This window comes from Lepeophtheirus salmonis, chromosome 7 (assembly GCF_016086655.4).
Source record: "Lepeophtheirus salmonis chromosome 7, UVic_Lsal_1.4, whole genome shotgun sequence".
NCBI lineage: Eukaryota > Metazoa > Arthropoda > Copepoda > Siphonostomatoida > Caligidae > Lepeophtheirus > Lepeophtheirus salmonis.
Genome location: NC_052137.2, coordinates 23,125,205 through 23,197,293, shown reverse-complemented (window position 1 = coordinate 23,197,293; position 72,089 = coordinate 23,125,205). Strand labels below are relative to the sequence as shown.

At 30.5% G+C, this 72,089-nt stretch overlaps 9 protein-coding genes and 1 long non-coding RNA gene across 11 annotated transcripts; 7 read left to right on the top strand and 3 right to left on the bottom strand.

The window, feature by feature from the left end:
* The first annotated feature begins 15,804 nt into the window (after positions 1-15,804).
* Positions 15,805-16,694, top strand: LOC121121586 (small heat shock protein OV25-2-like). The gene has a single exon (XM_040716549.2). It carries the CDS (start codon positions 15,965-15,967, stop codon positions 16,565-16,567), a length of 603 nt encoding a protein of 200 aa, XP_040572483.1. The 5' UTR covers positions 15,805-15,964; the 3' UTR covers positions 16,568-16,694.
* An 8,197-nt stretch (positions 16,695-24,891) lies between these two features.
* Positions 24,892-27,913, top strand: LOC121121469 (uncharacterized). Its single transcript, XM_040716406.2, has 2 exons — positions 24,892-25,506; positions 27,770-27,913. Exons 1-2 carry the CDS (start codon positions 24,949-24,951, stop codon positions 27,911-27,913), a joined length of 702 nt encoding a protein of 233 aa, XP_040572340.2. The 5' UTR covers positions 24,892-24,948.
* Positions 27,914-33,885: 5,972 nt separating this feature from the next.
* Positions 33,886-34,290, top strand: LOC121122056 (protein lethal(2)essential for life). Its single transcript, XM_040717063.2, has one exon. It carries the CDS (start codon positions 33,886-33,888, stop codon positions 34,288-34,290), a length of 405 nt encoding a protein of 134 aa, XP_040572997.1.
* An 8,456-nt stretch (positions 34,291-42,746) lies between these two features.
* LOC121121294 (nuclear pore complex protein Nup93) lies at positions 42,747-45,478 on the bottom strand. The gene has a single exon (XM_040716184.2). It carries the CDS (start codon positions 45,281-45,283, stop codon positions 42,863-42,865), a length of 2,421 nt encoding a protein of 806 aa, XP_040572118.1. The 5' UTR covers positions 45,284-45,478; the 3' UTR covers positions 42,747-42,862.
* Positions 45,479-47,184: 1,706 nt separating this feature from the next.
* On the top strand, positions 47,185-49,355 carry mbo (Nuclear pore complex protein Nup88). The gene has a single exon (XM_040716874.2). The coding sequence runs from the start codon at positions 47,185-47,187 to the stop codon at positions 49,267-49,269; it is 2,085 nt and encodes a 694-aa protein (XP_040572808.1). The 3' UTR covers positions 49,270-49,355.
* Positions 49,356-49,687: 332 nt separating this feature from the next.
* LOC121121883 (putative enoyl-CoA hydratase) lies at positions 49,688-51,567 on the top strand. The gene is made up of 4 exons (XM_071890142.1): positions 49,688-49,921; positions 49,977-50,259; positions 50,779-51,071; positions 51,121-51,567. The coding sequence occupies exons 1-4, from the start codon at positions 49,711-49,713 to the stop codon at positions 51,417-51,419; spliced, it is 1,086 nt and encodes a 361-aa protein (XP_071746243.1). The 5' UTR covers positions 49,688-49,710; the 3' UTR covers positions 51,420-51,567.
* LOC121121885 (peflin) lies at positions 51,417-54,893 on the bottom strand. 2 transcript variants are annotated; one of them, XM_040716878.2, is made up of 5 exons: positions 54,330-54,893; positions 52,875-53,148; positions 52,672-52,815; positions 51,876-52,007; positions 51,417-51,806 (listed from the first exon to the last, which is right to left on the bottom strand). In XM_040716878.2, the coding sequence occupies exons 1-5, from the start codon at positions 54,378-54,380 to the stop codon at positions 51,715-51,717; spliced, it is 693 nt and encodes a 230-aa protein (XP_040572812.1). In that variant the 5' UTR covers positions 54,381-54,893; the 3' UTR covers positions 51,417-51,714. The 2 variants fall into 2 exon arrangements, with proteins under 2 accessions (XP_040572812.1, XP_040572811.1); XM_040716877.2 differs by lacking the exon at positions 52,672-52,815 and adding an exon at positions 52,484-52,627.
* A 75-nt stretch (positions 54,894-54,968) lies between these two features.
* Positions 54,969-60,142, top strand: Syx16 (syntaxin 16). Its single transcript, XM_040716876.2, has 7 exons — positions 54,969-55,107; positions 56,326-56,684; positions 56,751-57,820; positions 58,594-58,912; positions 58,987-59,395; positions 59,466-59,701; positions 59,764-60,142. Exons 4-7 carry the CDS (start codon positions 58,811-58,813, stop codon positions 59,950-59,952), a joined length of 936 nt encoding a protein of 311 aa, XP_040572810.1. The 5' UTR covers positions 54,969-55,107; positions 56,326-56,684; positions 56,751-57,820; positions 58,594-58,810; the 3' UTR covers positions 59,953-60,142.
* Positions 56,516-57,073, top strand: LOC121121886 (anamorsin). The gene is made up of 2 exons (XM_040716879.2): positions 56,516-56,684; positions 56,751-57,073. The coding sequence occupies exons 1-2, from the start codon at positions 56,516-56,518 to the stop codon at positions 57,071-57,073; spliced, it is 492 nt and encodes a 163-aa protein (XP_040572813.1).
* Positions 60,143-66,916: 6,774 nt separating the features above from the next.
* Positions 66,917-69,508, bottom strand: LOC121121942 (uncharacterized). The gene is made up of 2 exons (XR_011781110.1): positions 69,143-69,508; positions 66,917-68,352 (listed from the first exon to the last, which is right to left on the bottom strand). It is a non-coding gene; the product is annotated as an uncharacterized lncRNA (long non-coding RNA).
* Positions 69,509-72,089: the final 2,581 nt, after the last annotated feature.

Below are 72,089 nucleotides of genomic sequence, written 5' to 3'. Positions count from 1 at the left end.
AATCCTTCCAATTGAGATACAACAGTAAAGTTCTAACCGATAAAAGAAAAACATGAAAAGGAGGCAATATACCATGCAGCAAAATGTCCTCTATGAAAAATAAAGAGTGCCGAAAATTAAGGCTGCAAAATTACCTATGGCAAAAATATTCGAATGAAAATTGTCGGTCATGGCCGTTAATTAGGCCTTGTCCTTGTTTAATATTATAACTTCTGCTATTTCTTTAAAGACAATTTTTATTCGTATATATTTCGAACATTTATGAGTTACAGTATATCATTTAAATATAAGTTGATTTTGTTCAAAAGATATTTAGGTCCTGAAAAGGTTCAACAAAAAAACTTAAAAATATTTTTTTTGTTCAATACTTATATGAGTATCATTTTAAAAATTCCTCAAAATCGATCCTCAAATTCTAAACTTGGTCATTAATGGGTTAAATATTGAAAAAGTAGGTATATCTCTCTGCTTTAGAGATGGAACAAGTTGAGCTTAAGATATTACCAAACGGTTTGTGTGACTTCAAACACTTTGACAACAAATACAAAATATTGTAATCAGACAAACAATGATATTACAAAAAATATATTTTTTGATTAAATGTAGTCAATTAGCTCTTTTCGGACCTTTTTTTCAAATTTAGCTCTTAAATGAATGTTCAATGATCCAAAGAATGGGCATGTCCACGACCTTACCTAAAAAAACGCAATTTACTTTCCTTATATATATAAATGTCCAATATCCATAAATAGAATGGGTTGACTCACGTCATAAATTGCAGTATAATTAAAGGAAAGGCTTAAAATTAATATTTTTATGACATGAAATGTTCAATAAATCTAAATTTAATTCATTTAATTGCTTTAAAAATATAAAAAATCTTATCATCTTCATGAAATACTACTCTATGCCAATAACAAACTTATATTTGAATCAAATCAAAGTATTATGTTCTAAAGATATCTATAAAATATCTGTATTTGTACAATTTTCGTAATTGATGGATCAGGGATGAAAAAAGTAGGATAATTACAAAAAAATATATTATTCTTCCACTGTAATAGTAATTTTTATCTACAATACTGAAATAAGATTGTATAACGATGAAATAACATATTTTATGAACAGATATATAATAAAACTATGCAATAGGCGAATTCAAATTATATAGAAAGTAAGGTTTCAGCCCTTTTTTTTTTTTTTTTTTTTTGTTGGTCTCATATTGATATCCAATAGTTTTCCTTGATATTAATGTAACAAAGGTATTATTTTTATAAAACTTGTTTGTTTAGATCCCCAAAATGGCCGATATCAACAATGCTTACGTCAACGCTCTGTAAATACCCTGCTTATGAGGGGAACAAACCTCAACGTCCTTATATACTAGGGTAAGGTGAAAAGTTATCGGCCGGTCAGATGGTACTGTAAATGGTTAAAAATTGTGTTTCATACCGGATGCAAGTATAATACCTTTTATGACTTGTTTCATCTGGTTTGCTCAAGTAGTTTATTTACATCCAATGAAGAAGTTAATAGTACCGTAGATTAGTATTTTTGGAACCTTTCAGACTCTCACTTTTGGTAGGGAATACTGATGTTCGAGAGGCGACGGATCAAGTGTGTTGAAGTTAAGGGGAATTATTTAGAAAAGTAAAATCATTTTTTATCTAAAAGTTGCAGTCTTTCTTTTTTAGGCTGATAACTTTTCACCTACCCCCGCTTTGTACAAATATTACTATTACGAATAAATACTACGACTATTTAACCTTTTTAATTAAGGAACTCTAATTCATTTTTTCTTTAAGCATTAATAAGGGGAAATATTCTTCTTCTTTATATTAGATATCATTATTATATGCAGATTAGAGAAATTCACTCTCAAATACTTTTTCTGGGCCATGCCCTATCTAACAAATATGCCTGCTCTGAAGCCTAAACGGATCAAGTTATATAGAAAACTAAACAATACGATGCCAATTTTAGTATTTGTTGTAATTCACCCCTTTTTACTATTTGCTGCAATACCTCAAAATTATCCTCAATTAAAGAATTTTAAATTTTGATGAAATTATATCAATTGATAACAAAAAAGTTAATAATCAAGTAATATAAGTTAAAGGAAATACAATAGAAATTGAATACACTATGGCAAAAATAATACACCTTTAAAAATTATTTTTACCCTCAAAAACAATTTTTAAGAAAATATATATATTTATATATTTTTTTATCCAGAGATAAGAAGGTACGGAAACTTTTCCCGTAAAAGAAAGCTGGGTTCGTTGCTTGTGTGGTACGTAGCGCCATCTCGTTGGAAGTAAACTTTTTCTTGATCAATACCATTGTTCTTTTACGGGAAAAGTTTCCGGACTGTGTTATCTCTCTAAGAGGTGATTGCAATTGGCCACCAAGATCTTGTGATTTAACACCTTGCGACTTCTTCCTTTGGCTCCAAGTGAAAGATAAGGTCTACGCCAATAGCACAGCGTCGATTCAAGACCGCAAAAATGGAATTTGTGAGGCTATTGAGGACATTCAACAACCACTTTGCGATTTGGTGATGAAAAATTTCACAAAAAGGATACAGTCCTGTAAGTGTAGCTGCGGCAGCCATTTCGCTGATATTGTTTTCCATTATTAATAGCATATCTTTCACTTTGCATTGAAATAAACATTCGATCAAATAACTAAAAAAATGCCATTTTTCTTTGAATAACACCTCCTATCGGAAAACCTTGTATAATATTTTAGAGTTATACAAGTTAATTTGAGCTTTTTAGATGTTCTAAAAAAGGGGTTGTTGTCCTCGGTTTTTTGTGTGGCAACAAAAATTTTGGTCCTTTTTCAGTCTGATGAACTTATTTTCATGTAGTCAATATCAAGGCTAATTCTAAAACACTTTCTTTTAATGTTTGAATAGATATTAAATGATAACCTTTATTTTTAAATTTAATTATCTGCTTCAAAACAAGATTTGGGCTCATCAACAAAAACAAAACAATTTCCATTAAAATCTGTAAATTCACAAAAATTTCTTGACAATTTGGTAGCCTCTATGTCATTTCAGAAATGGCTGGTCTTTCTCAATGCTAGTATACAAAAATTTTGTTTGAGTTACATATAGAATTTGTTCATTTTCCCAATCTATGTAAATTATGAGTGTATGATGAAGCGAAACTTTGATTGCTCTTAACAAGAGAACCAAAAAGTAAATATAACTTGAGGAATTGACTCTAATAATAATATTAGTTAGCGTTAAAAATCTTACTATGTTAGTGATCGGCTCATTCTCTGCACAGTTTGTACAATCGAAAAGGCTTTCATCACTCCAAACATATCATTTACCAAAGATGATACAATGAAATCCAATCCAGGACTTGGAAGTACGCATGTTTTGCTAGACTCTACTGTTGAAAAATGACATTTCCTTCACACTATGGTCACTGGATAAATGAAAGCCTTGCTCTCAGCAATGAATTTGTGCATAGTCCGATTCATTTCTATTTCATGGTTCAGCTGGTAGCAATAACCCTGATACTCTTGGAGGCCTTTCTCACTTTCAACTTTTGGAATCATGCTGGAGATAGCATTGGAAACAAACCATTTTTGTGTTCGCTTGCAGATAAATACTTCTATGATACCACAATGAGTTCTAAATCATATTCCTTCTTTATTTGTAACCATCTGACCACAACTCCCCCTATCAATAGGAGTAACATATTCCTCTCTTCCCCAGTTATGGTAGTTAAGTATCATCTTCAGACAAATTGCTCACTCAAATCCACATAAACAAACCATATTTTCTGCCGGCATAAATTATTTCCGTTCGAGTTATCTCGAAACCTTCGAAGAGATGTATGGAACGACTCTTCTTTTTCAACGATTTATAGCAATACAAATTACCCTCACTCGGAAGTTTAAACGATCCATTCTCTTTCCCAGAATGGCAGGGGGTGAACTGGGTGATACTGAACAGATGAAGGAATGCTTGCCCAAGATGTTGCCCATTTCTTAGCATCAGTGTATTGACAAGCTGTTGAGCCTCAATGTGAGTTGGGTAAATTATTTCCTCAATTAACATAGCCGTTTCAATAGCAGTAGTAGTTATACAATACATATTTAATTAGCATATGTAATCAATCATCAATGCCTTTGGCGTAAAAATGGAAAGGAAGAATAAAAATCTATTGGTCCCATTGCTTCATGCAATTCTCCAAATGGAATTACATGACTTTGGATTCCCTAAGGATTCTCATTTTCGTGATGTATGGATAGAAGTTTGCAGAAGGAGTGACAATATGCCTCAGTTTCCCAAAATCTGTTCCAGCCATTTTAATGATAAAAATTATGAGAGAGATTTCAAAAATGAATTGTTGGGAAAGGCCGCTGGGAAAAAACTAAAGAAGGATGTCATTTCAAGTTTGAAACTGTTCAACTTTGTGGTGAATGATAGATTTCCTAATCCTCGTGAGGATGAAAGAGGTGAAAGATTGGCTATGGTTTCATGCAGCCCTCAGGATAATTCTTGGAATTTTGTAAAGAAATGGAAAGTTACTTTTTAAAATTTCATAATCCTACAGTTGACTGTGATCCTTTTGTAATAAAAATAAAATACCCCCACCAAAATATCAAAATCATTAAGAAATTTGTCAGAACAAGAACATTTCATCGTATAAAGTACTTAAACTTTCTCAAAAAAACTAAAGACTGCAAGATTAACACAAGAAACATAAGGAAATTTACTCATTACTAAGTCATACTCATATATCATTTAATTAACTCTCCTCTCAGCATATAGCTAAATCTGACAAGTTATATATTGTATGTAATTGTCCATATGTACTATTATACCATTATATGTCTACTATTTTGTTGTAACTCTGATGTTTTTAATAAATGAACAGTGTTAAACCTATAAAATTCAATTCTTTTGTCCTCATTATTTGATTTTCATTTGTGAACGTACGTAAGTTTGTTTTATTTTTTTTAAATATGTATATTATATTAAATGATCGAAATTTGCCATTTCGATGATATCACAAAACACTTTTTTCCTTTTTGTGTTTTAAACACTGTCAGAAGAGGATGAGCCCCCGTTATTGTATTATCATTGATCTAAGCCCTCTATAAGCATCTAGAATGAAACCAGAGTAAAACTCACTTTTATCAAAAATAATCAGAAAAAAGTATTGTTATTTGAATCACTTAGGTATATAAAACCGAGGACCAGAGAACAGTCCTCACCTATAACTCATTTTAAATAATCCATATTTAAATTTATTTCTACACGCTCATTATTACAAAAATGATACTCAATAATTTATCATCATGGTCATTTAAGTGTAACTTTTAAATTCTTTAAATCCAAAATTAAAAACGATGAATGAAAAAATATTTTTGTTATTCATTGATTAATTTTAAAAATTCGAAAAAAAATCAATTGAATCATCTATAAAACAAAATATGTATATTCTAGAAATATATAAATTAGGATAATTGATACCACTATTAACCATCTATGTGGTTTTCAAAATTCCAATATATAATCTTCCAAAATTTTAACTTGGATAAAAGTGTCAGTACCTTTGGGTAAAGGTCCACATCACCATCGCTGGAATGTATTTTTAAGTGGGGAATAGCGAGGGGGTTATAAAATGGTGACGTCAGTAGGATTTTTTAAAAAAGGGCGGGGCTTTTTAGCTTTTTTCGACTAATTTTGATTTTAAAAATTTTTTTTTACAAATACCAAATTTGACAAATAATTTTTTAGAAGAGAATAAAACTTTTTTTTAAATTTTAGAGTTACAATTTTTTTAAATATAATAAATTTCAATTCATAAAAATAAAAAGGGAAGTTGATTCTGTTTCTTTGTGGAAAAATATGACTTTAAAAATTTGCAAAAGTTTGTGTGTGAGGGGCTGAGGACAAACAGTCTTTAGGGCTCTATGGTTCCGGTGACACCGGTCTACATGGAAAAGTTCTCTAAGAATAACACAAAATACGTGTGAGGTAACTTGTTCGATCCGTTTGTACATGTTGTAACTTGTACAGTCAATTTTTAAAAATCAAATGTGCATACTTTTCCTTTTCTTATAAAAAGATTCCATTAGATACATCATTTATCAACATTCTCAACCTACTCAAATTACGCATATTTTTCCCGCGTGTGAACAAAAAAAATTGAATCTGATAAAAGAAAAATAATGGTCATTTTTTTTCCTTTTTTGTTTTTGTAAAAATGGGGAAATTTCTGCACCAACATAAGATTAGACTTAGTGTTGTGTCGGTTCTTATTTATTAAGGACCGGTCCGGTCGGTCCTTGGAATTTTTTCTAAAAATATGGATGGTTTATTAAGTCAAACAAGACATATGAGATATATATTAAGAACATTGCATATATGCTGTAAAAAATATTATATTACATTTTCATTTTAATGCAATATATTAAAAAGGAACAGATAATATTATTACTTTATTATATAATTTGTTCTATTACATAACAAAATAATTATAAAAAGAAAATAATCCCTCAATGACTTAACAAGGGATGGATTTCACTTTTTTTTAAGGACGACAAAAGACAAGACTAAATTGAATGGGACTGGACTTTACTATGGTCCTAAATAAGGCCCAACACAACACTAATTAGACTTAATTTCATATATATGCGAAATATTCATACTATTTGATTTTTTTTTTTCATGTTCCTCATCTCTAATTATTACTTTTTTATAACTTAAGGTTTAGCTATGGTTCATAAGCTCCAAGAAATGGTGTTCAAAAAACTCATAAAAGGCAAAAACAACTGCTTAAATGGGCACAACAACGGGGGTAGTTGCATTGGGTGTAGCATTGTAATTAGCAATTGTGTGTATCCTTCATGATAATATTATGTTGTTATCCTAGCATAAATAACAGATGGGAAATCTTTTTTGATGCTCTTAATAAAGAGTAATATTGCCGGACATTATTGCATTATTAGCTTTTGCATCTAAATTTTTACAATGGATTTCATTCTAACATTTTTTTTACTAGTATATTTATTGTCTAATTTTATGATTTTGACATTTACTTTATTATTAATAATTATTTGGATCTCAACCATTGAGATATATCTATCCTGTGCACAATTGTATATAGCAACTTCTATATTAGGAAAAAAGAGTGATGATCTTTTTGATTAAACTTTTGGCTTTTGTTTAGCAACTTAAAGATATGACATATTTAACTGAATTCATGTCAGAAGAAGAAAATATTATTTGGATCAATCTACTATTTCAATATTCTGTATTTATAATTTATTGTTATTATTAGTTATATGATTACAATTGTTTAATTTTGTATATTTAACATAAATGTATGATGGTTTACTTTTTAGTATGTAGATTATATTTAATTTAAGCCTTCTTTTCTAAACTTGGAACTTCACATATATTTCGAAATACTGTACTTTGTCGTTTCATTAGTTATTATTCTGAGAATATGGGTCATAATGAATTACAATTTTATGGAGTGTGACGTTTTCGAATCTACTGTAACGGATAAAAAAGTTTATGTCAATTATACGTAGTATATCTTTATCAAGCATTTTGCTAATAAATACTTTCATTATACTCTCAAAAATTATAGTAAAGCAGGCAGCTGATAATCACATTGGTATTTTAAACAATGATACCATAAGTCTTTCTCCCTCCCTCCTTTTCCTTGCACGTGTTTTTCTTTTCAGAATTATCAACATTGCATGGTACATTCTTCTTCTTCGAAATTATTTTCCTTGGATGCCGAATAGATGCTTGGGAGGATCAGTGAATCCATTCCTTTGATACTGCCAAATTATATTAATCATTCTCCTATATTAAGTCGTTTCCCAAATTCCCAAATGTACGGACTTGTTATTCATTACTACACATAATGTTTCATCCAATCATTCAATATTCGGTTCATCGCCACCCCAATTGGTGAATCTGTCTATATTTTTCTCGTCAAGCCATGACCAATTAGCCTCTGTTCTACTTAATCATAGTCTCAAGAAAAAAATACCTCTGTTTTGATTATGATTTGAAGGGATGACACGAGCTTGTATTTCTCTTCAAAAAATATTTTGATAATCATTTCAATAAGTTATGGATTTAGATAGAATATGAATAAGTTTTAAATCTTTTATTTTCATGAGCAAGCCTTTCTTTGAATTAAACAATTTAAGGGACTCTGAAAATGTTGCCTTTTTCAATAAGAAAAAAAAACTTCAAAGCAAGAGCCTTGTATAGATATTTGGGAGTGCTCAACATTGAAAGACATTATAGATTTGGAATAATGAAGCATAAATATAGGAATACATACTTGAGTACACCCTTCTTCTGATGTTGAAGGAGCTTCATATATTTCTTGTTCTGTTTCACACAAGTAAGGTGATCTTAATTCACAGATCGCATTCTTCCAATCTAGCCAAACATAATCGCTTCCTTTTTTATTTATAGGGTTTCCCTGATCCCAATTGGAGATGTTTACCTCTTTTCCATCCTCCACACAAAATAGATTTCATCACTTGTTTTGGTCCTTAAGCCGAACCAAATATTTTTAACTTGGAGCATTTTGGACCAGTTCTACAATTACCGTCGTTAAATGGGGCTACATATATAGTAAAATATATAGTCTTGCTCTCTAAATATCTCTTGAAATACAATCACTTGATACCTTCACAAATATTTTTCTTCCTTCATAAATTGATAACAGGAGAAGATGACTTCTTCCTTTCCACGAGGACAACTCATGTAATGACCAACAATTACTAAAAACGGTTATTATTCGGAATTAACTATGAAGCATAAACAATATATCTTCTGTCTCTCTGAAATTTGTGTTCCCCCAATAATCCAATTTAGTTCCATCGACCCACTATAAATACTCATCCTCAAGCTTATCCTTGCGTAGACTAATCTGATAATGTTGATCCATATTCTTAATCGTCCATGTAATGAAAAGATTGTCTAAATCTTCGTTTAATTTTGGTGCACTCTGTTTGAGCCTCTTCGACTAATAATTTATTGTCACTGGAGGTGTTAATGCAACGTTGATAAGTTGGGTGCTAATGAGAGGGGCAAATACCCAGTTGTTATAATATTTAAATGCATGTATACATGAAATTATATAAGAGTCTTCTATTATTAAGGGCTTATTATACTTCATAAAGATTAGTATCATCCCATTTTCTAAATATATTTACAGTCATTCAGTTAAAGGTGTGCGCATTATCTGAGGGTGAACAGTCTAACCAATTTTTGTAGCCACTTAATATAGATCCATTTGATGAAGAATATGCTACACAGTTACCATTATCAGGATGAGTCTCAATATTGTCTATCCAATTACTATCAACTCCCTTCCTGACTTGACTACCATCTTTCCAAATGACAAGAGATATTTTTTTAATCCATATAAGACCAATATAGGCAGAGTCATTGTTTAACTGTTCTATAAATTGTTCCAAGAAAAAATCAACTTTGAAATGATATGAGAGTATCTTGTATTACAACTCACTAACCAAAAGTCATTCACCCCTTCATTAGGCACAATGGCGAGAGGAACTCCCTCGACAACAATTTCTTCAAAGCATTTTTGTACATTTTCAAAATGACTGGCTTCTTTTATGAAATAGTAGCATGAATCGTGAGAAAAAATGAAATTGTACTTTAATTCTTAGTATAAGTAAAACGAATAATGAAATTTTGAGTTAGACTGTTCTACAGAATTCATTTTTACTCTTAATTATGGAACATACGCTATTCTTTTTTCAATATGATTTACATATCTCCATTTCCCATCTTCCTGTATTTCAACTCTCAATAATGTCTTATTGACACAAGGATAATTTTTTCTGCCCAGGAACGAAACTCATTCTGATAAAAAAATTCCCCATCTGCACTATGAAATGTTTCAGGATTTTCATGTCGAAAGAGTCCAATAAATAAAGGTCCCACAATATTTTTTGAAATATAGTCATAATAAGTGTTGTTTTGGTCCTCCTTTAACACCAAGGACCGTGATCCAGTCCAGTCATGCCCAACCCCACTTCTCGGCCCTTAAAGTAGGCAAAATTGATCCCTTTGACATCATTGAAGGGGTTGTCTCCCTTAATTAATTATTCAGATATATAATGGAGCAAAGTTAGTCTGTTTATATGTTTGCTTGATTGTCAGAAAAAAAAAACTCAACTGAACAATTAGCTAATAAAAAAAGAGTAAAGTAATTTTATAAAATAAAAAACACTGAATGTAAAATCTAATTAGGCTTAGCAATGACCGTGTTTTGGTAAAGAATAACCAATCAGCGCTCTAGAGACTAAAGATACTAGCTCATCACATCATATTACTTTTTTTTCTGAAACTGTTGTAATTATTTTTTTAATCTTCAGGAGAGAACATTTAAGTATTGAGTAGTATCGTGTGCTCATGAAAAAGGGAGATTAATAATGAAGATTTATCAAAGAGTTTTGTTCTATGTTATTAAAACAAAATTTGTCTTTGGGCCATGTCGTGTACTATTGCTAGTAAATTATATAACTAAGTAAAAATATAATATTTTCGTATTACATTTCATTATTATGAAAACAGGAATTTTTTATTACAAGATATGTAGAATTCTCTTAATACATATCTGATATATCTTACTTCGCTTAATAAACCAACGTCATTCGTAAAAAAAGGTCAAGGACTGGCAGTCCAACTGTAATGGACCAAAAAAATAAAGACCGATCACACATTTGTATTCGTTAAGTTTTGCTTTGGATTATAATTTTATTTAAATAAAAGTATTTGGAAGGTTTAGTTAAGCTAAATTATATTTTTTTGGAGAAGAAATTTATCAAAGTTAAGTGCTTGGATTTTTCAAAACTCCGAGATAATGAATTATATTATATAGAACTGAAATAAATCTATCCAAATATAACATTTATAATATTTTTTTGCAATAGAAATATATCTAAAAAAAAAGAAGAAGAAGATTTGAAATAAACTAAACTAATCAAACAAAGCAACAATATTTCTGCTCACATGAGGATATCAATGGAAATACAACTATTAAAGTTTTCAAATTAGTTACTACTGGAATAACACATTATATTATCAACCTCTTATTGATATGTTATCCTTTTTTATTTACTGTATTGAAGTTTAATTTTGTCTTTTTCATTGAAAAAAAGGTTAAGGGCAATCATTTATTGCTCTCTATAATCAAGGAAGTTAGAGTCACAAAAAATATTATAGAAAACGTCAATCCTATAATGTATTTTTTTTACTTAAATATTTTATTTATATACATGTTTTTAATAACGCACAACAAAAAAGCTTTTTTCATACGGTTTAGAATTTGCAATTATGCTAGGGGTAAACGTTAACCAAACTAGATAAAATTTTGTATTTGTATTATATTTACCTAGCTGCAGTATCAAAATTAGGTTATTTTGTTTATGTTGGGGCACTGAATCAGCCTAATATTAACATTTTCCATATTCAAAAGTTGGTTTTAATGTATTGAAGGGTAAAAATACTCAAAAAATTCAAATCAAAATTTTTCAAAACCAAATTTTATACGAAAAAGCTAATTTCTAACTCGTAATCAGCTTGTCAAGTATAACTGAGATTAAATATTGAAATTAAAAGATTTTTTTGTGACTTTGTTATTTATAGACTATAAAGAGTAAGGATATGTTCCCTTGGCAATTTTGTAAGTTTGCCCACTCATAATGATTTTCTATTGGATCAAGGTCCATGACCTAAATGTTCTACTTGTTGAGACAGTCTTTTTTTTTGTTTGGCCTTTGGGTCATTGTTATATTGAATGCCTAATACACGACCATTATCAATCCCTTGCCACGAGGGAAGAAGGTTGTTGGCCTTGTATCTGGTGATGTATATAGTACCATCGATGCGATAAAATCGTCTTTAAAAAATCGAAACATGGCAACTTATACGTAGTCCACAAAAGCAGAAGAGATTAAGTATCTTACAACTATGGCTTCCAACAAAGGCAGAGTTTTTAACATCATTATAAAGAATTTTAGAAATTTCTTGATATAGTATTCTTTTAAAAATCTTTTCAGTTTATTTGTTTGTTTTTTTAAATTAATTTTAATGATTCTTTTTTCTCAACAGTAAGTTTTATATTAGCCAATTAAATTTAAATACATAAAAGGAAACTTGCGTTATTAAAAAACATTAAAAAAATATAGTTTTTAAAAATATTCTTAAAACAAGTTATATAAAATATGTGAGTTATACATATGTAGGCCGTCAATACAAAAACAATCTAAAATGTTTTTTCTTAACCTGAGAGTCATTTGTATATACGACAAATTATTGTTAATTTAAATGAACCAATTATCCTAATGAACCCTTTGACTGTTCTTAAAATTGCACTTGAAGTAGTTAAAATTGATGGTCACAATAAAATAATGATAAATGTTTATATTAAGTAAAAAAAATGAAAAATTTCGATCGAAGTCTTTGTCTTTTTAGCCATTGATCTCTAGGGGGTTTTACTTTTCGTACATATTCCATATTTTTAGCTCCCCTTAGGCGTCAACTTCGTGGCTTGTCATCAATATTTACAGTCTCTCGAGTCTTTTTGTTGTTATATACTAATTTTCTTAGATGATGCATCCCAATTAATAAAAATAAATTGAATTGCATTTGTTTTAAAGCAGAAGAGAAGAATTGAACCTAAATTCCGTTACAAGCAATCAAATCGAAAATAAGATACATGTTACACGCAAAAAACATTAAAGGTTTAAAACTTTACGAAAACACTGTATGTAAATATATATTTTAGGCACCCTCAAAGATAGCAATAATTATAACCATAACCAAATACAAAAATTAGACTAATCGTTAGAAAAAATAGTCATAAATTAACGCGTCAGAGAAAGTGTGAACACCGTTTAATTGCCCCTTCGAATCTCTAAGCATGCATAATTGACAAATTTGTCTTCTTGGTAATTTTCAATACGATTTTTAAAAAATAAATTAAATTTTTCTATTAAATCGGCCTTCAGAATTTTGTAAAAGCATTCAAATTTTTAAAAGAGGAGAAAATTGAGGCAATCAAAAAGTAAGTGATGGAACACTGTTTATCTTAGTTTATGAAAAGCTATATTGAAAACAATGAAGATATCCATAGATTTTTATATTGGAATATATATGAGCTGCTTAATTCAACTCATAAAAAAATTAATTAACAGAAAAATAAAAAATGATCTTCATTTATATTTCCATATTTTCCTCACACAATAGACTTAATGTGCTGAACTTCTTCATCATAACTTTGCATACGATTTACAAATTATTACTACTTTAGATACACCTAGGTTAAGAAGTGTACACTAATTACAGCTAAACTTTTATGAATTGTATTAATAAAATCCCGAATTACCTATTAAATATAGTATATAATGATAATTTTGTTTTAAGATGGATCCGTCTACAAGGGATTTTCACTTTACCAGATGATATTTTATCCTATATATTACAGTTTTAACAATGTAGAAAAGAAACTAAAAAAGAAAAGGATTCCAACTTTTTTAAGTTAATTTCAAATTTAAGTTGATAAATTTGACCAAAAAATTGTTAATTAACTTATTTTAAGATTTCCTATTCTGTCAACTAAGCTTGATAATTTAATATTTGTAAAAAATATGAGCTACCTTTTGAAGTATTAATTTGTTAAGGGTTAAAAAGGGGTTTTTGTTTTTATTTTACAAAAACTATGACTTTTTTATAATATTGTGATCCAAAATGATCAATTTCATTTTCATATCTCTGCTTTTAGATAATGCAATCAAGGGCCCATCATCTCCACTCCAGATCAAAACAAAATTGAAATTTGGTCAACAACTGTTATTATTCCAATAATAAAAATTTGATGGACCAAAATCTTAGAATATATTAGGTATTAGAGAACAAAAAAAAATATAGAAATACAGGGAGCGGGGATTAAATTGTCGCCAAAATATTTTTCTACAAAAAACAACACAAAATATACATTTAACTTTTTTATTGAAAATCAAAACTTTGACGAGCATATAGATATAAAATAGCCATTCATTTGATATAATCACCGTTGGCATCAATAACAGCCTCAATACGGCCTCTGAACCGGCCGCAGGCTCTTCTGACCATCTCATTGTCCATGTTGCCGAATACCTCCTTGATGGAGTCCATCAGGCTGGGCTTGGTGATATGGGGATGTCTGTTGGTATGTCTCTCGACATAGCCCCAGACAAAATAGTCCAAAGGATTAAGGTTGGGAGAGTTAAGAGGCCACAAATCCTTGGTTACGACGTCATAACAGTTCTCGGTTAACCACTGCATGGAGATTTTGGACACATGGCAGGGTGCTGAGTCCTGTTGCCACGCCCAGGACCCAGATCCCTCGCCATGGCCTTCATGGACTTGGTAGGGTCATCCTCAATTCTTCACCTTGTCGACAAAGTCGGTGTCCCTGACCTTCCTGTCGGCGCCCTCCTCCTTGGGTGCCCTCTTTATGGTGCCATTAACATCCCAGGTGTCCTCTAGCTTCTTAAGGATACGCTGAACAGTCTGTAAATTCACTCCTAAGGTTGAAACAATCGTTGAATTGGAAATTTCACCTCCATTATTAACCTATGCCATGCCTGCGGCGGACCTCGAAAGCTCCTCGTTCCACTTATAGCTCTTTATCTCCTCATATGATGACAGCATTATGCTAACTGAACTACATATTGTCAGCTGACAAGAATAGCTTTCCTATTTGGTAACCGGTTTTTTATTTGATAATGTCGTCTTCAAGTTATCAAGGTTTAAAGTAGGCGACAATTTGATCCCCACTCCCTGTAATAGGAAAAAAACTGAATTATTTAGGCTATCTGTATATTTTTTAAATTCTCAAAAACCTATATACACAATTGATTTAACCAAAAACAACAAAAATTTAAAAGAACTAGAATTAATTTATATACTTTTGCATAATTATAAATTAAACTCAAGTATTCTTTGCATTGGTTGTATTTTTTTATGCTCATGAATTTCAATAGTAAGCAATTATATTTTTATGGGCTAAAAACTATATCAATTGGAAAAGGATATGGCAAGTAAATGTGATCATTAATCCATAGTATGTGTAAGTCCTTATTTATTCGGTTTATCCAGTCCATTCTTAGGTTCGATCCTATCAGTCCTTGGGAACGGTCGTTAAAACTGTCATTCCTTTTGACTGAAAATACTACAACTGATTAAAAAAGAAGAAATAAAGTATATTGACGTCATCAAAGACCAAATATTATAAGTTTTAGGACTGTTATGCAGGATTGAACTGTACTCTACCTAGACCAAACTGAATGAGACTGCAGTTGTCCGTCCAAAAAATAATGAATAACACAATACCACTAATACATTCGATATAAAATTTTTTTCCTTTTTTGAGGGTCAAGATATGATTGGGAAAAATGTCAAAGGAAAATATCACAAAGTGTTTCTTAGAAAAAAATTCTAAATTGTTCTTGATAAACCGTTGCTATATTTTATTAAGTACATATCAATTTTCATTATTGGTGCGTGAAAAGATATATACTAATGGCATGTACATATTATCTTTGTAGGCTTGCTTTATAATTAGTATAATATGTAGCTATTTCAAAGAAAGAGAAAAAAAAACAGGAGCTCAAGAGTTACAAATATATTATAATATATGTTAATGTATTATATCAATGAAGTGTACGCTTAGAATAATGACATTTTTCTCGTATATTCAGGAAAAAAGTCGATGGCTCTGGAGCCTTTATTTTCTTATGAAAAATATTATCTAAAGAACGAAGGTTTTTCTCTCGAATATTCTCACAGAATATTTGTTCTTATAAATACTCCTTCAAGTATTGGAGAATTCATCAGTATAGACAATCTAAGCAAAAAGTAAACAGTCCACACAACAACAACATGTCTATAATTCTTCATCAACATCCTTCAAGAGTTCCTGTAACAATAAGGGACTTTGTTTGGTCAGATCTCATTCGTTTTTCAACTTGGAACGACTTTAACAAAACTCCAAAAAAAATCCGTAGAAGTTGTATGGTGTCAACTTTTAGCTCTAAAGAATCACAAGTGAAGAAGTGTTCCTGCCGTACTAGAAATACTATGGAACAAAAAGAAATCAAGGATTCTCAACAACAATCCAAGGATACAAATGAAGCATTAAATCTTTTCAAAAACAAAGACAATCAAGTCATGCAAATCAAAGAGGAAGAAGACAAACTAGAAATTACTTTGGATACTCAACAATTCGAGCCAGAAGAATTACAAGTTTATGTGAAGGATGGAGTCATTCATGTTGAAGCGAAACATGAAGAGAGTTCAGAGAATGGAGGCAAGTACTCTGCTCAACAATGGGTCAGAAAGTATGCATTACCCAAAAACACTTTACCAGAAACTGTTGTAGCTAATCTCTCATCTGATGGTCTCTTAAAGATTGCAGCAACAAAAAGGAAGGAGGCGCTCACTTTTAATCAGATCACTGTTCCTATCATTATGAATAAAAATTAATTCATCCTTGTTACAAGTTTACTTTAGATGCATACCTAAAATGTACATAAATATGTTTATAGATCCCAAAATAATTTTGTTGTTATAATGTTATAAATCCAGAAAAAATACATCAATGTTTATATTATATAGAATAAATTATTTTTACATTTTTTTTTTAAATTGAACATTAATTGAAATGATCAATGTCCATATATTAACCTACATCAAGTGGGATTGCGATAAAATTTATCAAAAATAAACTTTATAGCTTGAAACTAACCCTCTAGATGTCACTATTAACACTTATCTTTTACAGACTATGTAAAAATATGTCAAAGTCTACGGTTTCAAATTATGTGTACAAAAGTGAGGTACACCATTATTATCTTTTCTTACGTTTGGTCCATATCTTTAAATGGCAAGGCATAGGATAGGGATTATAATAATATATGTATTACTGGCAAAGGATTACCCAGCGTTGCTCGAGCTCAGGAGGAAGCGGGAAATCACATTGACAATGGTCAAATAAATTGATTTTCTTTTTTAAATTATTCTGAAAATACTTTTAAATACCGATAATGGCTTTGTTGTATAAGTTTACCCTCACGTCATACTCTCTCTTTCTATCTCTAAATTGGAAACCGTGACAGAGGATAGTGAAAATTCAATGCTTTTAACCTTTCAATAGTAAGGAAATAACATCTGTACGTCAAGTGTAGGGACCTGAAGTCTATCCTGATGTCAAAGTTCCACGTGAATGAGGGGTTATGCCCTAATTTGCTAAGGCTATTGGCATTGAGATGTAACACTTTGGAGGAAAATGATCGAGTGTGCAACTTATTTGTCAATGAGATATCATGGCGCAAATTTGTAGATTTTGACCATATCCTTGATGTGTTGCAGAGGATCAAGTATTATAATATTTTTCTAGATATTGTTTAAAAACTCTCAACAATATCCATGTTGCTTCTTGTGAGACATGCAGTTATAAAAATATGCAGACTTGTAGCTGAAAAGATACGATACAGACTCATCAACCTTTTTCCGTGCAGGACTTGAGATGACAAAATATGTTACGAACATTTTAATTAAGAGCAACTTCTGCTCCTTCCGTCACATATCATACAATGGGATTCTTAAGCTCCTAAAAATCACTATTCTTATGTAAATATGGCCTCCAATATTTTGACAAGACTTCGTTTGTGAAAATTTAGCTCTACATATTGTCCGTACTTTGCTGTACTATAAAGTCAAATGGATAAAAAACGAGCTAAAAAACACAATCAAAAAGAGCCAAAAGAAACTAAAAATTATAAAGCATTCTTAAAAGTTGTCACATATTATAGAAATTTGCAATAAATATCTTTTTAGGTAATACTTTATATCCTCATTGTAATTATTCATAAGATTAGTTATACACATTAGGCGCACGAAGGAGCCACTATCAACATTAGTCACAATATCGTCTTACTAGATGTGTGTACTTATACATATGTATATGCTCTGTGGTTTCATTGCCCCAAATACTCTTACTATTGGCTCTTGTAACTTTAGTACTCTGATTATGAATTTTAAAAAAATAAATTTTATAAAGTATAAACAAATGAAAACACTCTTTTGCACTGATTTTGCTAAAAAGAAGAAAATATAATTTATTGACACTGTAAAGTGAAACACAAACGTACCAACTTTATTTTTTTTCGTACTTGCAACCAAAATAAAGTTATGGAGAATAATATTTTCGAAAAAGTAAATCTCGAAAACTGGTTCATTTTAGCAAACATTACAAAAATTATGTTATAAAATGATTTTGAATTTTATTGACGTATGATGAAAAAAATGAAAAAAAACGAAAAATTATTCAGAAAATGACAAATATTTCAGTTTCAGTGTAATTTGCGTTAGAAATTTCTATTCAAACGAATTTTAAAAAATATTTCTACGAACTTTAATTATCTGCAAATCAAATATTCCATTGGAAATACATTTTTTGTACCCGAAAAAAAAACTAAAGTGCAATTTTCACCAATTTTTTATTTTGTCAATAACTTTTTTGATTTTGAATCAATTTTTCAGGGAAGAAGTTTTACACTCCTAGCGAGAAGACGTAATTATTTAGGCTTCTTAGATTTAATTCGAAGCTAGCAGTTTTAAAATAAAGCCAGTGGCCCAAAAAATCATTTATAATTTAGTGCTTACTGTGACAAAAGATATACTTTCTAAATGGTGGCCCAAGGAACTCCAAAGGTGTTGAAAAAAGATCAAAAATATATTACTTCATATGCACAAGTGACGAAGAAGGGTCAATATATTTTTAAGAAAAAGAATAATTAGGAGTAGATGAAAAAAAGGATTAATACGTGAGAAAAGAAGGGGGATGAGCGTATGAGTAAAGGAATTTTCGTTTTTGAATTTAGAGATGAGAAGATTGGAAAAAGAAAAGTATATAACATTACTATAAATATGGAGATTTTGGCTAAAAATCTTATTGAGTTGGGCTTAGATTCCGAAGATATGATAAAAATTTATACATTCTGGAACTATGGAGAAGTAGCAATAGAAGTTAAAAAATTTCATAAAAAAATTGACAAGAAAGAAAACTCTCTTAGAATCAAATGTTTGACAAGCAAAAGAATGAAAGGAGTGCAAGATTATGAGCTCATCAAGGCTACAACAGGATTGAAGAAAAGAACATTTATAATTCCAAATGCAGTAAGGATCCCTAACCTGGAGGGCGTAACTTCAGGGATGGAGTCTTTGGGAGAAGAAGTTGAGGCTTACTATCAAGCACAGAGGCCCCAAGAATATGAAGGTGAATTCGCCAAAAAAATATTCAAAGAACCAGTAAGGTCAATGAATATTTTTGTAAAAATGAAGACTTCGCTAGATATCCCTCAATTAATTCCAATTGGAGAAAGATTGGTGAAATTAGAACGTAGTCTTATTGAAAAACAATGCCTCATATTGCATAGAAATTGAATTGAATGTATAGTGAGGAAAAATGGATTGCCAAGGAACTCCCGTAGTAAATATTTTGAAAAACTGAAAGAAATTTATGTACAAACCCAAGGAAGTAAATCGGCATTCAACGCTAGAGGGTGGCCATTTATCACAATCAAACTTTTCTGAAGATAAAGTTGAGGAAACCCAGAAAGATGTTCAGGTTCAGGAATTCAATCAAAATGACGAGATTGAAGAGACTGATCTAGTTGCAGATGGACTTTCATCTGAGGAAGCTGTTCCTTCATCATTGTATTTGGAACTCTAGATAATAGGGAATGATATATTTCAGAAGAAATGCGAAAACCACATCAAGAAATGGTAGGAGTTTGAAAAAAAAGAACGGAGAGATCGGAGATACCATGGTATCTACAGAGAATGATGAATTTCAAAAGACGAAGACTCCACTAAGGATTCAGATCATGGAAGGGGCTTGAGAGAAGACTGGTAAATTGTACTAAGAAACAAAGCTAATGCTCCCAAAAATCCAGAGAAGATTGATAGTCTGCATAAAAGGCTGATAAGGAGAGTCCTGCGGGGGAGGATGCGTAGAGAAAGAAGGAAAACAGAAACTAGTAACACGGGAAAACTTCAAAAGATCATTTTTCTCATTTACTGAAATTTCAATATGATATCACATATAGATAGTTCAGCAAGAAAAAATTAGCACAAAGATACCAAAACTCAAGCAAAGTAAGTGATCTTAACAGCTCACAAACAAGACAAAAATTCGATATATTTTCCAGAATCTAAGATCTCTCAAAAATTATCAAAGACGATATGACTACATTGATTACCTTAAAGGCAAAGATAAAGATTGTCTGCAGGATCCAAAAATAGATGAAGAAAATTTTAAATGTTTTGTAGATTATGCTAAATGTGACCCAAAAGAATTTATAGACTATAAAAACTGTATTGATAATAAAGAGGGGCGTGGACTATGATTAGAAAATGGTCTGGTATATAATCAAGAAGGCTATATCGTAAAAGTTTCACTTTTGGCTCATTTGATATCATAGAGGTTACACTCTATGAAGGAAAAATTGTTGTAGTAAATATTTATGGTACAAATGAAGACAGAGCAGAAATTTACATAGAAATAAACGACATACTATGTAATCTTGGGAACTTAAAAATAATAATTTTCCGGGATTTGAATCTTTTTTTTGATAAAGACTCTGACTCCATCAACTATCGAGGAGAATATAACCTAAAATCAAGTAACTTTTGGAGATTCTGATGGAGGACTTCAGAATGTTTGATGCAATTAAATACTGGTATAAGGGCAGCTTTGTTGATACGTGGTCAACTAAAACCAAAAAAAGTCGTATAGATCATACAATTTTTAGTAGGGAGTTGAACAAAAAAATTAAAAGTATCAAAATAATGAATAACGGAAGTTCGGACCATAAAGCACTCACTTTAAGGCTCTCACTTAGTAGACAAAAAAGGAGATGGTTTATTCCGAAGAAGATGGTTTTTGCACCAAGGATATCAATATCAATGCCCGTACATTGGGATTTAAAACGGAAAGGGTATTTATCGGAAAATAATTAGGGTCAGACTAGAGATAAAGTAACACAATATGTAATGTATTTAAAGAAATACAACAGAACTTCATTCAAGCCACATTCCTCTATGTTGTGTTTATATAATGATCATTAATGAATTTAATTAATAAAATTATTATCTTGCTTAAAAACACTCAATAATTTACATATATGACATTAAATATATTATGGATTCTAAAGTAAATTAGTCATGCTAAGAGTTTAAAAAAATGTGTATTCATAATAATATTAATTTAAATACAACATTTTTCGACTTAATGTCTCAAATTATCCTTTTAGCCAAAAAAAAATTCAAGTTTTCTTTCGGGAAGTAACTCTTTGCAAATTGTTAAGAGGGGAATAGTTTTTCATGAAAATAAAAATATAAATTAGGTAAAAAATAGGTTTATAATTAATTAGAAATGTTAATTTGAATAGTAAAAACCATTAAAGTATTATTTTTTACAAATTTTTTTAAATTAATACGAATTTAAAATTTAAGATGATAAATTCAAAAAGAATAGTTAATTAACTAATTAAAATATTTCCCTTGGTGTATATTATTAAAAATACTAATTTCGTTAATTAAAAACAAGTTTAAAAGTAGTTATTTATTTTTATTCTACAAAAAAGCTTTAATTTTTTACTATATTGTGATCAAAAATGAGGAGTTTATTAGATTTCCATAGAAAAAGTTTATTTTTGTCCTTTTTTCTACCTTACAACTAAATGTTACATTAATTTGTTTGGTATATTAGTATAACTTATATGTCTCTGCATTAAAATGATGGATTCATGGGCAATCATCTCAAATCAAGAGCAAAACAAAGTTGAAATTTTGTCGACTATTGTTTATGTTTTAGTAATAACAGTTTTTTGAAAAAGATCTTTTATGAAACTATATAAGACTGCCTATACAACAGGCCTGCTTTAAAATAAATATTTTATGAGGATATTTCAGTAAGAGAAAAAAAAAGGGAGGAGCTAAAGACGTAGGAACTATGATTGTGAAGTGTACATTTATATATGTGAATCTTGACATGTTTCTGGTATATTCAGGAATAAGGTCGATGGTTCTGGAGCCTTCCTTGCTTATAAAATATATTTTCTAAAGAACAAAGGGTTTTTCAATGAGAGGGTCCATTTTTCTGTCCCTCACAGTTCAATTTCTCCAATTCAGGTCAAAGATAAAGGAAATTAAAACTTTTTTTTTAAATCTAGAAACATGTCTCTACAGTTTTTTGTTTTTTATTTAGACCCTTTAAGGCTAGAACAACACTTAGTCATGTACAAAGTGGCCTGGAAAACATACTAAATTTTATTTTTGGTAAAGATTGGTATACATCTTATATGAAAAATCACCAAATCGATAAATAATTTTATAAAAATTATTAGTTAGCAATATTAGGTATCACGTGAATCAAAAAGGTCAGTCTTCACGGATTTAAGCATCTGAAAAGTTGCCAATAATATCTTTGTTATTTGTTTCTTTAAGTGCTTTATGTTCTAGCTGAAATAGACATTAGTTTTCAATTTTTTTTTTAAACCTTTAAAAATGGTCGATTTTGATGGATTTTTGGTCAATTTCGTCTTTAATATTTACTAACGAATTTTCATAAATTAAGCTGGTGAAGTTGCGTTGAATATAGATTACAATAATATTCTAAAAACAAACTGAATTGCTTATCAGTTTTATATCTATCAACTATTTTGAATATGAAGCATCCTTTTCTCTTTTTTTTTAAATTGACAAGATATGTTCTTGTCTTTAATTGTATACATTACAGAAAGCCCATTGCACGGATGGGGAATGACACTATATTCTTTTAATTTCAACGGCTCGTTCTTTGCTTTGACAAGCAATCAAATCGAAGATGAGATACATGTTACATACAAAACATTACAACTTTACGACAACACTGTATGTAAATATATATTTTAAGCACCCTCAAAGATAGCAATAATTATAAACATAATCAAATACAAAAATTAGACTAATATTTGAAAAAAATAAATGGACCCCTTTGAGAAAGTGTGAAGGTTGTTTATTTTTATTATGTCAATTTTGAATAGTACAAACTGAAATGAAAGATGTTTCCAACTTTTTTAAATTAATAAATTAATTTCAAATATAAGTTGATAAATTTGATGAAAAAAATAGTTAATACTTATTAAAAGATTTTACATACTGTCAACTAAGATTGATAATTTAATATTAGTAAATAAAAAATTTTTAAACCAAAAAATATGGGTAACTTTTGAAATATTAATTTTTTAAAGATTAAAAATTGGTTTTTTTAGTTTTATTATACAAAAACTTTTTTATAATATTGTTATCCAAAATGATCCATTTCATTTTCATGTCTCTGCTTTAAGATAATACAATCAGGGGCCCATAATCTCAAATCAAGAGCAAAACAAAGTTGAAAATAATGAATATATGTTCAAAATAACGTCAATTGAAGTTGATTGAAATAAATATAAATATCAAAATGTGCAATTACATTTAATTTAAATTAAATTCAACGAAAAAAAATTAACATTTGCATTCATTTTGTTCTTTTTTCTTGATGATGTATCAAATAAATTCTGACTTCTACCTCCTTATTGCAAGAAGACATATCCTTCCTCTTACACCAGTGAGAAAAAGGATGAAAAAGGTCCATGGTTGAATTTGATAAAAGCCCTGCAGCCAAAGAACAGCTTTTAAAAAAAGGCAAGAGAGGAAGCAAGGTGGAACTTAATCATGCAATCTTCTTCATTAATTTCTGAAGTTAGTACTTTTGATGAGCAAACTAATGAAATTATGGATGACAATAGTGAAGATGAAATGCCAATGTATACTCCAAAAGAAGCTAAAAAAAACACTTGATTATTTCTGATCTCTTACCTGCCCTTGATTGAACCACTGAAAATCAGTTTTTATATTATTAGAAGCAGGTAAATGCTGGGCCACAATGTGAAAGAATTTTCATTTAAAAGAGAAAAAATTCGTCAAAATAGGGCAAAGTACAGACTCAAAAAAAGAAATATATTTAATATCAATGCAACGTTTAGTCGAGAAGTTCCTCTTGTCACACATTGGGACGGAAAAATGATTCCAAATCTTAATGAAGTGGAACAAAGGATCGATTATCTGTCTCAGTTTCCAGAAAAGGAATTTCTAAACTATATTGAGTGGACGGACTTTCATCTGGGACAGGAGAAGAACAAGCGAATACTGTATTTAAAGCAATTAAAGAATGGAATATAGGACACAAAATCCAAACAATGTGTTTTGACACTACAAGTTTAAATACTGGCAAGAATAATGGAACTTGTGTTACATTTCAAAAGTTACTATGCAAAAAATATCTACCATTTCCTTGTTGAGACCATATATTGGAATTGTTTTCAGCTCCAAGATATTGCAAGAAGATGAAATGTATCGAGTACATAGCCCTATATAATTAATATTTCTACACGAATTAAGATCTCCCTAATTTCACATATGTACGTACTATGTCTGTATGTAGATATCAGGCCTGCTTTAATATTAATATATTTTGTGTGTATTCCAGTTAGATAAAAGCAAGGGAGGAGCTCAAAAATTAGATTATATTATGTACGTAGAACGGAGTGTACGCTCTTATAGGTGAATCATGAAATTCTTCTCGTATATTCAGGAAAAAAGTCGATGGATCTGTAGCCTTTATTTTCTTATGAAATATATTATCTAAAGAACGGAGGTTTTTCTCTCGAATATTCTCACAGAATATTTGTTCTTATAAATACTCCTTCAAGTATTGGAGAATTCATCAGTATAGAAAATCTAAGCAAAAAGTAAACAGTCCAAAAAACAACAACAACATGTCCATAATTCTTCATCAACATCCTTCAAGAGTTCCTGTAACACTAAGAGACTTTATTTGGTCAGATCCCTTTCGTTCTTCAGATTGGAACGACTTTAACAAGGTTCAAAAAAAATTCCTTGATAGTTGTATGGAGTCAACTTCTAGATCTAAAGAATCACAAGTGAAGAAGTGCTCCTGCCGTACTAGAAATACTATAGAACAAAAAGAAGAAAAAGAAATCAAGGAATCTCGGGAGCAACAAGAATCCAAGGATACAAATGAAGCATTAAATCATTTTATAAACAAAGACAATCAAGTCATGCAAATCAAAGATGAAAAAGACAAACTAGAAATTACTTTGGATACTCAACAATTCGAGCCAGAAGAAGTACAAGTTTATGTGAAGGATGGATACATTCATGTTGAAGCGAAACATGAAGAGAGTTCAGAGAATGGAGACAAGTACTCTGCTCAACAATGGGTCAGAAGGTATGCATTACCCAAAAACACTTTACCTGAGACTGTTGTAGCTAATCTCTCATCTGATGGTCTCTTAATGATTACAGCAACAAAAATAAGGAAACAATAGGATCCAGTCAGATCACTGTTCCTATCATTATGAATAAAAATTAATTCATCCTTTTTCCAATTTTACTTTAGATGCATAACTAAAATGTACATAAATATGTTTATAGATCACAAAATAATTTTGTTGTTATAATGTTATCAATCCAGAAAAAATACATCAGTGTTGATATTATTTCCAATAAATTATTTTCAAATTTTTTTTTTTAAATTGAACATTAATTAAAATGATCAATGTCCATATATTAATCTACATCAAGTGGGATTGCGATAAAATTTATCAAAAATAAACTTTATAGTTTGAAACTAACCCTGTAGATCAAAGCTCAACCTTTCAATATTAACACTTATCTTTTACAGACTATGTAAAAATATGTCAAAGTCTACCGTTTCAAATTATGTGTACAAAAGTGAGGTACTCCATTAATACCTTTTCTCACGTTTGCTCCAGATCTTTAAATGGCAACGCATAGGATAGTGATTATAATAATATATGTATTACTGGCAAAGTATTACCCAGCGTTGCTCGAGCTATGGAGGAAGCGGGAAATCACATTGACAATGGTCAAATAAATTGATTTTATTTTAAATTATTCGGAAAATATTTCTACATACCAACAATGGGTATCTTGTATAAGTTTATCCTCACGTTATACAACTCTTTAACTCTTGTAACTTTAGTACTCTGATTATGAATTTAAAAAAAATAAATTTTATAAAGTATAAACAAATGAAAACACTCTTTTGCACTGATTTTGCTAAAAAGAAGAAAATATAATTTATTGACACTGTAAAGTGAAACACAAACGTACCAATTTTATTTTTTTTCGTACTTGCAATCAGAAAAAAGTTATGGAGAATAATATTCTCGAAAAAATAACTCTCGAAAACTGGTTCGTTTTAGCAAACATTACAAAAATTATGTTATAAAATGATTTTGAATTTTATTGACGTATGATGAAAAAAATGAAAAAAAAACGAAAAATTATTCAGAAAATGGCAAATATTTCAGTTTCAGTGTAATTTGTGTTAGAAATTTCTATTCAAACGAATTTTAAGAAATATTTCTACAAACTTTAATTATCTGCAAATCAAATATTCCATTGGAAATACATTTTTTGTACCCGAAAAAAAAACTAAAGTGCAATTTTCACCAATTTTTTATTTTGTCAATAACTTTTTTGATTTTGAATCAATTTTTCAGGGAAGAAGTTTTACACTCCTAGCGAGAAGACGTAATTATTTAGGCTTCTTAGATTTAATTCGAAGCTAGCAGTTTTAAAATAAAGCCAGTGGCCCAAAAAATCATTTATAATTTAGTGCTTACTGTGACAAAAGATATACTTTCTAAATGGTGGCCCAAGGAACTCCAAAGGTGTTGAAAAAAGATCGAAAATATATTACTTCATATGCACAAGTGACGAAGAAGGGTCAATATATTTTTAAGAAAAAGAATAATTAGGAGTAGATGAAAAAAAGGATTAATACGTGAGAAAAGAAGGGGGTGAGCGTAAGATTAAAGGAATTTTCGTTTTTGAATTTAGAGATGAGAAGAATGGAAAAAGAAAAGTATATAACATTACTATAAATATGGAGATTTTGGCTAAAAATCTTATTGAGTTGGGCTTAGATTCCGAAGATATGATAAAAATTTATACATTCTGGAACTATGGAGAAGTAGTAATAGAAGTTAAAAAAATTTCATAAAAAAATTGACAAGAAAGAAAACTCTCTTAGAATCAAATGTTTGACAAGCAAAAGAATGAAAGGAGTGCAAGATTATGAGCTCATCAAGGCTACAACAGGATTGAAGAAAAGAACATTTATAATTCCAAATGCAGTAAGGATCCCTAACCTGGAGGGCGTAACTTCAGGGATGGAGTCTTTGGGAGAAGAAGTTGAGGCTTACTATCAAGCACAGAGGCCCCAAGAATATGAAGGTGAATTCGCCAAAAAAATATTCAAAGAACCAGTAAGGTCAATGAATATTTTTGTAAAAATGAAGACTTCGCTAGATATCCCTCAATTAATTCCAATTGGAGAAAGATTGGTGAAATTAGAACGTAGTCTTATTGAAAAACAATGCCTCATATTGCATAGAAATTGGATTGAATGTATAGTGAGGAAAAATGGATTGCCAAGGAACTCCCGTAGTAAATATTTTGAAAAACTGAAAGAAATTTATGTACAAACACAAGGAAGTAAATCGGCATTCAACGCTAGAGGGTGGCCATTTATCACAATCAAACTTTTCTGAAGATAAAGTTGAGGAAACCCAGAAAGATGTTCAGGTTCAGGAATTCAATCAAAATGACGAGATTGAAGAGACTGATCTAGTTGCAGATGGACTTTCATCTGAGGAAGCTGTTCCTTCATCATTGTATTTGGAACTCTAGATAATAGGGAATGATATATTTCAGAAGAAATGCGAAAACCACATCAAGAAATGGTAGGAGTTTGAAAAAAAAGAACGGAGAGATCGGAGATACCATGGTATCTACAGAGAATGATGAATTTCAAAAGACGAAGACTCCACTAAGGATTCAGATCATGGAAGGGGCTTGAGAGAAGACTGGTAAATTGTACTAAGAAACAAAGCTAATGCTCCCAAAAATCCAAAGAAGATTGATAGTCTGCATAAAAGGCTGATAAGGAGAGTCCTGCGGGGGAGGATGCGAAGAGAAAGAAAGAAAACAGAAACTAGTAACACGGGAAAACTTCAAAAGATCATTTTTCTCATTTACTGAAATTTCAATATGATATCACATAAAGATAGTTCAGCAAGAAAAAATTAGCACAAAGATACCAAAACTCAAGCAAAGCAAGTGATCTTAACAGCTCACAAACAAGACAAAAATTCGATATATTTTCCAGAATCTAAGATCTCTCAAAAATTATCAAAGACGATATGACTACATTGATTACCTTAAAGGCAAAGATAAAGATTGTCTGCAGGATCCAAAAATAGATGAAGAAAATTTTAAATGTTTTGTAGATTATGCTAAATGTGACCCAAAAGAATTTATAGACTATAAAAACTGTATTGATAATAAAGAGGGGCGTGGACTATGATTAGAAAATGGTCTGGTATATAATCAAGAAGGCTATATCGTAAAAGTTTCACTTTTGGCTCATTTGATATCATAGAGGTTACACTCTATGAAGGAAAAATTGTTGTAGTAAATATTTATGGTACAAATGAAGACAGAGCAGAAATTTACATAGAAATAAACGACATACTATGTAATCTTGGGAACTTAAAAATAATAATTTTCCGGGATTTGAATCAATTTTTTTGATAAAGACTCTGACTCCATCAACTATCGAGGAGAATATAACCTAAAATCAAGTAACTTTTGGAGATTCTGATGGAGGACTTCAGAATGTTTGATGCAATTAAATACTGGTATAAGGGCAGCTTTGTTGATACGTGGTCAACTAAAACCAAAAAAAGTCGTATAGATCATACAATTTTTAGTAGGGAGTTGAACAAAAAAATTAAAAGTATCAAAATAATGAATAACGGAAGTTCGGACCATAAAGCACTCACTTTAAGGCTCTCACTTAGTAGACAAAAAAGGAGATGGTTTATTCCGAAGAAGATGGTTTTTGCACCAGGGATATCAATATCAATGCCCGTACATTGGGATTTAAAACGGAGAGGGTATTTATCGGAAAATAATTAGGGTCAGACTAGAGATAAAGTAACACAATATGTAATGTATTTAAAGAAATACAACAGAACTTCATTCAAGCCACATTCCTATATGTTGTGTTTATATAATGATCATTAATGAATTTAATTAATAAAATTATTATCTTGCTTAAAAACACTCAATAATTTACATATATGACATTAAATATATTTTGGATTCTAAAGTAAATTAGTCATGTTAAGAGTTTAAAAAAAATGTGTATTCATTATAATATTAATTTAAATACACCATTTTTCGACTAAATGTCTCAAATTATCCTTTTAGCCAAAAAAAATTCAAGTTGTCTTTCGTGGAAGTAACTCTTTGCAAATTGTTAAGAGGGGAATAGTTTTTCATGAAAATAAAAATATAAATTAGGTAAAAAATAGGTTTATAATTAATTAGAAATGTTAATTTGAATAGTAAAAACCATTAAAGTATTATTTTTTTCAAATTTTATTAAAATTAATACAAATTTAAAATTTAAGATGATAAATTCAAAAAGAATAGTTAATTAACTAATTAAAATATTTCCCTTGGTGTATATTATTAAAAATACTAATTTCGTTAATTAAAAACAAGTTTAAAAGTAGTTATTTCTTTTTATTCTACAAAAAAGCTATAATTTTTTACTATATTGTGATCAAAAATGAGGAGTTTATTAGATTTCCATAGAAAAAGTTTATTTTTGTCCTTTTTTCTACCTTACAACTAAATGTTACATTAATTTGTTTGGTATATTAGTATAACTTATATGTCTCTGCATTAAAATGATGGATTCATGGCCAATCATCTCAAATCAAGAGCAAAACAAAGTTGAAATTTTGTCGGCTATTGTTTATGTTTTAGTAATAGCAGTTTTTTGAAAAAGATCTTTTATGAAACTATATAAGACTGCCTATACAACAGGCCTGCTTTAAAATAAATATTTTATGAGGATATTTCAGTAAGAGAAAAAAAAAGGCAGGAGCTAAAGACGTAGGAACTATGATTGTGAAGTGTACATTTATATATGTGAATCTTGACATTTTTCTGGTATATTCAGGAATAAGGTCGATGGTTCTGGAGCCTTCCTTGGTTATAAAATATATTTTCTAAAGAACAAAGGGTTTTTCAAAGAGAGGGTCCATTTTTCTGTCCCTCACAGTTCAATTTCTCCAATTCAGGTCAAAGATAAAGGAAATTAAAACTTTTTTTTTAAATCTAGAAACATGTCTCTACAGTTTTTTGTTTTTTATTTAGATCCTTTAAGGCTAGAACAACACTTAGTCATGTACAAAGTGGCCTGGAAAACATACTAAAGATTGGTATACATCTTATATGAAAAATCACCCAATCGATAAATAATTTTATAAAAATTATAGGATAAGTTATGCAATGTATCACGTGAATCAAAAAGGTCAGTCTGGTGAAAAGTTGCCACTTCTAAATAGAAATCCTTCCATTTGAATGAATTTATCTGGGACCCCTACCGAATCCCCCTTTTGTCCAGAGAGGTTTTTGTATCAAGTAAAATAATTTTATCGTATTAAAATTCCTAAAAACTAAATCTGCCACTTCTTAAAGACATTGAACATTGTGTGTCCCTGTATTTAGTAAGAAAATACACGAAAAAAGATAAAAATCCTTTATGAAATGGAAAAGATTCATTTATGTTTATATTTTATTTTTATTCTATATAAATTTGTGTTTAATAATGTGGATTGGATTAATATTAATAGTATACGTGTCACCATGCATTAACATTTTGCCCGGAAGTCTGAGACCCACAATTATTAAAGTTATTTAATCTGTAGAACACGAAAATGATAAATATAGGTTTTGCCTTTTTAAGCCTTTTTTTTTAAATCAGTTTACTTTTACAGTATAACTACTATTCAGTACCCTATTTTACCATGAAATAACTATATAGATGAAAATCAAAGTAAATAGCCTATGGATACAAACATTGCATCATTTGAAAAATGAACTATTAATTAATTTATCTTGATTACAATTAATAAAAAAATGTATATAACTACCAAAAAACAGATTAATATAAAAGACCTTAATAAGAAGCTAATATCTTTGTTATTTGTTTCTTCAAGTGCTTTTTGTTCTAGCTGAAATAGTCATTAGTTTTAATTTTTTTTTTTTTTAAACCTTTAAAAATGGTCAATTTTGATGGATTTTTGGTCAATTTCGTCTTTAATATTTACTAAGAAATTTTCATAAATTAAGCTGGTGAAGTTGCGTTGAATATAGATTACAATAATATTCTGAAAACAAAATGAATTGCTTATGAGTTTTATATCTATCAACTATTTTGAATATGAAGCATCCTTTTTTTTTATTTTAAAATTGACAAGATGTATTCTTGTCTTTAATTGTATACATTACAGATAGCACATTGCACAGATGGGGAATGACAATATATTATTTTAATTTCAACGGCTCGTTCTTTGCTTTGACAATCAATCAAATCGAAGATAAGATACATGTTACATACAAAACATTAAAACTTTACGACAACACTGTATGTAAATATATATTTTAGGAACCCTCAAAGATAGCAATAATTATTAACATAAACAAATAAAAAAAATAAGAGTAATCTTTGAAAAAATAAATGGACCCCTTTGAGAAAGTGTGAAGGTTGTTTATTTTTATTAAGTCAATTTTGAATAGTACAAACTGAAATGAAAGATGTTTCCAACTTTTTTAAATTAATAAAATAATTTCAAATATAAGTTGATCAATTTGATAAAAAAAAAAGTTAATACTTATTAAAAGATTTTATATACTGTCAACTAAGATTGATAATTTAATATTAGTACATAAAAAATTTCGAAACAAAAAATATAGCTAACTTTTGGAATATTAACTTTTTAAAGGTTAAAAATTGGTTTTTATTTTACAAAAACTTTTTTTTATAATATTGTTATCCAAAATGATCCATTTCATTTTCATGTCTCTGCTTTAAGATAATACAATTAGGGGTCCATTATCTCAAAGTTGAAAATAATGCATATATGATCAAAATAACGTCAATTGAAGTTGATTGAAATTTAACTCATGAACCTTTTTTTAATTTCTTTATCATTTTGCAAACCAAAAATTGGACTGATAAATATCAAAATGTGCAATTACATTTAATTTAAATTAAATTCAACGAAAAAAAATTAACATTTGCATTCATTTTGTTCTTTTTTCTTGATGATGTATCAAATAAATTCTGACTTCTACCTCCTTATTGCAAGAAGACATATCCTTCCTCTTACACCAGTGAGAAAAAGGATGAAAAGGGTCCATGGTTGGATTTGATGAAAGCCCTGCAGCCAAGGAACAGCCTTTAAAAAAGGCAAGGGAGGGAGCAAGGTAGAACTTAATCATGCAATCTTCTTCATTAATCTCTGAAGCTAGTACTTTTGATGAGCAAACTAATGAAATTATGGATGACAATAGTGAAGATGAAATGCCAATGTATACTCCAAAAGAAGCAAAAAAAAAACATTTTATTATTTCTTTGATTGAACCACTGAAAATCAGTTTTTATATTATTAGAAGCAGGTAAATGCTGGGCCACAATGTGAAAGAATTTTCATTTAAAAGAGAAAAAATTCGTCAAAATAGGGCAAAGTACAGACTCAAAAAAAGAAATATATTTAATATCAATGCAACGTTTAGTCGAGAAGTTCCTCTTGTCACACATTGGGACGGAAAAATGATTCCAAATCTTAATGAAACCGAACAAAGGATCGATTATCTGTGTCAGTTTCCAGAAAAGGAATTTCTAAACTATATTGAGTGGACGGACTTTCATCTGGGACAGGAGAAGAACAAGGGAATACTGTATTTAAAGCAAGAAAAGAATGGAATATTGGACACAAAATCTTTAAACAATGTGTTTTGACACTACAAGTTTAAATACTGGCAAGAATAATGGAACTTGTGTTACATTTCAAAAATTACTATGCAAAAACTATCAACCATTTCCTTGTTGAGACCATATATTGGAATTAGTTATTGGAATTGTTTTCAGCTCCAAGATATTGCAAGAAGATGATATGTATTGGGTATATAGCCATATATAATTAATATTCCTACACGAATTAAGATCTTCCTAATTACACACATGTCCGTACTATGTCTGTATGTAGATATCAGGCCTGCTTTAATATTAATATATTATTATGTGTGTATTCCAGTGAGATAAAAGCAAGGGAGGAGCTCAAAAATGAGATTATATTATGTACGTAGAACGGAGTGTACGCTCTTATAGGTGAATCATGACATTCTTCTCGTATATTCAGGAAAAAAGTCGATGGCTCTGGAGCCTTTATTTTCTTATGAAATATATTATCTAAAGAACGAAGGTTTTTCTCTCGAAATTTCTAACAGAATATTTGTTCTTATAAATACTCCTTCAAGTATTGGAGAATTCATCAGTATAGAAAATCTAAGCAAAAAGTAAACAGTCCAAAAAACAACAACAACATGTCCATAATTCTTCATCAACATCCTTCAAGAGTTCCTGTAACACTAAGGGACTTTGTTTGCTCAGATCCCATTCGTTTTTCAACTTGGAACGACTTTAACAAAACTCAAAAAAAATTCCGTAGAAGTTGTATGGCGTCAACTTTAGCTCTAAAGAATCACAAGTGAAGAAGTGTTCCTGCCGTACTAGAAATACTATGGAACAAAAAGAAATCAAGGATTCTCAACAAGAATCCAAGGATACAAATGAAGCATTAAATCTTTTCAAAAACAAAGACAATCAAGTCATGCAAATCAAAGATGAAGAAGACAAACTAGAAATTACTTTGGATACTCAACAATTCAAGCCAGAAGAAGTACAAGTTTATGTGAAGGATGGATACATTCATGTTGAAGCGAAACATGAAGAGAGTTCAGAGAGTGGAGACAAGTACTCTGCTCAACAATGGGTCAGAAGGTATGCATTACCCAAAAACACTTTACCAGAGACCGTTGTAGCTAATCTCTCATCTGATGGTCTCTTAATGATTACAGCAACAAAAAATAAGGAAACAATAGGATCCAGTCAGATCACTGTTCCTATCAGCATGATTAAAAATTAATTCATCCTTGTTACAAGTTTACTTTAGATGCATAACTAAAATGTTCATAAATATGTTTATAGATCCCAAAATAATTTTGTTGTTATAATGTTATAAATCCAGAAAAAATACATCAATGTTTATATTATATAGAATAAATTATTTTTACATTTTTTTTTTAAATTGAACATTAATTGAAATGATCAATGTCCATATATTAACCTACATCAAGTGGGATTGCGATAAAATTTATCAAAAATAAACTTTATAGCTTGAAACTAACCCTCTAGATGTCACTATTAACACTTATCTTTTACAGACTATGTAAAAATATGTCAAAGTCTACCATTTCAAATTATGTATACAAAAGTGAGTTACTCCATTATTACCTTTTTTTACGTTTGCTCCAGATCTTTAAATGGGAACGCATAGGATAGTGATTATAATAATATATGTATTACTGGCAAAGGATTACCCAGCATTGCTCGAGCTAAGGAGGAAGCAGGAAATCACATTGACAATGGTCAAATAAATTGATTTTTTTTTCAATTATTTTGAAAATACTTCTACATATCAATAATGGGTATCTTGTATAAGTTTACCCTCACCTCATACTCTCTCTTTCTATCTCAAAATTTGAAACAGTGACAGAGGATAGTGAAAATTCAATGCTCTTAACCTTTCAATAGTAAGGAAATAACATCTGTACGACAAGCATAGGGACCTGAAGTCTATCCTGATGTCAAAGTTCCACGTGAATGAGGGGTTATACCCTAATTTGTTAAGGCTATTGGCATTGAGATGTAACACTTTGGAGGAAAATGATCGAGTGTGCAACTTATTTGTCGATGAGATATCATGGCGCAAATTTGTAGATTTTGACCATATCCTTGATGTGTTGCAGAGGATCAAGTATTATAATATTTTTCTAGATATTGTTTAAAAACTCTCAACAATATCCATGTTGCTTCTTGTGAGACATGCATTTATAAAAATATGCAGACTTGTAGCTGAAAAGATACGATACAGACTCATCAATCTTTATCCGTGCACGACTTGAGATGACAAAATATGTTACGAACATTTTAATTAAGGGCAACTTCTGCTCCTTCCGTCACTTACCATACAATGGGATTCTTAAGCTCCTAAAAATCACTATTCTTATGTAAATATGGCCTTCAATATTTTGACAAGACTTTGTTTGTGAAAATTTAGCTCTACATATTGTCCGTACTTTGCTGCACTATAAAGTCAAATGGATAAAAAACGAGCTAAAAAACACAATCAAAAAGAGCCAAAAGAAACTAAAAATTATAAAGCATTCTTAAAAGTTGTCACATATCATAGAAATTTGCAATAAATATCTTTTTATGTAATACTTTATATCATCATTGTAATTGTTCATAAGATTAGTTATATTCACTGGGCGCACGAGGGAGCCACTATCAACATAAGTCACAATATTGCCTTACTAGATGTGTGTACTTATACATATGTATATGCTCTGTGGTTTCATTGCCCCAAATACTCTTACTATTGGCTTTTGTAACTTTAGTACTCTGATTATGAATTTTAAAAAAATAAATTTTATAAAGTATATTTACTTTTAAGAAAAAGAATAATTAGGAGTAGATGAAAAAAAGGATTAATACGTGAGAAAAGAAGGGGGTGAGCGTATGAGTAAAGGAATTTTCGTTTTTGAATTTAGAGATGAGAGGAATGTAAGAAGAAAAATATATAACATTACAATAAATATGGAGATTTTAGCTAAAATTCGTATTGAGTTGGGCTTATATTCCGAAGATATGATAAAAATTTGTACATTCTGGAACTATGGAGAAGTAGCAATAGAAGTTAAAAATTTTCATAAAAAAATTGACAAGAAAGAAAACTCTCTTAGAATCAAATGTTTGACAAGCAAAAGAATGAAAGGAGTGCAAGATTATGAGCTCATCAAGGCTACAACAGGATTGAAGAAAAGAACATTTATAATTCCAAATACACTAAGATATCCCTCAATTAATTCCAATTGGAGAGAGATTGGTGAAATTAGAACGTAGTCTTATTGAAAAACAATGCCTCATATTGCATAGAGATTGGATTGAATGTATAGTGGGGAAAAATGGATTGCCAAGGAACTCCCGTAGTAAATATTTTGAAAAACTGAATGAAATTTATGTACAAAACCAAGGAAGTAAATCGGCATTCACCGCTAGAGGGTGGCCATTTATCAAAATCAAACTTTTCTGAAGATAAAGTTGAGGAAACCGAGAAAGATGTTCAGGTTCAGGAATTCAATCAAAATGACGAGATTGAAGAGACTGCTCTAGTTGCAGATGGACTTTCATCTGAGGAAGCTGTTCCTTCATCATTGTATTTGGAACTCTAGTTAATAGGGAATGATATATTTCAGAGGAAATGCGAAAACCACCGCAAGAAATGGTAGGGAGTTTGAAGAAAAAGAACGGAGAGAGATCGGAGATACCATGGTATCTACAGAGAATGATGAATTTCAAAAGACGAAGACTCCACTAAGGATTCAGATCAAGGAAGGGGCTTGAGAGAAGACTGGTAAATTGTACTAAGAAACAAAGCTAATGCTCCCAAAAAGCCAAAGAAGATTGATAGTCTGCATAAAAGACTGATAAGGAGTCCTGCGGGGGAGGATGCGAAGTGAAAGAAGGAAAACAGAAACTAGTAACACGGGAAAACTTCAAAAGATCATTTTTCTCATTTACTGAAATTTCAATATGATATCACATAAAGATAGTTCAGCAAGAAAAAATTAGCACAAAGGTACCAAAACTCAAGCAAAGCAAGTGATCTTAACATTTCACAAACAAAACAAAAATTCGATATATTTTTCCAGAATGTAAGATCTCTCAAAAATTATCAAAGACGACATGACTACATTGATTACCTTAAAGGCAAAGATAAAGATTGTCTGCAGGATCCAAAAATAGATGAAGAAAATTTTAAATGTTTTGTAGATTATGCTAAATGTGACCCAAAAGAATGTATACACTATAGAAACTGTATTGATAATAAAAGAGGGCCGTGGAATATGATTAGAAAATGGTCTGGTATTCAATCAAGAAGACTATATCGTAATAGTTTCACTTTTGGCTCATTTGACATCATACAGGTTCTATGAAGGAAAAATTGTTGTAGCAAATATTTATGGTACAAATGAAGACAGAGCGGAATCTTACGAATAAATATACAATATACTAAGTAATCTTGGGAACTTAAAAATAATCATTAACCGGGATTTGAATCTTTTTTTTGATAAAGACTCTGACTCCATCAACTATCGAGGAGAATATAACCTAAAATCAAGGAACTTTTGGAGATTCTGATGGAGGACTTGAGAATGTTTGATGCAATTAAATACTGGTATAAGGGCAGCTTTGTTGATACGTGGTCAACTAAAACCAAAAAAAGTCGTATAGATCATATAATTTTTAGTAGGGAGTTGACCAAAAAAATTAAAAACATCAAAATAATGAATAACGGACGTTCGGACCATAAAGCACTCACTTTAAGGGTCTCACTTAGTAGACAAAAAAGGAGATAGGTTATTCTGAAGAAGATATTGAAAAACACAAAATCCATAAAGAGGGCTTCTCTAGAATTGAATAAGGCTATAGAAAAATCATCCAAATAGCGAAAACAAACATATCAAGTCCTTTTTTTATGAAAATAGCGTCTCTGAGCTACCTTCTACCTATGTATCTTGGTCGCAGAGGGAATCAGGAAAACAGGAAATTATGCCTTCTATCTTAAATCACAGAATAATTTCACTTATACCAAAACCTGATAGCTCCACTTCTGATCCAACAAGCTTGTGTCTAATAACTCTACTTAAAGTTTTGTACAAAATAATAACTGGTGCAATTACTCAAAAGATAATGCTTACTCTAACCAGCATCATTCCTGGGAAACAAATGGGATTCATGCCCAAAAGGCCTATATATTACATAACGTTAAATAAAGCAGGAATTACTAAAAATGCCATGAATAGAGATACTTTTAGAGTAATAATCGCAATGGATTGGTGTGAAGGCTTTGATACCATAAGCCATCGATTTGTTCTAAAACAAATAGAATTAAATTTTGACGGTGACATTTTTGACATGGTCAGAGGTTGCATTTCAAAGGCAGTCTCTTTCTTATATATGAATGGAGTTTTCTCCAAAGCAATAAAGTGCAAAAGAGGTGCTTGTCAAGGTGACCCTTTATCTCCATATCTTTTTAACTTGGCACCATAGATAAATGGTTCATTTTTGCAAATATTGCAAAAAAAGAAATAATAAAATGTTCCGGAAATCATAAATACCCCATCGAAATGATAGGGTTTCAAATTTGATGTCATAATTTTGTGTCATTTCTTCTTAAAAATTGACGCTTGATGAAAAATAAGAGGGAAAAAATGCCACTCCTGTCCTAGCATGACCAGGTTAAAAAGAGGCACCCATTCAAAGATTCATTTTCCTAGGTCCAACACGGGGCACCGATAAAGGACACAAACACACAAAATACATTATATAGAGAGAGATTACTAATACAGTATTAGTAATCTCTAAGTTTAATAGAAATACAATGTTAGACAATATTTATATTAGCCTTGAGTATAATCCAGGTGTTAGAAATCTTATTGGCAGAGGAAGTCTTGAACGCAACATATTTTAAAATATAATTCCGTGAGAGCCATACCATATATTTAATAGTAAATACAAGTAAATGTGTGCAGGAAGTGTGTAAGACTTCTGTAATTCTGAAGTCTTTGAATTCTTATTAATAAAGTGGCTGGCTGCATTCACTGATCCTTCACACAATAGGAAATCAGAACTATAACCAAAGGCGTCCGCAGGATTATTTATATATATTTTTTTAGGGGGGGGCTTGGCTTTTGGAATATAAAAATAACTTTCAATAAATTATAATTTTTCCTCTGGTGCATAATTTGCACCAATGATCTTATTAAATAATTTTTTTATTTTCACTTGATTTTTTTTTATTATTAAAAACCAGAAATTCAATGATTGGGGGCTACAGCCCCCTTGATAACGTTGTGCCACACTGAATATAGCAGCTATCACCAGGATTGCTACAATATTTTAACGTTATCATTTTTTTTATTAAAAATTTGTCTTCGAACCAGGTGTAGTCATCAAAAGAGCCACATCTAGCTCGCCAGCCATAGGTTCCCGACTTCCGGTATAATCCTTCGAAACCTCCAATATTAAAAAGTAGTGATAGGTCTTAAGTTTTTCAAGAGGTTCATTATATGATTTTTATTTAGTAAAACTCGTCGAGTAGCTCCACGAGCCGAGTTGACTCACGACATATCACTGATAAAAAGGAGAGTGACCCGGTATCTGAAAAAATGATACGGAGGTACAGATATAGAACTACTCGAACTCTTGGTAGGGAGGTACGGATATGGAATTTGAAACAAATGTTCGGTGCCCAGTTCTGCTAATGCGCATAGCATAACTTAATTTTACAGGAAACAGAAGTATTTTAAAATTTATCAGTTTACTTGAAGACCATAATGATATCCTTTATATAAAAACATCTTCGATAACAAAGTTACTCGTAATGATAGTTCCTTTTAAAACATAAGACTTCATCTTCTTAATGATAAGTCTAGTAACATTGCAAAGATTGGGAACATCTATATTTCTTAACAAAATTGTTTAAACTTCAAATTTTAATGGCAACTTATGTGAAGACATTCCAGGTAGCTGCGTAAAATTAAGAAACTCAGTTGACTTTGGCATATGTATCCATAACCTCATCAACAGCCGGATATGTTCATAAGCACCAAGGTATTTTACAAAAAAGATCTTCACAGATTTGATCGACTTTTTTATTCTTTAGTACAAGAATTGCATAAAATTATCTGGAAGTTCTGCTAAAGAAGAACATTTATTTCCACAATACCATTTCATTATCCTATCGTGGACATCTTCTGGGATCTTTTCGTCTCTTTTTCTTTTTAACTAAGATGCAAAGAGCGTCACACACGCTCATTGCTACGTTGTTATTTCTTGTCTACCAAAGGCATTTTGTACTTCTATTTTTAGTAAAAAGAAGTCTTTGCTTGTCTATCAGGCACAATATTTTAAGATATTAAACGTACACTCAAAACGAGATGTCGAAAAACATACAAACTTTACTCTGGATATCTAGGTACGTTTGTCACTCATGAGTCATGAATCATGATTCAAGAGTCATTAATTAGGAATTATTATACTATATAGTAATTCATGAATTAATCTTCTATTCCATTTAAGGTTTATTTTTTCCATATTAATCAACGGATTATTTATATGTTATGGGCTACAAAACCTCAGCATTCTTAATATTTTTCCCTAAATCTATCTTTAACAACTCTAAAAATTACATCTTTTTGGAGGTGCTATTTTTGAATTCAAGTTGGGTTATTTTTCTTTCATAAAAAAATGATATCAATTATTTAGTATTGCCTAAAGTGAGTAAACTACAAGTTTCAAATAAGTCATCTTTACTTACTACTTAAACCTATTTTCATTAATTCAGATTAAGATAAACAAATATAGGGATTTTTTAAACTAGAGACATTTTAATATAATTTTTAGTATGTTTTTTTTTTGTTGAAAAATGAATCTGAACTAGGGTTTCTCATTTCCAAATCAATACTTTTTTTGATTACAGGATCCCGTAAGTGAATAATAAATATTGTGATATTTAAATATTTCTTTTATTTAGTTTAGGAATAAAGAATAAAATTTAAACTAGTCTTGCATAAAGATTCTCAATTTCCTTCTTTTTTTATTATTATTATTATCACCAATAGAGCGGGGGTTTTTTTAGAGCCCATGGTTCCCGAATAGTAAATCGTGAACGAGTTATTATCGATTTATATATCACGTCATTTGCATAGCGTTAATCGTAAAAATTGAACTGAGGTTATGTTTTACCCTCTATTTGCTTGTTTGTTAGTCACTAGCAAAAGTAACAGATCGTTTTTGATCAAAATGAGTATGAAGATTATATATAGTGAGAGCAAGAGGCCAATAAATTATGTGAGGTCTAGGTAACACCAAACGTAACAAAAGCATAATTGATCATAACTTTGGAACTAATTAGGATACATGACTCAATTTGATTTTAGGAGTTTCTGCGCTTTACCAAGTGATCATTCAAAATGTAGGATACATGTTTCAAAAAATCATATATTTATTTAAATTGTCATAAGTTTCACAATTTAAAAGATAATTCAACGCCCGGGCAACATGGGATAGTTAGTTACCTAAGGCAAAGGTGTTTTTGAAACCAACCAAAAGTAGGATACTTGATACACCAGGAGGAGACATGATACAAGTTAGGAGGAGACATTGTACAGGGTAGGATTAGACATGTTACAACAGGAGGAAACTTGTAAAAAATGTAATATATTATATTCAAGCACTTATTTTAATTTTTATTACAGTTTGTCAGCATAAAGTAAATACTTATAATTACATATATAAGATAAACAAATAAGACATTTACAGAAACAGGCCATGGTTAATAATAAAATTAAAAAAAAAAAAAAAAATTATTTTACTATTTACTGTGATTGATAATTAAAGTATATCATGAAATAACACAAAAAATAAAAGATAATTAAATATAATATATATATATAGTACGAGTATATATAATAAAAATGGGATGTAACAAGTCTCCTCCATAGTCTTTGTTTCAGAATAAATGATGTGAACTGAATATTGAAACGAATAATATATTACAAGCATGTTAATTAATTGAACAACATGCTATACTATAATATCTAATATAATAAAATTATCCCATGTTTTATAATAGAAATATATATCAACAAACACTTGCCTAAAACGTTTACTTATAGCTTCAAAAATTTATATATCGAAATTTTCTATAACTATAAGCATTAGGCAACCCGGGTTTTCTGTTGATTTGATGAACAAAGGACGGCATTCAATTGTATAAGAACAAGGTTCTTAGATAACTTTACATTTTAAAGTTACTGACAGTGTAACATGTCTCCTCCGTAACAAGTACCCTCACTCTCCCCTATTCAACTTTTCATTTAATGAATTATATATAGTTAAACGAAGCTTTTATTATTAAATAATTAGATTCGGGATTTCCCGTAGGTGTAAAACCCTGAGAAATCTAAAGATACAGGATCTAAGAGGAGAGCCGCTAATTTGAACCATTAATATTTATTAAAAAAGGTCAATCTGTGGAACTCTTTATTTTCTAGCTTTATAATATTTAACTCCAGATACAAAAATGTTGTTGCAATGGGTTATTCGAATACATCAACGATTGTGAACCACTTCCTCCACTCGATATGCTAATAAGTTTGAAGTACGATGATTTCATAGTGACAATATTAAAATAGTAACATAGTTGATTAATAAGAGTATATATTACTTTATCAGAAATTTAATAACATTTAATCAGTTTTTAAATTTAACTTTATTTTGATATTTTAAGGATTTTAAGATAGCATATAATACATGAAAAAAATGGCAGAGTGATGGTAAAAAAAAATATATATATACATATTAAGACTCTAATTCATTAAAACCTCCATTTGAACCAAACGTGCATTTGTATCACCAGGCATTCTATAAGGAATAATGCCAGCAAAAGTGATGAGGGATTTTGCACGATTCCTCAGGGTCTCCAAGTTTCTTTCGCGTCCTCCTTCATTTCCACGACCCTTGGATTTTGTTTGTTTATATTGACTGAATAGTATATTCATAACAGCCAATAACAGATCTGGCAAATTCCGACGAACCTCATCTGATGTAAGACGAAAATTGGAAACCATGAAATCAATATCTGACTGATTAAGTGGAACAACCTTAATGTTTAAAACTGCATCAATTGCGTCATCGTATTTCTTCATATGGTATAAATCAAAAAATGTCATTAGATCTAGAAGAAGAAAGAAAGTTGCAATCGTTTCTCTTGATGCTGTATGTCCATTTGCTCTATATCGTTTAGCAATATCAACAGCTTTTCTTTGAAGACGATCTCTACGAGATTCAGCTACCGGAGACTGCGAAACAACTTGTGACAATAGCTTGTTTAGAAGTTCAATTACTTTTTCATGTTTCTTTGCTAAGTCGTATAACTTAACACTATCTTCGAACATCCCTTTGTGTTCCGAATCAGAGGCTACATTTTCAATTATCTTTTGAGTATCAATATGTTGCGAGAATTTATCAATCAATCCAGTGGATCGACTTCCATCAGAATTTATTACCCCCAGAAGACGATCAAATTCCAGAGATTTTAAAACAAGTTCACTAACACAAGATGTAAATAAATTATCACCTTTTGCTCCTTTCATAGATCTGAGGAAATAAAAATAGTGAAGGGCCTCTTTTGGATCAGAAAATTCGAACTTTCGTACAAATAAGATTATACATCGTGCCAGATTTAATCTTTTAATGGGTTTTTTATCAGAGCTCTCTCGACTTAAAAGTGGAGCTTGAATATTAGATGGTAAAAGTAATTGGTTGTTTTCGAACATGGATAGAGCAATATGAACGCTATGAGCCCTAAGTCGGTCAACACGGAAAAGAAACTCGATAGCAGACTCAAACTGACCAGTCAGAAATAAGACTTGGAAGTAAAGAAGTGGCTGGTCAAACGCAGAAAAATGTGATTCCCCATATTCCTCCACCATCAAGATTTGGAACTGACTCAAAGTTAAGCCCGAGTCTGCTTCATCTTCCCGTATCATTGATAATTTTATCCAAAGATAATCATCCAAAGAAGTAGCAATTTCAGCATGTTCATCAGAGTGATCACAAGCGCCTAGCATACAATAAACAGCTCTTTTGTAGGGGTCGGTAGACTGTCTAAGAGACCTCCGATATGATAGCCTAACTATATTTTCAGATTGAGGAGATAAACGACGATCAGAGGAATTGGAGGCTTCAGACAACAATTTAGTCATTTCACCTAATCCATGGCCGGCAGATGTGGCTGCTTTAATTGCAGCTTCGAGATCTCCACATCGTAAGCAGAAGTAGATGAGTGGCCAAATAGGAACACCATCTACAAGACCGTCTTCTAATCCAGGGGAATCGGGTAGACGTACATTTAGGTAACTTCTTACGGTATTAAGAGTACTTGGAGTACCTCCTAACTCCGCTTTTCGCAAATTAGAGAATACGGTAATCGTCATAAATTTTTTGAATGCGCTTTCAAGATAGCGTTTGGCTTTGGACACAATAGCCTTGGACATTTCAGCTCTGGGAACTAATTTAGTGGAAGGAAACATCATGGCTGAAACCATGGACCATAGCACACATATTTCCTGATCCTCCTCTTCCGGATAAATGGAAAGGAACTTGTGAACTAATGAGGGTTTAACACTTCCAGAAGATACTAATACATTGTATTCTTCTATTTTCTTTGCATATTTCATTTCCGTGGCATCCAAGGAGGTTGGCGAGACGGGATCGTGCACTCGAGTCTGTATTTCGGGCTTCATCCCAGATGTTATATCCGCTAAATCAGAGCCACCAACAAGAAGAGCATTCAGAATGCGCTGCTTATCAGATTCCCATTCCGAAGCTAGGGACTCCCAATGAAGACGATCTCCATTATTCAGAGTTTCCTGCCTCGTTTCTTCGATCAGAGATAGAATCGCGTTTTCTCGCTCATTTCGTAAAAAACCTGCAATATCCGTCACACGAAGAGGCTCAATCGACTCGAATCCACTGGATCCAATATTAGAGAGAGCCTCTAATTTGTTAGATATGGAAGGAAGATCAATTCCCTTGGACCCAAGAAGAATGGAAGCCTTGAGATGCTCCTGTTGGGAGGTCTCGCGGTTGGTTTTCGAATAAAGCTGTTGTCCGGCTTCCACGAGTTGCTTCAGATTTCTTTTCACACGAGGCAACTCACTGGAATCCTCTATCTCTGTTGTGAGTTGCTCGGCAGCTTGGAGAAGATCATTCAGATTACCCGCCATGATCCACGTTTCCTCGGACGAATCACTGATGACTGATGAGTTGATTCCCCTCCGCCAAGAAATCAAATTCAACTCTTCTTTTTCCTCTCTCTCTCTCTCACACTCTTTCCTTCTTCTTCCCTCTCTATATACCACTTCTTAGCTATTCCACTGCTTTTTCACCTTCTCACTCAACTATCTCAACCTCTCCTCTTCCAAACGAACATAATTCAGGGAGTACAATAGTACTCCCTGCATAATTAGGATATAAATATTAATGATGGGACGATTACACAATAAATTCCCGATTCCGATTCTTTGAAATTTTAAATAATATTTTTTTTTTTTAAAAGAATTACAATTGATAAAATAAATAACCTTCATTTAATTAATTGTAAATAATATTTATAGTGATGTGCCGCGATTTGAATTTTGCTTCAGGAAATTTTTCGAGTTTCTAAAAAAATACTCGTTACTCATCCTTATACTTTTACTCGCTAAAAAAACTCGTCAGACAAAAATAGCTTAAAAATCAGTTTAATTTATTTGATAATTCAACAGTTTATATAGTCTATGCATCAATATTTTACTATATTATGGTTATAACTTAAAACAAATATGTTTTTAGTGTTACTGATGCTTATTAATATACAATATACATATATGATAACATGTATATAAACATTTTAAGTTTTTAGGCGGCTAATACTTATATTTTTCATATTCATCCTTAAAGATGGAAAATTGATTTTAAATACTAACTAATTGTAACTACTCAGGGGCATCCGCGGGTGAGGGAGAATTTTTAAAAAAATCACTTCTATGAAGAAAAAAAAATTAGCCCCCCACTCTCTAAAAATTATTATAAATTATTTTATTACAAAATTTATAAAATTATAAGACCCACGTCATAAATTCACAAGGTCGTTTTTTATATCTTCACGGAGAAATTTAATAATTTTCTTTTAATAACTTCGAAACGTAATAAATAGTTAAATGTCAGTAATTACTGAGTAATATTTAATAATACTTAAGAATCGTAAATTAAACATTATTTTCCCTATGTCAATGCCGATTCCAGAAAAAACACCCGATTCCGATTAATCGCCCCATCATTAATAAATATGTTGTGTACAAGTTGCAACCAAAAAATGAGATGAGTCATTTTAAATTAAGGATTAAAAGTATTTTATGACGATAATCCAATAATCGTATATTCCTTACATGTTTGATATATGAATGGTGTTAACTATTTTAAGACTAATTATAAGGATTCTGTGGCACATTATAAAGCTCAAAGACTCAGAGTTATATTACTTATATTTACATAATAACCATTTAATTTTAATAGATCAAAATGAAATGATTTTACCAATGTATAGTTGTTAATTAGAATGACCCAAGTTGTAATTAAATAATACATTTCAAGACGACGAAATTGCAACTTGTATACAACATTTTTAGTTTAATATTAGTATAATTTTTAAATGATTTAATATATATTATTTTCATAATTCACTATTACTTAGATTATCATTTGGTACATTTTGCTTCCATGGAGATCATTACTTAGCCATTATCAATCTCTGAAACATGACTAGTTATTTAAAGAATGTAAGTATAATTAAAATAATGATGGATAAGCGAATATGGTATTAACTTCATATTAAGATATCAATAATTTCGGAATTTCATTAACTACTTAATTAAACGTAATTAGAATTAGCGAGAATAGTACTATAAATCGTGCCCTGACGCATTTGAATAATATTATTTATTAAATCATTTGCCCGGGAAAGATTGTTGCATGGGAAAAGGAATAGTTGTAACGTGACGTCAGGGGCGAAAAGGAATAATATAAAGAAAATCACGTGACTTAAATATATTTTGAAGTCGTCATAATTTTGAAAAAAATATTAGAAATGCGAAAACTGAACGAGGCTGGTCTCAAGGCTCTAGCCGAGCTTCATCATGAGGTGGAGGACGAGTCTACCGAGATTCTTGAATCCAAAGACGATCATATATTTGTTTGGGATTCTAAATCCTCCATGATAATTTGTATTCATCTAGGAGAATCTGATCCTCCTGTCCAGAAATTTTCCTTAACGGATCCTCCCATGTTCAGTGTGAATCGATTGGAAGTGAGTCGTGGAGGTCGTTGGATAGCTTTGAGTGGTCCACATGGAGTATCATGTGTTGCACTTCCCCCTCGGATGGGGAAAAATGGTCGATTGGGTGGAGGGACTGGAATTTTGAGTTTGAAGACGCTTCCCATCGCCGAGCGTTTCTTCCTTTGTGAAAGGAAGCTCCTGATTCAGCAAGTGGGTTGGCATCCTGGTTCTCCTCATGAGTCACATCTCTGTGTTCTTTCAAGTGACAATTTTCTACGTATCTATGATCTGGACTCGAGTCTGGGAGATGAAAGCCCAATCCGTGCTGTAACCTTAAGACATACTCCCCTTTTTGCACAATCCCACTACTCCATTAAATCATCTCTTGGAGAAACAGCTGTGGGATTCTCATTCGCTCCTCCAACGGAAGAAGAGTCCCCTATGGATCAAGAATGGCCCGTTTTTATTCTTCTTGGCAATGGATCTGTTTATTGTCTTATGTTCAATGTCTTACACGACAAAAAACCACATCGTGTCATGGGCCCTATTCCTGTCAAACATGAATCTCCCGAAGATTTTTGTCGTATTCTTTGTCTACATCCAATGATTTCCAGTCCACCTATAATTGTTTTAGCTACTTTAGGTGGTACTCTTTATCACTGTCTGATTCTTCATGAAGAGAGTGATGATGAAGCTTCGAGTCAAATATCCGAGTGGTCTGCTTCTGTCATCAACGCTGAAGATGCTTGTTTTTCACTCCATGTCTTTGAGTCTATCGAACTTGAATTGGGACTCATGTTTAAATCAGAGAAGCTTGAGCAAAGAAAACCCTTTGATTATCCAATTGCACTACATCCAGACCCTACTACTCCTGGACGGTATTTCTGTTCGCATGGAGCGGGAGTTCATTGTGTTGAAGTTCCAATGATTTTTCAACTAGTTAAAATGGCTATGAATCCAGAGGAGGAGGACGTTCCATCGGGTCTTCCTACTTTAAATGGTGATTGTATTGTAGAACATCTACTTTGTACAAGAATGGATTCAAATTGCCCCCCATCCCCTGTCCTAGGAGTCACTGTTACATATCCGCCTACTCAATTAATGTGTTTGTTATCAAACTTTACAATCGAGGTTCTGTCTCTTACATCACCTCAAATTCAGTCTCCAATTCCACTTTATGCCAATCAAAGCTGTGAAAACTCACCCGTAAAGAAGAAAACAAATAAGGAACCCTTTGATGAACGAATGAAGATGTTATTACAAAAATCAAGTAGTCATCCCTTGATTAAAAGTGCTAAAGGCACCGATTTGAGTCCAAAGGAGTGTCTTGAGATTTTAACTCGCTCTACGCAAGTTCTGAGAGAAGAGTATTTAGGCCGTCTCAAGTTAGTTCGAACCGAAATAGGGATTCGTGTAATTACTCTAAAACGTCAAAAGGATCAACAGAAGGAAATGCTCAAGAAGCTAGATGATGATCGAATAATCCTTAAAGATAATGCAGGGATCATAGCTGAAAAATACGAAGACTTGAAGGACAACGGAAATAGTCTCATTTCAAGGATTGAGGTTGTTTTGCAAAATATCCAAAAACGACTACCTATTTCATCAGATGCTGAATTGAGCATGAATAAAGAATTGGTTGGAGTCAACAAGAAAATGAAGGAGCTTAAACTTAGTTTGGATCAAGTGAAGGCAAAGGATAAATATCAATTTAAACAAATAGAAAAATCACAATTGATTAATAACACGCAGCGTTGGAGAAGTAATCCTAAAGCTAATGACTTAGATGATTATCAACTTGAAAGCGTTAAAGATATTCTCCAACAGGACTCTTTACAAATCTCTGATTTAGTTAGATCTTTAAATGCTTCAAAAAAGAAGCTTTCCTGTTTTTAGTTTACATTTCTTTTTTGAACATGTATTTTTTATATTCGAATATGATTTTTGAAAAAATTAATAAAGAGTTTTTTGAAGGAAAAAAATACAGATATCCTTTCAACTCCAAGTCAATGTTATTTAGTCTACTAAAGCTGAAAAACTCTCTGAAAATATCATACCTATTTTACTTTATTATGTTGAGGTTGATATATAAATCTTTGCCTTACTCATTTGTTTATGTACTAGGGTGTGGGTATATAACAATTAATAATATGGCCGGGTATGAAAATGCTTATTTTTTTTTTTTACTTTGTTGTATAAGAGTGACGTCACTCTGTTATTATGTGGGATGGATTATTAATATGTTTAACCTCCTTTGTTGTTATTTTGTTTAAAATTAACGTAATATTTTAGTCATTTTAATTATCGAGTTAAGACTAAGATCATTGTCTAATAAGAATGCCAACAAATCGATTTGCCGCTCAACTATTACGAAATGTACTGCGAATTAATGGCTCCAGGACTTGCTGTAGTACTTGTAGCCCTCTTTCAACGACAGTCACAAAACTAAAAGTGCCAGTTTCATCATCTCTAGCAATTACGAGATTCTACTCTGACGACTCTTCCAATGATGTTCATTTATCGAAGGAAGCTTCACCAAGTCCAGAAGGTAGATCATTGTATTCATATAATTATTTAATTGTTTCATTTTCTTCATTGATTAGTACCTGAGCCTTTGGTAAAGATTGAAAAAGACACTCAGTATCACATTATGTCCATTGGAATCAATCGACCCAATAAACGAAACTGCGTCAATTATGAGACTTCTGAAGCTCTACTCCAAGCCTTTTTAGATTTTGAAGCAGACAATGAGATGAATGTTGCTATTCTGTATGGTGAAGGGGGTAATTTTTGTGCTGGGTATGATCTTGAAGAATTGTCAGATCTTGACGAAGGAAATTTCGCGGATAAAATTGCACATATTGCAATGGGAAAAGGTCCAATGGGAAGTGGAAATCCTTTTTTTTTCCTAATATTTATACCGATTTTAGAAAGTGCAATATTAGTATATTTGTTCGTTAAGTTATCAAAGTCAAGATATTCATAAATATGCTGCATTTATTCGACAGAAATTTTACAAAAGGTTTTGAACATTTCCTTACCTTATAAGTCAAATATGGATAATTATAAGATTATGTTATTAATGTGCGCTAAAAATTCCATTTTGAACAAAAAGTGATTTGTTACACTTTTGCACAGGGCCCACAAATCACAGTATGGATCTGCCCACTTTCTTAGGTTCATAATGGAGAGGGTCTGATTAATTTTGAATTTTAAAAAAGCCTACATTTACTAAATGATAATAACTATTGACACATAAGGATGTAACTAGACTTTGATATTTTTTTCCTTCCCACCACTGATGAAGTATGTCTTGAATATTTTCCAAACCTTTGGCAATTATGTTAGACATCAAGAGTTGGTATACATTTTTCTATGTGAATAATAAGAATTTATCTAACAGGGCCCAACTAGATTGGAGCGGACCAAACCATCTATTGCGGCAATTAATGGTTATGCTGTCGCAGGTGGAATGGAACTAGCTCTCTCATGTGATATTAGAATAATGGAGGAGTCTTCTCAGACAGGATTACTCAATCGTCGATTCGGTGTGCCCTTGATTGATGGAGGCTCCATTAGATTACCGGAATTGATTGGACTGTCTAGAGCTATGGATTTGATTATTACAGGAAGACTATTGTCTGCAAAAGAGGCTTTTGAATTCGGTATTGCCAACTTATTAGTCAAAGATGGGACTGGTAAGAAATATCCATTACATGTTAAAGAAAATTACGTAGTTATTTTTAGCATATGGACGTGCATACCACTTGGCGCAAGAAATTAGTAAGCACCCACAGGAATGTCTGAAAGCAGATAAAAAATCTGCATATTTCTCGACGTTTTCATCGACAAGCCTGGAAGACTCATTTCACTACGAAAATGAAAATGCTATTCCAATACTTCAGAAAGAATCCATAGAAGGAGCAAAAAAATTTGTTAAAGGCTTAGGGAAACACGGAAAGTTTAATGTGTTCCCTACGGTTGAGCCTGAGGAATGGCAAAAAGAATTTGCAAGGTTGAAGGAAGAAAAAATAGAAAAGGAGTAATATGGTAGTGTAAAATAATTTATTTATTCTTTACCTTGCATGAAAAATTAACTTCAAAATATTGCAATAGATAAAAGATGAACATTAACGAAAGCAGCCACGATTTTCATTTTCAACTGCGTACTGTTGTATCATAGATTTAAAAATATTATAGTATATTTATTTAATTAAAAAATATGAATAATCATTCAAAGAAACAAGAAATGGGACCCATTGGATTGTGTATATTTATATATTAGTAATTGCCGAAGGAATACAATAAATACACATGATTGAATAAAAAGTGAATCCTCTTCTAATGGTGTGTCCCAAGGGCCAAACCGATGAAATCTTCGTATCCCAGAGCTGCATGCCCCTTCATCTCTTTATCTCGTACTCGGAAGGAGTCTATGATTTCATAAAAAAGAAGGATACAATTAATTAGATAAAGATATAAATAAAGGGAAATGACTCTACCTGTTAGTCTTTTGATTTGAATAGAAGAGACAATGAAATTGTCTAACGTCAATCGTCGATTCTGAGGATCATACTTTGCAAGAAGATTTTGAATAAATGTCGGAGTAAACCGATAGCCCATTTGTTGAAAAGCTATAAAAGGAAAACAAAATTAACAGAATCCATAAATATACGTAGTTAATATAAATGTATATGAATATAGCATAAAGCAGAAAATATAAAACAAATTTATGTACAATAAATGAATAGCTGTCTCAATTTTTAGGAGGAACATCCATATTATTCTCAACTATCTACCAAGCATAACTTGCCTTTCAAGTGAGCCTTGAAAGTTTTTTTTTTTTTTTTTTAAATCATGGAAAAGTAATATTTACGAAACTAGACGACAAAGAGACAAAAGTGAGCTAAATAGGCAAAAAAAAAAAAAAAAACGTGCACAAAAAACGACATCTCCTTGTCAACTAAACTAGAAAAATATTAAACAAACATATTATACATAATATTTAATGTTGTTTAGAAAGAGTACAGAGAACCCTATTCTTTGAAGTTAAATATTGAACTTGGTGCTTTAGAAGAAAAAAAAAAAAAAACTTTCTAGGCAGATTTACCTTGTATAAGCTCATTTTGTTCTATTGCTCCGGATTTGTCGGAGTCAATAGACTCAAATGTAGCTTTCCACTCATTAATACAACTGTAGAGAGCCTGGAACTCATTTACATCAATCGTACCCGTTGAGTTTTTATCATAAAGACCTGAAAACAAAAGAAAATGTATAGCATGGCTGTCTCCTTCTTACCTGACATTAATTCATGTTGTTCAATAAATCCGCTTCTATCGCGATCTATTCCTTCAAAAATGGCTTTCCATTGGTTTATGTAATTGAACAAATTCCCAAATTCATTAATACTAATAGTTCCCGATCCCGTTCGATCGAACATACCTATGTATAAATAAAATGAGGGCTCAAGAACAACATTAAAGACTTGTTATTATATTTACTTATCATGATGGTGCAGGCTTCTTCGCTGAAGTTCGTCCAATTTCCATTAACTAGTGCCTTTTTCAGTTCTGCAGCATCAATTTGACCAGAATTGTCTGTGTCTACAGCTCTGAACCAGGATTCAATGCCTTGAGAGGCATTTTGTTGAGGAGGTGCTGAATATGCTTGGGGTCTATAACTTTGTTGAGCCTGGTATTGTTGGGGCTGTGCACCAGGATAGCCTCCACTTCTAGGTGGTTGTTGTTGTTGATTACCGGGATATCCTCCATAGCCCTGCAATTATATCAATATGATAGCATCAGATAAGATAAGAAAATTAAAAAAAAAAAAAAACTTTATCATGCGTGGATCATCCTACAATTATACACGACTAGGCAAAAAAATAATAAACGAAGAAAATGTTGACTTTGCATTATATTAAGCAAGTTCATTATAAAAGTCCTTGATTAGATAAGATTTTGCTGGTTTGATCCTTTATTGCAAACTTACAAGGGGACTGAGGAAAATGAAATCCGAGAGAAGGATCTCATTAAGAAAGTATAAGTGTATGCTGTTGTAACAGGTTACAAAGCAAGGGAAATAAATGGAGCAATAAAATAATAAGTATGTAGTGCGGTAAATAGGGGCTCTAGAGAGCTGCCCCAACTCAAATAGATGTATACATAATATAATATAACACAAATGAGTAATTGAAAAGGTTTTCTCCAAATAAGACTCCATAATATTATTTTTCGGTCCAATAACTGAACACATCCTAATTCTTCCTCCCAACAATTAAAAATATTGTATTTTTGAACTTCTCCAGAATTTAGAGAACCCCCTTTTGGATTATGGAGCCGTCAACACAAAAGCAAGCTAGAATTTTTTAAATCAAAATTGAGTGTGGATTAGATTTGTATTCTTTGACGAATTATAGTCAATTTCTACTATCCAATTATTCTTATTTGGCCTTTGGAGAACCCGCAACTTGCACTTAAAATAGCTAAAATTGATCATCACAATAAAACAATGAGAAATTGATGGATTAAACGGTTGAAAGGTAATATCGGGGACAATATAGGTCCCCTAAATCTAATTAGGATTTTAAACTATAACTAAAATCCTTAAGTATCATAACTTATCCGAGAAATTGGAATACAAAGCCTGTATCTATGAAATATTGGGTTGTACATATATATGAAGTAAACAAATAAATTTGGATTTTTTGCTTATCTTGATTTTTGCTCAAGATTTTTTTTTATGTTGACGCCCCACATATCTGGTTATAGGACTGCAAGCACGGAGTAGCAACTCCCAATGACGTCATTCCTCTCATCAAATATTCATTAATCATTGTCATTAATAAGTTAATAAATGATATTAGGATATGTTTGACAGAAAAGCCAAGGGATTGTTTCGAATTTAGGGATTTTAATTTATCACCTTCTAATAAATAGTAATTGTGAATCCCTTACCGATTGCGAAGCATTTCCAGGATATCCGCCTCTTTGCTGTTGACCATACATGATGATGAACTAATATTATAGATGTGTATAGGGAGCTAAAAGTTCGAAAGAATCTAAACCCTCTTGAACTAGAAATCAAGGTCCAGTAATAAAAGATAAAGAACTGAGTCTGAGTAAATAAAAGTCTTTCCTTTTTTCCTTCTCTTATAGCTGCTACTACAGCTCGTCCGTTGAGTTCTCTTTCTAGCTATCCTATACTGTTTTTGTATATATATACTTTTATCCTCCCCTAGAGTTTGCAGAAGTTTCTTCTATTAGCTTGATATTCGCAAACGTATCTATATTAATTCAATACTTATTATCCGTAGAGTACTTCACTTCGAAGGTACTTGAGTATAAATGGATGTATTTCAAAATTGTAAATTGCTATTTTTCTAAATGTTATCAAAAAGCCTAAAGCAAGATAATGAAAATGATTTTGTATAATATATACTACGTCATTCTTGGCGTTCTAGAAATTTTCCACACATTTCGTCATAAGCCTGATATGAGATGACTATGAGTGACTCAGAGAGGATTTTAATGAAAATCCCTTAAAAATATATTTTCTACTATAAAAATCATAATATGAGAAAGCTTGCAAATAAAAAAAAAGAACCATTTTGTCATGAGCTCAAAGTTTAAAAAAGATATGTATAGTTAATGGATTATTATGTTTCTATATTATGTATCAGAAGATGGAATCATTTATTTTTGTACGCTGCATTATTTGACATTAGAATATTAAGTAATTAAATTATTGCAATACCTTTTCCATGCCACATAATACTCCATGTACAATAATTACACTAATATGATTACCTCTATAAATGTTCAAATATATTTAAGTAACCCCCGTGGAGTGTCTTAAAATTTCCGATCCAATCCATTATAGTTATATTTTAATTTTTATTTCTTGACACAATTGTAACTTTGACTTTTTATAAAGTTATTAAATAATACTAACACATTAATTATGGCTAAAACCAAACAATAATATTTATCATTCAATAGTCTATATCAAAAAGATTTTAATTTGTTCATTCGGGCTTACTTGATTGATACAGTGATTCCCAAATGGGACTCTGGAGTGCATGCTTTAGGGCTACACGTGGTTATAAAGGTCATCAAGAATGTCTTTTGTAAAAACAGGTGAAAAATTGTTATAAAAAAGTTTAAATACAAAAATTCTAGTTTCAAATAGCATGACTATAGTTAAATGCTCCCTCAAAAAAAAAGTATATGGCCTCTGCAGTGATGAAAAGTTTGAAAATCTCTGGTCTAATAATTAATAACAATAATAAATAAGTAAATGGAGCCTATGACTTATTATGAGTCACTTGATGCTGATTAATGACGTATTGATGCATACGCAGAATTAAGAAGATCACCCGTCTTATTTTACCCGGACATAACGTCTTTTTAAACCCTGTTTTTAAATTTAATATCCCTGAGCTCAGGCATATTAAATTTTAAAAAAATCCATGTGATCAATTTTATAAACTTTATTAAGATCCATACATTTGTTTTAGAAATAAAACAAGATCCCAAAAAAATATTAATTCCCTCCCCCCTAAACCACACTGATCGGGCCCATATCATATAGACAGCATACATGTTAAGTTTCGATACATATAAATAATATAGTAAATACCATCTTATAAAATTAAATTAATAAATTTTAGGTACACAATGATTAGTAATATTTATTTATCAATCTTTGAATTCAAAATATGGTTATTTATATAATTCATTCGAACGAAATTTTCCTCTGATTTATGATGAATTAAATTAAGTTATTAAATAACCATATCAGTTATATTTAGAGGAATACAAAGAAACAAACGTGAACAAAATTTTCAGTGAAAGAGCAATTTCAAGGAAACTGTCATTTTTAATGGTCCGCATTTAGAAATATTATTTTTTCAAAAATTTATACCTATTAATTAATATATTTAATTTGTAGAAAAATCAAAGCCAAATTTGCAAACATCAAGATACTAGGAGACAAAGTATCTCAGCAAAAGTGAAGATTTTTTTTCGACGTTAAACGGGTAAAATCCAATCTCAAATCCGAAGAAGTTTATGAGTTCTTTTAGTTTAGTTATAAACATCAACCAACAATCTCAACTTCTATTTAATAGTTAGTCTAGAAAATGGAGATTGAAACGTTTGATATAAAGAGTGGTGAAAAAGTGCTGTTGTTATGGAAAACAATGCCTGATGAGGAATCCACTTTTGACAATTTTATTAAACGTATCCACGAAATAGTCTTTCCGGGGCGAGGTCTAGTGTATTCCACTAATGTAGACGCCTTTGTACAAGGTAATAAACGCAGTCTCTACCACTGCTTCAATTCATTGTCATATATATTTAATTTTTTGAGCTTAGTTCTTGATAAATTCCCTTGGAAATTTGACGTGGTTCTCTCTGGAGTCATTCGACCTTTTACAATCAATCATGATCTTGAGTTACTATCCAAGGTTGTTGAAGTCTCTAAGCCTGCTGGTCGTTTCTACTTCACACAATTCCACAATCCAAGCTTTTCATCTGCAGTTAAACTGTGTGGCATTCACGAAAAACGTGTATCTCCTTTAGGAACCGAAAGTCTTACGATTGAAGCTATCAAGGAGATAAATGATACATATGGAACTGATCCATCCCAAGTGAATTTTCATTCATGCCTGTTACCATCTTGTGAGGTCATTTTATAGATACATTATATTCACTACCTTGATTCAATTTAATAATAGTAGTATATTTTAAATTGATGGGATCAATAACAGCAACACGGTTAATAGTTTCTAAAAAGCTGCAACCTGTCGGAAATGTTCGGAGTCTTCCTGATAAAGAGCTAAAATTGCATCAATGAAGAAAGCCCTTTATTCATGTCATCAAATATTAATTTTTATTTACTGACAATTAAGACTTATCGAACAAATATATTTCGAATTGTATTATTTAGAAATTAATAATTTTTTTGGAAAAAATATTAAAGGCATAATTTTATTCACAACCTTGGAACACATACTCAAACATTATCTTTAACATGTTGATCACTGGTGGATAAAGTTTCGTTGGGGGATCCATCACGCAAGGTATTCATGAACTAAAACTTGGGCGCATATATATTAGCCTCAAGAATCATGATGAGAGTGATATGTCTTAAATGGTTCTCTGACGGATGAAAATCTCCTTACTTTCTATCTTGTGCAGTACAATGTAAATGCAGTTATTCATTGTGTAGGCTATGGAATATGCGGAAACCCCAATCTTCCAAGCGATAATTATTTGAATTTTAACATTTATGTAAATGGAGGAAAGGTTGTATAGGTCAAATGATAAAGGAACTATTGGAAGAGCATTCGCTATCTTAAAAATAGTAACTGTACTTATATCAGCTCTGTGGATTCTTGGATAAAATTGGGTTTTTTAAACATAAATGCTAAGCATTATCTAAAGTAATTATATATTTTTAACTAGCTATCATCAATAAATCAGTTAGTTTAACAGAAGAATATGAATAAGCATATCAAAAGCTATCGAATTTTTTTGCAATATTTGATCTAATAACAATATTTTTTATTTAAAGGGTAAAAGAGGGATTTAAAATTTGAAATATTTCTTATAAAATGTTTCTTCATTCAGAGTTTTCTTTCGATTCACTTTTTTAACAGCCAAATAAAAATCTTGATTTTGAACAGGAAACCCAGACTAATTTGTTGTTTCTACAGTTAACTTTTTTAGTTTAATAGTTGTTTTAAACTTTATTTTAAAACCCATTTATATCCATTTTGATTTGGAGTTGTATACATTTAGTGAATCCACCACTTTTTTTTTTAAGAACATTTTCTTATGGATTTCAAATATTATCCAAAAAATGAAGGACTTGCTTATAATACCACGTGATATTGATATAAAATAACAACTATATTATTAAAATATTATAACCTTATTATTGTACAAAATTCATACGAGTTTACCAAGGGCAATTCTCATTAAAAATGATGTATTTCACCACAACAAGTTGCGTGATTGGAGCTTCTGCACCTCCAAATAGTATTAAAACTTCATTTAAAATCAAATTACTCATCTCATTTTTTGATTGCAACTAGTAAAATTTTCTTAAAAAAGTGTACAAAATCGCAGCTTGTACACAGCATAAATATGATATTAATTAATTTATCAAATAACTTAATTTTAAATGTTTTATTTTATGTTGTTATGATTACAGTTGAAGAAAAGGAGTACAGGTGTCTCTACAATAGATGTTGTTATCATCACCGTCTGTCAGATTTTATACTCATCTGAATACATACTGTGTGACTGACATTAATAATAAATATCCAATTCTCATATCGCAATCAAATGATAAAGTAAAATGCCGTTCCATACTTTAGCACAATGAGCCGGGAAAGTTTGGGAAGTGACTTATGAATTGAGGTAAAACAATGGGCAAGGACATCAAATTACCTCCAAGCAAATGCTACTACAAGGATTTTGTAGTGATGCGCAACAATGCCATCCAGCGAAAGAGATTTCAAAGCGAACAGGTATCTAATAAATAAATTAATTAATCGCATGTCCTTAATTAAATCATTCTATTGTTTATCTGTGATTGATGAAGGTCTACGGATCCACGGAAGAGGATGCGGAGAAGCGATTGTTGAATGAAGAGAATGAGGACTGTGATGAATCTTCAATCCCAAGTTATGTTGGACAATCAGAGGCCTTAAATTATCAAATGACTCGCGTGGAAGGTAAAGTTAGTAAATTGGATGCCTTACATAAACGCCATCTTGCCAGACCCACATTAGATGACAATGACTTGGAAGCAGAGGAAATTGACAAGTCCACTAAAGATATCCTCTCACTTTTCTCGTCATGTCATAGTCAGATTAAAGTCATTCAGAGAACTGCTCAAAGTAAAAGAGGAATGGAAAAGTTCCTCGTTGAGAATCTAGTCCAATCTTTAGGAAACCGCCTTCAAGAATCAACTGAACAGTTCCGCTCCTCACAAAATGACTATTTAAAAAGTAACTCTGATCTCAACGTTTCCTTGGCTATTTCCTCTAAAAAGATCATTTATTATTTTATATTCCTTAGAAATAAATTCAAGAGAAGAAAAATCAAATAAGTATTTTATTGATTTTGGTGATGATGACATTGACGATCCTCTCACGGTTGAATTTGACAAGACCTGTACAAGAGAATCCTTACTTACCGTTGAACACGATGTTAAATTCATCAAAAAGAGAGAGGCTGAAATGAAGCATATAACAGAGTCGATTATTGAGCTGAATAGTTTATTCATTGACCTAGCTCAAATTGTTTCTGAGCAAGTAGGGCTTGACACTATATTATTTATGAAGTTTTTATATTTTATATGTTTTTTAACTTATAGGGAACTATGATTGATAGAATTGATTACAACGTGGAAAATAGTCAAATAAAAGTTGAGGATGGCTTAAAAGTGTTGCAGAAAGCAGCCAAGTATCAGAAACAGAGTAGAAAAATGAAATGTATTCTGGTATTATCTGTGATGGTTTTCTCTCTCTTTTTTATACTTATTCTTAAAGTTTTATTGGAATGATGCAATACATATATATATGATAATATTTATACGTATATAATTAATTAATCTATGAGTTTTAAGGGCTTTACGTGTGATTCCTATTTTGAACAAATACCCATCCTAACTATAAATCATTTTTAGCTTATGTTATTCACTCCTATTTATTGACACGTGTTATGAATATATATATTCAATGTTGAAACTATAATTTGATCCGTTATTTTATTTTATAAATTAAATCAAATTCCCAGTTATAATTAGGCACAATCTGCATATTGTATTATTTTTCTTGTGATTTCTCGTACTATTTAAAAAAGTATAATGTACAGTTTGTCTCATTTTATTGAATCAATATTTTAAAATAATTATTAGTAATCATTGAATCGATTAGAAGTTTAATTCGTCCCCTAATTGTAAGAATTCAATTAATGGTTAATATAATTAGTAGGGATCTATTATTAGTGCTAATATGAAGGCGGAGGAGTAGTAATATCCAAGTTATCGTCTTAATAGTTAAGATGAATTTATTGACAATGTTAATATTAGAACTGGGTTTGAGAGTGATTCTAAGATATCTGCTTATGCTACCAAGGACGTCTCTGAAACTTTAAATTACATATATAAACATATACTACTCCAATCATGAAGATGATTTTTATCTATTTAATTAATTAAAGGGAAATGTAACAAAGTTATGTTGTAAGTATTCATAAGCCCTTAAAGACGTAATTTTTCTAGCTAGTTATGAAAAGAGCTTGATTGTTATTCATAGTTATTCTTTAAAAAGCTATTTCCTGATGGAATGACAATTTTTTATAATTTTGAATAAGGATTGGAAGTATCATCAAACAGAGAATAAATCACCAAGGTCAATAAAATGTTTAAAAATATAAAACATGCTTGAACTGTAAAAGAAATATCTTCAAACAATTTCAAGAATTTGTCTTAATTTTTAGGGGCAATTCTCAAGTGAATCCTGGAATTGAATATCAAGTTTGCATCGTATAAATTCAGATTAGTTATGAATAATTTATTTCGTGGAACTATGAAGACTGAAAGTACCTCTTTGTTCTAAGGAAAACTCTAGTTATAATCTTTTAAAGTTTTTGGTAATAGTGCAAATCTATGGAAAAATGTATGTACACAGTATAGATTACTGAATACGATTAACACCTCGATTTTAATGAAAGTGCTCTTCTTGAGATTTTAATATTATCCACGAAGAGGCTATAAACTTAATTTAAAACGAGTGAAAATATGTACACAGATACTTATTGTTAGTTTATAACTTAATAATTGGCATATTTAGCGTATAAAATCTTTCTCTATTTTTTGTAAATAAAGCTTAATTAAGATTTGTTTCTTAAAATCTTTCCTAACGGAAAATTATGTAATAACTTGTGCTATGTTTAATGTTTATTAATTATATTTAACAATGTGTAAACAGAAAACTTTGGCAGAAATATGGTTTAGTAATTATTTTTTTAACCTTGTGACACCCATAAGGAACTGATAAGTTGGACAAAGTTGAGATTACCATTTTTATGCTGAGTAAAGCCTTTCATAGTAATTATTTAGTGATAAAAAAATAAATTGCTTTTATTAATAAAATAGCTACGTGTTCAATTAACTCATCAACTATGACATTATTTCAAATTTGGTTGTAATAAAGACTGCAAAACATCCGGTAAGACTTCTCTACAGATGCACAGATGAGTTCAAAACTTAATATAATTTAAAACGATAATTATGACTGAAAACATTATGAAGTGTGAAAAATTAAAGCTCAAAGTAAAGTTTATGTAACAAGAAAACGATGCCAGTAAGTAATTTGAATTTTTCGACAGAAATTTCTCTTAGTTTTAAAAATTTGAGATTCAATCTGGTTTTGATTCTATAGAGGGAACCTAGTGGCTATTAATGTACATCAAAGAGTCCCTATAATGGAAATGCTATCTCAAACTCATTGCAGCAATAGTTTAGGAACAAGATTTGAGTTCTTCTTGGTTGTAACTTTTCTTTTGTTGCCTATTTCTACTATATTTTACTTGTGTCCAAATACAAATATATCAAGAGTAAAAACTCTATTAGATAAAATTCAATCCAATGATAAAAATGAAGCATCATATTAATACATCAAGTGGAAAAAGTTATCGAGAATTGCCATATTTATGGATATCAAAACTACTAACTCTAAATTACATCATTTCAATTAAAGATTAAAGTTCCAAATATATTTTTTATTTTTAGAAATACCAATAAGGTAATAATTATTATGTATGACAATTATAATTGTCATACATTCAAAAATATTATTAATTTTATATTGTTGTTTGTAAAAAAAAAGATTAGTCTTAAAATTTGCATTTCAAATTTTGGGATAACTGTAGCCTATGGATGTCAAAGGGTTAAATACATATTTGTAAAGTTGAAAAATTTTCTATATAGATATTTTTGGAATTAATGAACGGTAACATTAAAAGCTCCTCTTATCTGGATATCTATAATAATAAAACAAAGTTTATCTTTCTGTTTGCCTGAATGTATGCATGAAATTGTGAAAACGAAACTATAAAGTGCTCCCTGATGTAAATGATATAAATATTTTTGATGTAAGATATACTACTCTTGTGGTATAATGTGTATTTAACAAGAGCAGAGTTTCTTTTTGTTTTTGGTCTCTTGTGTATTCATTCATAATTCATGTGCAGTTTCAGCATATGTTTAGATTTGAATAAAATATAAACGCTGGCATGTTAAAATGAATTTTCTTTGTATTTAATAGTGAGCGCTCAAAAGAATAAAGTAGTCGTCCGTCATCCCAACAAAATCTTATTTTATTCTCAAACCCTTATTATTATTCTTTCATTGTAGAGGACAGAACACATTTGGGTTGATATAAATATTGAGTAGTTTTGGGTGAGAGTGCTCATGAAAAACAAAGAATAAAGAGGATTTCTTAGGGAGTAACCTTCTATCTATTATCAAAATAAAAAATTTCTTTTAACCGACTGCTAATTACTCTAGCAATGCCGACTACTAACACTAGTTTATAGCAGTATTTTTTAAAAAAGTATTATTACAAATTACATTCGTAGGTAGGAGGAGGAGAGGTGAAATTGTGTACTTTACAAAGTAAGAGTGTGAAAAAATGCGATCATGGGAAGGGGTGGGGGTAGAGTTGAAACCCCAAAAACTTTTTTATGATTTGAATTTGACTCTATTTGTAAATTCAAAATTTTTGCGGTAAGAGCAGCTGTTTTCTATAAAGGTATTCTGTCATTTTATTGTATTAATGACATGGGTTTACATTGTGAACACAAAAATTTACACTTTTTTTTTGTGATCAGCCGTCGATGTTTTTCCTAATCTGTATTTTGAACGTTGATTGGTTAAATTCGAATGGTATTTTGTTAAGCTGTGAACAGTTCTCAACAATGATTGAATAATTACTTCATTGGTGGGGAATAATAGAGTAAGTACTAACTAATTTTGGGCCTTCTTTTAAGTTTCTTTTCGGTGTAAATCCAGTTCGGTCCCATGTACAAAGTACGTATGTAAATATAAAGGAGGGATGGGTTTTGGAATTGCAAAGACAAGCTATAATGGTGGTACGCACTTAATAAGGAGAAGGGGTTAAAGTAATGTGTACCAAACGCTGGGTTGGGGGGGAGAAAGCAAAAAACTTGCACCCACACTTTGTACATTAGAGTGGGTCGAAAATAAAAATACTAGAAATCGATGATATGGGAACATAGTAAATTTGTAATAATATTAATTGATTATTTCATGCACAATTTAAGGACAATTGTACGTATTTTGGAGGTTCTACATTTCAATTAAAAATTTAATTATATATATTTTTAAATTTTTAAATATTTTTTCCATTATTACTGATTATAGTCCGAAATTCGATTCCTAAAGAAATTTAATTGTTATTTTTATCCTATACAAATCAAAGGGTTCAAGTTTCGTTTTTATTTAAGGCAAATATATGTTGAAATTTATAATGACGTCATTCATTTTGAAAATATCGATTGAAATTAACGACACTGAAAAGAGTCGCAGTTGTATAAATAGTTGCTCAAAAGAATGTTGCTAAAATGACACTCGCTGAAAATAAACTTGCTCAAATAAATGCAGACTCTGGCAACGCTATAAGCAGGAATTACTCTGATGTCAATCCTCAATTCTACTCCAAGTACAACAAGGACTACATTTATAACTTGGAAACAAATCCTTAGTCTTACGCCTCGTCTTTTATTCACTAAAAATTACTTTATATTTATGTTTTCCCTTCAAGAATAAAAGAATAAGGATCACTGTATTGGAAAATAAAAAACCTTGTTCTAACTACAATTACAAAAAGTGCGCGATCTTCCATTTTCATATTTTTTTTACCTCTAGTTATTGCATATCGGATGATTCTCCTTCAAAAATAATATAGCATGCAGATAATTTCAACAGAGGTATTCATTAATAATTAATTAATTCAATAGTCTCGCTCCAGCCTTATCCTCGCACTCTAAAAATGCCCATTACTACTGTTAAAAGATGTATAAAGTACTTTTGTGTTTTAGTCATGCATATTTATTTTGATATATTCGGTTCTGAAATGTCTAACTATAACCGTTGATACTTTTTTTCATATCGATTTTCAACAATGATATTTATAATCTTTAAAAAAGGTTACTATTAATAAAGAAGAAATCAACTTTATGGAAAATACCACATTTTAAAAAGGTATTTGTACAGGAATACATAAAATATGTCCTGCCGGTATGAAAAAATCAAAGAAACCGAAAATAAACATGACAATTTGAAGAATGTTTGGGAGGAGATCAGCTTAACTTTCATGAACACCTACTCCGTATATAGTGGCAACAAATAGGCTCCATTTACTCCAATGTCTACTTCGATCCAAGAAGGAATTGCAATTATAACTTTCAAAAACTCAGTGTTGCTCTCGTCTCTCCGTCATTCATGGGCACTAGAAAAAAGCCGTTCCCGCTTTCTACGATATGTTTTATATACCTCTGTATACTTAAATATTGGAGAACCTCTGAAATCCACACCCTCGAGTTAATATTTTGAAAGAATAATTTTTATAGCAATAAACACATTTTCCGGATTTTCCGTTTTTAAAATTCGAAAAATTGATCAAACTCCTTCAAAATGACCCATCCTATTGTAAAACGCCCCGTTGGAAAGATATCCTTTTTTAAAAATAATTTTGAATAATGATCAAAGAGTTCCGACAATTACAATCTATGTGTAAAAAATGAGACTTAATTGGAAAATAAAAACTATTTCATAATTTTAATTGTAAATCCATTGGTATTATTTTAATAATCATTTACTATAATATGATTTTTTATCGAGGGTCAGAATTGAGCATCAATATTCGTTTTATGTACGTAATATAATATCATAATATGGAATAGTTTAAACTGAAAAACACTCTCCATCGTTGTTAATTTGAAGGAAAGCTTGTAAATGTAGCCACTGCATGGGAGTCAGTAGACGTTCTCCAGGATACATTGGATGACAGTCCATCCATTAATATTAATGCCTTGTCAGCATACAATTTATTATTAATTAAATAATATGAAATATTCTCATATTAATGTTGCATTAATGATGCAATTAATTCATTGGGATAATTATATTTGTTTCCGAAATAGGACCTATTGGAAACATCATTCAAACTGTATTGGATAATTTTTTATATTTGTTTCACTTCCCATGAAGTGAAATAGGTTCACAGTCATATGTGTTATGTATTTATTGCCTTTTATATAACATCACTTTTTGTTTTCAAACTATGTATTCGAAGTGAGTTTTCTAAAAATAAATTATTCTTAATAAATAATTGAAGTTTGGAATAATATTTTGTGATCTTGGCACTGAATCCAACCTTTTATATGTATATATATATTTTATGCGACTCTAAATCCAGTTAATTCATTGTGCAAATACACTTGATGTCCAATTAATCTATTGCGCCTAGAACTGTTTGGATCAATTTGCAAAAATAGATACTTTATTCTAATTATATGTAAAATCAAATAAAAAATGTAAACTCAATAACTGAAATAGCGGTTTCATTAATTAAGTCGTCTATAAATGTAGGAAAATGTCATAAAATTTTACTTTTTACTGTGTCTAAGTATGTTAGTATAAGAATGCACGTACATTTACGAATGCAAACTGCGATTATCAAAGAAAATAAAATGGCTTCTACTACTTTTGGAAGATGAAGATCGTGTATGCGAAATTAAATTATGTTAAATCAATTATTATTAAAGCAATTATTCCATTTGTTCATAATAATTAAGCTCAATAAATTTTTTTTTTTTTAGTATTCATTTATTGTATTAAGTTCTTTTTGGGTCATTTGATATATGTCACAAGGGGCGCTGAAATAACGTGACGTAACTCTTCTTATAGCCTATAAGTTATAACTTATAGCCTATAGCCTATAAGTTATAGGTCTCTCATATACTTAGGCTTGTTAACAATATAGAGGGCACTTTAAATATTATATCCTCTTGGAAGGATTATTATTGAAATAATATGTGGTATAATTTTCTATCATTTTTTAACGAATTTATTTTTCTTAAATTTTCTCGCATATTCAATGTTCCAACTATAATTTGAAAAAAATTCATGAAGCTGACAGGAACCATCCTTGTGATATTGTATGACAAAAAAATGATATAGAATTAAAGACGTTGAGAAAATAAAATAGGAATTTTTTTCGAAAAATTCAAATTACTCCGTTACCGTCTGATAAATATAAAAAATATTGGCATCACTGAAATCAAAAGAAAAGGATGCATTAACTAACGTTTGTTATTGCCTTTAAATCTATTATTTTTGGAAATCGTTTAACATATGTTATCTACTTAACGTATTGATTGATTGACTAAAATGACTTTAATAGAAAAACAACTACTGAAATTAAAAAATCTTTTGCGAATTTAATGATATTATATTTTTAATGGAGACAAAATGTTACGATTAGAAATACATAGTGCATAACATTACATAAAAATCAAAAATACTTCAGAAGTTATATATATATTTAATATACAAATCATTCCCAACAGTTAATGAGATGGACTTTATATATCACATTTCTGTGATATCATTCTTTTGAAGAACACTTCCATAAGGTTCAAATTGGGAAGATCACAAAGAGCCCAATCCTTGGAACTTCTTCTTTCATCATGATCATTTGAAGTTGAATTAATCGAATTTTCTCTGACTCTAGTAAAAGTATAAGTACTAGTTGGAACAAAATTTGTTTTCAAGGTCTTCCTATTATATGGCATCATTTTTTTTTGGTACACTTCGATAAACTATCTTGATTAATATGATGACAATTAAAAACTAAATAAATTCACTTACTTAATAGTTTTTCCTTTTAACAAATTATTATATATATTCTGAAAATTAATCTTACCCTAGTTGATAGATCTCATAATATTTTATCAATATACATTTTTACATGGAACGACTCTGATGCATAATTAGGCTGGTCACACGAGCAATCATGATGAGAGGGAGTGAGTGAGACATAGGGTACTATTGATGAAAGATTAATTAAAAAAATAAGGTGCCTATGTTGCTATTATTTTGGAAGGTAATAATTACTAAAATTAAAAAAGCTTTTGCGAATTTAATTATATTATATTTTTAATAGAGACAGAATGTTACAATTAGAAATACATAGGGCATAACATTTCATAAAAATCAAAAATACTTCTAAAGTTACATTTATATATATTTTTTTTTAAATATACATCATATTCTCAACAGGTTATGAGATGGAGTTCAAGTATCAAATTTCGAAAAGTATTTTGAAGAAAACTTCCATAATATTTAAATTGTGGAGATCAAAAAGAGCCCGTTCCTTGGAACTTCTTTTTTCATCATGATCCTTTGAAGTTGAATAAATAGAATTTTCTTGACTCTTAGAAAAATATAAGTACTACTTAGAACAAACTTTATTTTCAATATTTTGTTGCCATTTTGGAGGCCTAAATTAAAATAACCCATTTTCCTAAAAATTAAAAGCTTTTTTCATGAATATTAAGGAAAATAGTGATCTATTGCTATGTATTTGATCGTCAAAATGGGACCAAGAAATAAAAGGACTTAAAGACTTACTATCTATCACAAATATATCCCTCTAATGCCTAGTTTGATTATATATCAGACACTAATATATATTAAAATCCTTTTATTACATCGTTATACAATCTACGGGATACGAAGAAACGGACATTCAAGGGAATCCTAGAAGCAGATCCTCAGAAAATCCAATCTTAGTTGCCAGGGGCTGTTGAGCGGGGATTCCTTCACAGTTCCCACACTTATATATGGAACGTCAGATGGCGTTGTATGTATAGCCTATAGGTAAAAAAATATAAATATATCAACAATGAATTTTCTGATAATTCCTTAATTACATAAGTTGAAATAGAGTCATGAGTATAAAAAAATATGATAGGTTAATTTTATCTTCCAGTGATAATGTATTGGTCAATGAACACTTTTGACCTCCACAAATTTTAACTATCGTGAGTACAAAATATAAAGGAGGATTGGGTACGTTATCGGTTATGTCTAATTTTGGTTGAAGGATCTCAGATAGTTTACAATCAATACATAGGAGATGTTAATTATTTATACATCTGAAATAAACGAATTGCATCCCTTATCTTTTCGAAGTAATATCAACATCATATTAAAAACTGAAAATTTTGAAATGCGTACATATTCGCATAACATTGAAGATATATCTTAATTTAATAAAGATTAAGAGTATAACACAAAAGTTTATAATATGCTGCTTTATTTATTTAATAAAATTTAATTTACTTCACGGATGAGTTTTAGCAATTATTGCTGTTTCCACTCAAGATATTGATAGAAACTATTGCCCTATCCTTCTTAATAATATGATCTTGTTTACTCTAAAACCTTTAAATCCGTACACTTCTATTGCTAATTACTCTACAAAATATATAATTTTTTGATTTATTTTTTATTAGAATATTCTGAATATATCGAGCTTAATCTCTTTTGCAAAATAGAACAAAGATGTAAGAATAATTTCTCTATCATATATCTTAAAAAAACTTCTCTCTTTGATTCACTGGAAATATAGATCGGTTTTTGTCAGCATTTCCAATAACACTGGAATATACGAGGGTGGTATGAAAAGTTTCGAATTTTACAAAGATGGAAGACATTTTTTTCTAATTTTTTTATTTTATTTTTCAACATAGTCTCCTTGTAACTCTACAGACTTCACCCAGCGATGCTTCCATCTCTGTAACCCGCTCTTGGCATTTTTCTCTGCAATATAATTGCTCATGAGACAGTTTTTTGCTCAATTACTCCGAGTTGGATTGACTTTGACGCGTCAGATTTTAACACAAAAAGCCTATATATGTCTGATATTTCTTGAATCTATTTAAAGGTTACAATTTCAAACACAAATATTTAATGCCAGCTCGATACACTATTTTGTCCATTTCACAAAAACACTCTCATCAACTACTCAAATGATTGTTGCATAACAACTGAGTGTTCAAAATGGAGAAAACTTTGGTGAGTAATTGACAACAGATGCTAAATAGATGTGACAAGCTTTTATTGATAAGTACTGCCATTTCTACAAGAATATCGGAAACTTTTCAGACCACCCTTGTATATAGGGTACCACATGTGTTATTAACTTAACCTATAGAAAATAAAGCATGCAAAAATGAAGTGCGTTAAGTACTATGTCGCATGTATGTCACGTCGTTGTAAAAGAGTTAATAATAAATTCAATACAGATTTCGGATACATAAATTGTCCAAATATATCTAATTAATTTGAAGTTGGGCATTGGGTACTAGTGTCTAGTCCTTATTAAGGACTGAAAACATTCTAATTCAGTCCTACATATCATTCTAAAAAATTATGCCCTTGATGACTTCAATAAACTTTATTTCTTGTTTTTTAATTCAGTACAGGTGGTCCTAGGGACTGGTCTAACACTAATTTTAACCTGCCATCTCCTACACATATGAAAGAAAGAACCCTAATCAAGGGTGTAATCATAATTTAAAAAATGCCACCGACGTTTCAAGCATGATCAATTAATCTAAATAATACCTATAATATAAATCATTCCTATAGTTCAGGTTAGTAATTTTTATCATTTTTCACTTTTAATATTTGTGTATTTTTTAAAAATAGTTCCTGGTCTCGATAATAATAATTAATAAGTAAATAGAAATTTGAATATAAATATAAATCCAGAACTGACACGTTTTCTCATTATGCATAATGTAAGATATTTTCACTTCTAAAACTATTTTATCTAACTTACGAAAAAACTTGTGAAAATCATGTACTCATATACTTCAGAACCCCCTATAAGTAGAGTTACGTCACCCGGCCATCAGCTTAGACGATAGCTGCCTTCCTTATGTGCCCAAAACGTTCCAAATTTAATACTATATTTAGGTGAAGAACTCGACAAAGGCGATAATATTTCGTTAAAATACCCCGAGTATGCCCTCTTGTCGTGCGCTGTGGATTACAGAAATCGTTCTTGAGCTGAGGGGATGACACTTTTTTCATTTCCAAGGGACAAATTCCTTGGAAGGCAATGGGTCCTAAAAAAGAAATGAAATCTTGGGAAATCTTCCTCCATTGTGCTCTAAATATTTTGAAAAAATAAGGAATTCCAACTCTCAAGCCATTCCAACATTGTTTAAACATCTAAAACCTAAAGTTCCAAGGCTCACCAAAAACTCCGACTAACCCGTTTTCATTCGGGAGAACAATGCTGATGCTAAGAAAATTTAATAATTAAGGAAATCTCAAGCAACTTTTTTATTTCAAATTTCACGTAAAAAAAAGATCTCCACAATTTCAGGATCATACGTACTTCACTCATTATTTGGAAGCTTCTACTTCCAAAAATCTAATTTCATCAATAATAAAAGATTGAATTTCTTATAATGATATATATATATTTTTGCATTAGTTGCTTTATCCTTAGAAAATAATAACTGTATGTATTATAGATATTTCTCCTGAGGTTCATATAAAAATTTTAAGTTGCAAGTTTTCACATTCCAAAAATTAGTCTAATAAAACCATCGATAATTCACTTCAGTTAAGATTCGTTGAGGAACTATATGTTGTCTAATTAATCTATTGCGCCAAGAACTGTTTGGATCAATTTAGAAAATAAAGACTTTATTCAAATTATATATAAATCAATTAAAAAAAAATGTAAACTCAATAACTGAAGTAGCGGTTCCATTAATTAAGTCGTTTATAAATGTCATACAATTTTGTTTTTTACTATGTCTAAGTATGTTAGTATAAGAATTCACATGCATATACGAATGCAAACTGCGATTATCAAAGAAAATAGAATAGTTTCTTCTACTTTCGGAAGATGAAGAATGTGTATGCGAAATTAAGTAAGTTGAGCAATCATTATTAAAGTAATTATTCCTTTGTTCATAACAATTAAGCTCAATAAAATTATTTTTTTAGTATTCATTTATTGTATTAAGTTCTTTTTGGGTCATTTGATATATGTGACAAGGGGCGCTGAAATAACATGATGTAACTCTTCTGAATGGGTTCTGATATACTTAGTCTTGTTAACAATATAGAGGGCGCTTTAAATATTATATCCTCTTGGAAGGATTATTATTGAAATAATATGTGGTATAATTTTCTATCATTTTTTAACGAATTTATTTTTCTTAAATTTTCTCGCATATTCAATGTTCCAACTATAATTTGAAAAAAATTCATGAAGCTGACAGGAACCATCCTTGTGATATTGTATGTCGAAAAAATGATATAGAATGAAAGAAGTTGAGAAAATAAAATAGAATTTTTTTTCGAAAAATTCAAATTACTCCGTTACCGTCTAATAAATATAAAAAATATTGCCATCACTGAGATCAAAAGAAAAGGATGCATTAACTAACGTTTGTTATTGCCTTTAAATCTAATTTTTTGGAAATCGTTTAACATATGTTATCTTCTTATCTGTGTTGAGTTATTGGTCAAAATGACTTTAATAGAAAAAACAACTACTGAAATTAAAGAATCTTTTGTGA

Coding starts and splice junctions, on each gene's coding strand:
- LOC121121586 (XM_040716549.2), top strand. CDS start 15,965: ATGTCTATAATTCTTCATCAACATCCTTCAAGAGTTCCTGTAACAATA.
- LOC121121469 (XM_040716406.2), top strand. CDS start 24,949: ATGTCCATAATTCTTCATCAACATCCTTCAAGAGTTCCTGTAACACTA. Junction 25,507..27,769: donor TAATGATTACAGCAACAAAA/ATAAGGAAACAA, acceptor CAATCAAACTTT/TCTGAAGATAAAGTTGAGGA.
- LOC121122056 (XM_040717063.2), top strand. CDS start 33,886: ATGGAACAAAAAGAAATCAAGGATTCTCAACAAGAATCCAAGGATACA.
- LOC121121294 (XM_040716184.2), bottom strand. CDS start 45,283: ATGGCGGGTAATCTGAATGATCTTCTCCAAGCTGCCGAGCAACTCACA.
- mbo (XM_040716874.2), top strand. CDS start 47,185: ATGCGAAAACTGAACGAGGCTGGTCTCAAGGCTCTAGCCGAGCTTCAT.
- LOC121121883 (XM_071890142.1), top strand. CDS start 49,711: ATGCCAACAAATCGATTTGCCGCTCAACTATTACGAAATGTACTGCGA. Junction 49,922..49,976: donor AGCTTCACCAAGTCCAGAAG/GTAGATCATTGT, acceptor TTCATTGATTAG/TACCTGAGCCTTTGGTAAAG. Junction 51,072..51,120: donor ATTAGTCAAAGATGGGACTG/GTAAGAAATATC, acceptor AGTTATTTTTAG/CATATGGACGTGCATACCAC.
- LOC121121885 (XM_040716878.2), bottom strand. CDS start 54,380: ATGTATGGTCAACAGCAAAGAGGCGGATATCCTGGAAATGCTTCGCAA. Junction 52,816..52,874: donor AGCCTGCACCATCATGATAA/GTAAATATAATA, acceptor ATTTATACATAG/GTATGTTCGATCGAACGGGA. Junction 51,807..51,875: donor TCAAATCAAAAGACTAACAG/GTAGAGTCATTT, acceptor ATGAAATCATAG/ACTCCTTCCGAGTACGAGAT.
- LOC121121886 (XM_040716879.2), top strand. CDS start 56,516: ATGGAGATTGAAACGTTTGATATAAAGAGTGGTGAAAAAGTGCTGTTG. Junction 56,685..56,750: donor TGTAGACGCCTTTGTACAAG/GTAATAAACGCA, acceptor TTTTGAGCTTAG/TTCTTGATAAATTCCCTTGG.
- Syx16 (XM_040716876.2), top strand. CDS start 58,811: ATGGGCAAGGACATCAAATTACCTCCAAGCAAATGCTACTACAAGGAT. Junction 58,913..58,986: donor AGAGATTTCAAAGCGAACAG/GTATCTAATAAA, acceptor TGATTGATGAAG/GTCTACGGATCCACGGAAGA. Junction 59,702..59,763: donor CTCAAATTGTTTCTGAGCAA/GTAGGGCTTGAC, acceptor TTTAACTTATAG/GGAACTATGATTGATAGAAT.